At 53.2% G+C, this 70214-nt stretch overlaps 7 protein-coding genes across 7 annotated transcripts; 3 read left to right on the top strand and 4 right to left on the bottom strand.

Moving 5' to 3' along the window:
- Nucleotides 1-1670: 1670 nt before the first annotated feature.
- HRG_10123 (endonuclease-reverse transcriptase domain-containing protein) lies at nucleotides 1671-4522 on the top strand (the record flags this gene model as incomplete). Its single annotated transcript, XM_044868594.1, has 7 exons — nucleotides 1671-2392; nucleotides 2471-2696; nucleotides 2973-3354; nucleotides 3421-3652; nucleotides 3743-4276; nucleotides 4325-4371; nucleotides 4500-4522. 7 exons carry the CDS (start codon nucleotides 1671-1673, stop codon nucleotides 4520-4522), a joined length of 2166 nt encoding a protein of 721 aa, XP_044715949.1.
- A 7897-nt stretch (nucleotides 4523-12419) lies between these two features.
- Nucleotides 12420-13871, bottom strand: HRG_10122 (major facilitator superfamily transporter; the record flags this gene model as incomplete). Its single annotated transcript, XM_044868593.1, has 3 exons — nucleotides 12420-12465; nucleotides 12560-13610; nucleotides 13688-13871. The coding sequence occupies 3 exons, from the start codon at nucleotides 13869-13871 to the stop codon at nucleotides 12420-12422; spliced, it is 1281 nt and encodes a 426-aa protein (XP_044715948.1).
- Nucleotides 13872-20416: 6545 nt separating this feature from the next.
- On the top strand, nucleotides 20417-23852 carry HRG_10121 (reverse transcriptase (RNA-dependent DNA polymerase) domain-containing protein; the record flags this gene model as incomplete). Its single annotated transcript, XM_044868592.1, has 6 exons — nucleotides 20417-20485; nucleotides 20542-21387; nucleotides 21665-22604; nucleotides 22661-23186; nucleotides 23280-23575; nucleotides 23779-23852. 6 exons carry the CDS (start codon nucleotides 20417-20419, stop codon nucleotides 23850-23852), a joined length of 2751 nt encoding a protein of 916 aa, XP_044715947.1.
- A 12236-nt stretch (nucleotides 23853-36088) lies between these two features.
- Nucleotides 36089-36395, top strand: HRG_10120 (uncharacterized protein; the record flags this gene model as incomplete). The annotated part of the gene is made up of 2 exons (XM_044868591.1): nucleotides 36089-36110; nucleotides 36196-36395. The coding sequence occupies 2 exons, from the start codon at nucleotides 36089-36091 to the stop codon at nucleotides 36393-36395; spliced, it is 222 nt and encodes a 73-aa protein (XP_044715946.1).
- A 9319-nt stretch (nucleotides 36396-45714) lies between these two features.
- HRG_10119 (PIF1 protein) lies at nucleotides 45715-46824 on the bottom strand (the record flags this gene model as incomplete). Its single annotated transcript, XM_044868590.1, has 3 exons — nucleotides 45715-45910; nucleotides 46108-46707; nucleotides 46799-46824. The coding sequence occupies 3 exons, from the start codon at nucleotides 46822-46824 to the stop codon at nucleotides 45715-45717; spliced, it is 822 nt and encodes a 273-aa protein (XP_044715945.1).
- A 4322-nt stretch (nucleotides 46825-51146) lies between these two features.
- On the bottom strand, nucleotides 51147-54430 carry HRG_10118 (PIF1 protein; the record flags this gene model as incomplete). Its single annotated transcript, XM_044868589.1, has 7 exons — nucleotides 51147-51513; nucleotides 51567-51685; nucleotides 51740-52401; nucleotides 52631-53119; nucleotides 53178-53254; nucleotides 53605-54145; nucleotides 54304-54430. 7 exons carry the CDS (start codon nucleotides 54428-54430, stop codon nucleotides 51147-51149), a joined length of 2382 nt encoding a protein of 793 aa, XP_044715944.1.
- Nucleotides 54431-56956: 2526 nt separating this feature from the next.
- Nucleotides 56957-59724, bottom strand: HRG_10117 (PIF1-like helicase domain-containing protein; the record flags this gene model as incomplete). The annotated part of the gene is made up of 9 exons (XM_044868588.1): nucleotides 56957-57004; nucleotides 57071-57932; nucleotides 57980-58121; nucleotides 58177-58235; nucleotides 58286-58815; nucleotides 58948-58975; nucleotides 59026-59144; nucleotides 59199-59467; nucleotides 59592-59724. 9 exons carry the CDS (start codon nucleotides 59722-59724, stop codon nucleotides 56957-56959), a joined length of 2190 nt encoding a protein of 729 aa, XP_044715943.1.
- Nucleotides 59725-70214: the final 10490 nt, after the last annotated feature.

Genomic DNA, 70214 nt, shown 5'->3' with positions numbered 1-70214 from the left:
TGTCTCGACCCGAACGACGCGAGTCATATCGGTGGGCAACGAAAGCGAAAGAGGCGACGAGGTGAAGTCACGCAGCAATGTGGAGACCGCCAAATCGATGATGCAAAGGGTTCTAGAGATGCTGGCGAAGATGGGAAGCGAGATGGTGGAGCTGAAACATCGAGTATCCGAGCAAAGCGACACGATCAGGAAGCTGAGCGCCACGGTGTACAAGCAAAGCACCACCATCCAGGGACAGGAAGATCTGATCCGAGGCTTGAAGCCCAGGTCCAGGAATCCAAGGAAGAGTTTCGACGTAAGAGCGAAGAACACGACAAGCAAATGAAACAGGAGCACCGGGATCTTAAGAGAGAATTGGTCGGAATGAAAGAGCAACTAGATCAGCTGATGCAAAAGCTGGATGTATCGGGCGAGGTGGCTTTGCCAAGCGGCCCTCGAGCAACGTTTGCGGACGTCGCGCGCGCCCTGCCAAACAGCCCGCCCTCCAGTACACGCAGCATACCTGGTCCAACCAAACAGCAGACAGCCAACGATTCTGTCCATTGTACCATTGACACGTCTCGTGTAAGTGAGCCGAACAGGAACAAAGCGCAAATCGGGCAGATACGACAGGCCATCGAGGTTGAGATGAGAGCGAAGAACGGACATGAGACCTGGAGGTGCGCAGCAGTTGTGAGAGAATCCCGGAATGCCGACCGAATCAAGATCGTCTGCAGAGATGAAGCCGAGCTTCAGCTGGTCAAAGAGGCGGCGCAGAAGACAGCCGTGGAGGAGCGCGAATCATGAGAGACCAGCTGTATCCGGTCCGGGTCGACAACGCCAACCGGACAGCAATCCTCGACACGGAGGGCAATATCCTGCCCGGAGCGATCGAAGCTTTGAGTGCCGAAAACAGAGTGACCATTGGCAAGATTTCCTGGCTGAGCAAACGAGAGTCTGGTAAAGCCTACGGATCCATGGTAGTATATGTCACCAAGAAAAGCGATGCAGAAAGGCTTCTGGACGGTGACTACTTTGACCTAGCGGGAGAGTCGGCCACCACTTATAAGTTCGAGCCAAGAACGGGACCGATCCAATGCTTCAATTGCCAGGAGATCGGTCACAAAGCATATTCATGCAAGAAGCAGCGGACATGCGGCAAGTGCGCAAACGCTGGGCATCACCACCGAGAATGCACAGCGATTGAGCCAAAATGCGTCCCGTGCGGCGGACCGCATGAGTCGTTTAGCTGGAAGTGCAGGATGAGGAACCCGAGCAGCGATGCTTGAGTCCCTCCGCATCCTACAGCTGAATGCACACAAGAGTGATGTGGTGCAGCAGAGTCTGATGAACGACGAAGACCTGAAGGATTTTGCCGCACTGGCTATATCTGAGCCACATGCGCGCAATATCGACGGAAAGGTGGTGACGAGTCCTATGGGACACCATAACTGGACAAAGATGATTCCGACGTGTGTTCGTGACGCCCTATGGCCGATCCGCAGCATGCTCTGGATCCGAAGTGACCTTGAGGCGGAGCAAGTGCCTGTGCCGTCGGCCGATCTCACAGCAGCGGTACTCCGACTTGAGGAAGGAGGTGATGGTGGTGTCAGTGTATGTGCAAGGAAAGAACGACGAGGCGCTGACGAACGCGATGGAACTATTGCGCGACGTGATCGATCGCTTCCGCAATGGGACAGGAGACGCACCGATGTGGTTTTGGCGGGGACTTCAACCGCCACGACCTCCTCTGGGGCGGAGATGAAGTGTCAGCGAGCAGACAAGGGGAGGGCGAACCCATCATTGACCTGATGGACGACTTTGGTCTTAGCAGCCTTCTCGCGAGAGGGACGAAAACGTGGCAGAGGTCGGACGAGGAGAGCACCATCGACTTGGTGTTGGCATCGGCGGAACTGGCGGACGAGTTGACATCCTGCGTGATTCATCCAACAGAGCACGGATCAGACCATAGAGCGATCCAGACGACATTCGACATTCGAGTGCCGGAGCGTACCTTTCCGCAGCGCCAGATGCTCAAGAACGCGCCGTGGATCGCCATCGCAACCAGGGTCGAGGACGAGCTTCGGCCTCTTCCGTGGACTGTGGGGGTGCAGACGCAGGCGGATCAGCTCATGCGGGTGGTCACCAAGGCGCTTCGAGATCTGACCCCTCAAGCCCAGCCGCCGCCATACGCGAAGCGATGGTGGACAAAGGACCTGACGCAACTCCGTCGGACGTACACGTATTGGCGCAATCAAGCAAGGGCGCAGCGAAGAGCCGGTCAATCGCGGCCGGATCTGGAGCAGCGCGCCAAGGAGGCTGCGAAGGAGTACCACGACAATTTGCGGAAACAAAAGAAGGCCCATTGGGATGACTTCGTCATCGAAGGGAGCAACATCTGGAGGGCTGCCAAGTATCTGAAGCCTGGTACGGAGATGACGGATGACAAGGTGCCCCCGCTGAAGAGAGCCGACGGCTCGATCACTGAAAGCAAGGGCGAGCAAGCCGAGGAACTCCTGAGCACCTTCTTTCCGCCTCTGCCAACGAGGATTGAGCCGGAGGGTGAACGTCCGCAGAGACAAGAAATAGCCATGCCAGACCTCACCTTGCAAGAGATTGAGGAGAAGGTGATGGCGGCGAAGCCCTGGAAAGCGCCTGGTGAGGATGGCCTTCCTGCGATCGTGTGGAAGAAGCTCTGGCACGTGGTCAAGCACCGGGTGTGGACGCTCTTCAGCTCATCGCTCCGAGAGGGCGTCGTGCCTCATCAATGGCGAACGGCTAAGATCATTCCCCTGAGGAAACCAGATAAAGGGGATTACACCTTGGCCAAGGCGTGGCGACCGATTTCTCTCTTGTCAACGCTTGGCAAAATCCTGGAAGCAGTCGTTGCGGAACGTATCAGCTATGCAGCAGAGGCTCAAGGGCTTTTGCCCGCGAACCACTTTGGTGCACGGAAGCGCAGGTCCGCAGATCAAGCACTTGTGCTTCTACAGGAGCGGATCTACAAGGCCTGGAGAACGGGCAGAGTGCTCAGCCTCATCAGCTTTGACGTCAAAGGCGCATACAACGGAGTGTGCAAAGAGCGAATGCTCGAAAGGATGAAAGCCCGAGGCATCCCGAGTCGTCTGGTCAAGTGGATAGACGCATTCTGCTCGGGACGGACCGCGTCGGCGGTTGTCAACGGGCACACATCCGAGCAACAAACCCTGCCGCAGGCCGGCCTACCCCAGGGATCCCCTCTGTCGCCAGTGGCTTTTCTTTTCTTCAACGCAGACCTGGTGCAAAGACGGATCAGTAACAATGGCGGCTCCATCGCCTTCGTGGACGATTACTCTGCCTGGGTCACGGGGCCAACGGCAGAGTCAAACAGAGATGGTATTCAATCGATTATCGATGAGGCGCTTGATTGGGAGAAGCGCAGCGGCGCCACATTTGAAGCAGAGAAGACATCCGTCATCCACTTCACACGCATCGCGGAGCGCGACAGCGACCTGCCTCTCATCATCAAAGGAAACGATGTCAAGCCGAAGAGCAACGTGAAGCTGTTGGGAGTCATCATGGACAAGGCGCTTCGCTTCAAAGAGCACATCGCCAGAGCAGCCGCCAAGGGGCTGGCCGCGGCCATGTGCTTGAAACGACTGAAGATGGCCTCGCCACGGATGGCGAGGCAACTGTTCGTAGCGACGGTGGCGCCAGCCATGGACTATGCCTCAAACGTGTGGTCGCACGCGTGCGGGGTGAAAGAAGCGGCGTGGATTGGCAGGGCCCAGCGAATCGGAGCCCAGGCTGTCACGGGAGGCTTTCGCACAGTGGCAACGGTAGTGGCCGAGGCCGAGGCCGGCGTGCAATCGTTCCGAGAACGGCATACTCAAGCGGCAGCGAAATTCTGGATAAGGATGCGGACGCTCCCGAAGACGCATCCTCTGACATCGTTGAGGCTCAAGCTGAACAGGAGGTATGCGTCGCCAATGCAGAAGCTCGCCTCGGCGATGGGAAGACTAGATACCAAACGCCTGGAAGTCATCCACGAGTTCGCACTGGCGCCGTGGGACGAACGAGTGCAGGCAACGTATGAGGCAGACCGAGCGGAGGTGCTGAAGTCGGATGACCCGGAGGACATCACTATCGCGACGTCCAGCTCGCAAAGGAAAGGCAAGGTCGGGTTGGGAGGCGTCGTTCGGGATGCTTCCCGTGACAGCGCAGACGAGGTGCTGGCCAGCTACTCCGTCACCCTTGGCTCCAGTGATGAGCAGAATGCCTACACAGCAGGACTCGAGGCAATCGCCATGGCCCTGAGGTGTGTTCCTCTAGGTCTTCATGACCGACAGCTCACAGTTGTGACAAGCAACCGCTCCGTCCTGCAAGTCATCGGGCGACCGCGGCAGCAGTCTGGTCAGTGCACGATACGGGCGATATACGGATCTGTTGAGTATCTTGCGAAAAGAGGCTGCAGAGTCAGACTTCGTTGGGTGCCTGCAAAGAATGAGGAGTTCACCCTTGGGCCACTGGCCAAAATGCAGGCGAAAAGAGCGACGCGAGATGAATGCATCGCTGAACCAGCAACGTTTCAGGCAAGAGCAACGACGTTACGACTGCTGCTCAACGAACACACTCGCGTTCGTCAGATCCCAGAAAGGGGAAAGCACTCAAAGCGCATCGATAAAGCATTGCCGGGCAAGCACACCCGCAAGATGTACGACGAGCTAACTAGAAAGGAATCTGAAGTGTTGGTACAACTTCGAACTGGCAAATCACGACTGAATGGCTACCTCTGCAAAATCGGGGCAGAGGAATCGGATGAGTGCACCTGCGGACAGTCGGCGGAAACGGTGGAACATTTCCTCTTTCGATGCAGAAGATGGACGGTACAACGAGAAATCATGCTTCGATATGCTCGCGGAAAGATGGGAAACCTGTCTTTCTTCCTAGGAGGCAAGGCAGAGTCAGACGACGACAAGTGGCAGCCCGATATGGGGGCTGTACGGGCGACAATACAGTTCGCGTTGGCAACGAAACGCTTCAGTATGGACCGACGAGGGACCATGTACTGATCAAGGGATAATCATACTAACACAACAGCCTTCAACTTGGCAGACCGCGCTTCAGTCGCTGAAGGTAGGACGCTGAACACTTGGAGAAACTGACCTTCAAGTAGGCCTGTCATGGTCACAGCGAACGAGGCTGGAAACAGATGAAAAGAAGCGTGGGGCTTCAGGTGCGATGGAACCATGTACAGTAGGTACGTAGCTTAGCGTAGTGGCTCTATGGGGGAACCCTCCGGGCGCAATACAAAATAATAATAATAATAATTGGCTCCCGTAAAGTAACGATGGTCTTCAACCAAACAAAGCAAGATCCTTTGGCTTACTCGGGGTTACTTGAGCTTACTCGGCTACCTTTCCGTTTTAGGCAAGTCGTTGGAAAACCCCCTTTTCTATTGAGGTCACGGCACGAAACTGCAGCCCCCATCAATCTACCTCATTGATGGTAGGCACCTATGTGCCTACAGATACGCATGCGCACAAGCTGTAGGCTGAGTCACAGTCACGACAGGTAGGGTAACCGGTGATGACTTCAATTGTAACTAACTAGGGAAGAGGAAGCTATTCATAAGAAACGGAATGTGCACCGGTAATGGGGGCATGCAGCCGGGGCTGCGTGCCCTGATCGCGGGGTAGGGTGTCACGTGGGAGTCGTGCATGAACCGTGATGGTATCCCGATTGCACGGGTTACTCAGCAGGTTAGTATTCCAACACTCATGTCTTTTGCTGCCAGGAACTCTGGCGCAGGACAAACCCCAAGTCAATAATGCCTTCAAATCCAACCCTTCAGCGTAAGGGGTGGGCTGGAAAGACTACATCCCCCTCTGAGCCGATCGATTCTGCAGAGTTCAATACCCACAGCTCGCCGAGCTTGGCAGGCTTGCAAACAAATAAATCGTAATCAAATCTATCCAAATAAATCCAAATCAAATCAAATCAAATTGAAGAAAATTTTATTCAAATCAAATCAAATCATAAGGCCTTGATTTATTTGGATATTTGAATTCATTTGGATAAGCTACTACTGTCCAATCAGCGCTTTGGGTCAGCCCCAGTTCTCCTGCCCAATTTGGCAATCGGTTCGCATCTCGCAATTTACCTGCCCAGATTATTGTAAGGGCTTGATTCCCGTACCAGCGTCATGTTCAAGTCACGAAAAATCTTCAAGCAGCTTCGTCCACAGAGAGCAAAATTCGCTTGAGGGTACAGTCTAACCGGCTGAACATCGCAGTTTCAACTTTCACCGTTCGACTACTCCCTGCAGGGAACCATTCAGATGGCTCCGTCTACGACTCCTGACATTGCAGCAACAATGCTTTTGACTGCTCCTTCGACCACTCCCAGTGACCTTGAAGATTCCCCTGGTTTCGATGCATCTGCCACCAACAGAGAGGCGACAGTAGATACTTCATCCTCGGTTGACTACACTGGTTATGAAGGCATCGATTGGAACCGCCTTTCAGGGTATTGTATCCGGAAACACAGACGAAGGCAGCGGACGGGATGGGTATGGGAGTATGGATTCGACATCGAGAAAGATGGTTCCGGCCGCAGATTCTGGCTCTGCAAAGAGTGTCACTCAAAGAAAGCCACAACCACTCATATGTACGACGCTGCATCCACGAGCCAAGCAAACAGTCATATGGAAGATGTCCACCGCATCAATCGAGACGGGCCTATGTCACCACAGAGGAAGAAACAACGCACTCTCTTCGACATGGCCAGTCTAGACTCGCATCGACCGAAGGATCAAGCCTTGATGAAAGCCTTCATTGCGTCGTTCGATCCTCTCCACTTTCAGAATTTGCTTATACGCTGGGTGGCCTGCGACAACGTCCCCTTTCATAAGCTTGAGAGTCCGTACTTCCGCGAGCTTATGGAGTACGTAAATAGTGCTATTATTGAGTCGGGAAGCCTCCCTACCCATAGCACTATTCGCGAATGGATTATACGGTCCTTTGACCGTCACAAAGGCGTCGTGACTGAGCTCCTTGGTCGTTCGCTTAGCCGCATCAACATCTCCTTTGATGGGTGGTCCTCTCGCAAGTTTACCTCCCTCCTCGGCCTCACAGTACATTTTCTTGATGACGAAGGGAACTTCCGAACCTTCCTTTTGGGCTTGCCGCAAATCGAAGGCCGTCATACCGGGGAGAACCTTGCAGACCGCGTCAGCGAAATTATTCACGAATATGGGTTAGAGGATTGCATCGGGTACTTTGTGACAGACAATGCAGAGAGTAACGACACATGTCTGGAAGACCTAGGCGTTGAGTTTGGCTTCAATAAGCAGCACCGACGGCTCCGTTGCTGTGGGCATATTATTAATCTCGTCGCCCGATCTATTCTTTTCGGCGCCGACCCCGACGCCTTTGAGGAGGACTGCCAAGCCCATAAAGAGATTCGAGATGAGATGAAGCTCTGGAGATCGAAGGGCCCAATTGGAAAGTTGCACAATATTGTTCACTGGGTGCAAAGATCTGGCCAGCGCATTGAAAAGCTCCACAAGCTCCAGCTTATTGAGAACACCGCCTTGAACCTTGAAGACAAGACAACATACGATGTCATCTCGGATAATGCCACACGCTGGAACTCATCGGAGGCGATGATGCAGAGAGGCTACCATCTCGGAACACGCTTGATTCCATGGTTCAGGCAGAAGTTACGGAATGGAACCAATACGTCGCCAGGAGGACTCAGAACGGGACAAAGCCGATGCCAAAGAAGAGTAGGAAGAAGCCGGCCATTGTTGACGATAAGATGTCTGTTGAGGACTGGTCAGTGATTGCGGAGTATCTGACCATATTGAAGCCGTTGAAGATAGCTACCAAACGTCTAGAAGGCCGACCTAAGGAAGGTGAGCTGGACGTAGCTTCTCGTGGCAAGGGTTATGCTTACATGTTTTAGGTAAATTCGGTGCGATTTGGGAGGTTTTACTAACGATGGAGTGGCTTCTGAAGATTTTGGAAGAGTCAAAGTTGAAACATGAACGAGATGAAGAACCGTACCTACGCATTGGTTGCAATCTGGGCTGGATGAAGCTTGACCAATACTACAGCCTAACCGAAGATAGCCCCGCATATCTCGCCGCCCTTGTCCTCCATCCTGCCTTTCGCTGGTCAACTGTCGAGTCACAATGGGCAGACCATCCTGAATGGTTGGTGAGAGGAAAGGCAGCTGTACAAGGGCTATGGGAGGAGTATCGAAACCTCCCTGTGGAGCAGGATACGATACCCGAGCAACCCACTATTGCAACCAAAACAACCGACTTAGATGACTTTATGGCTTCGGTCAGAAAACTTGGCACTCAGTCTGCACCTTTACTATCAGCTGTGCGCGATGAGTACGCAGAGTGGGTGGCTACTACCGATCCGGGCGATTGTTTGGTGGAAAATCCGATCCAGTATTGGCTTCTCCGAAGACGCCAGTTTCCGCGTCTGTCGCGGATGGCCATTGATCTCTTCTCAATTCCAGCGATGTCTTCCGAACCGGAGAGAATATTCAGCCTTGCAGGACAGATGGTTACATCTCAGAGAGGCCGACTCCGCGCCGATATCATAGGAGCAGCTCAATGTTTATCGTCTTGGGAGAAAAGTGGGGCTATCCAAATATCCAAATAGATCCAAATTGTTGGTAGGTCTCAATGCATGCATGCACAGATGATAGAGGTAACTGGTGTGTTGTAATCGTCTATGATCTTCTAGGAAGGGAGGAGGCCACGAAGCTAGCTATGTGGCCTCAGCTATCCTCAGCCGTACACGTGATAGCGCACGTGAGCTAGCTAGATGAGTACAATGGGTTACTACAATTCCCACACAAATCGATCCAAATCAAATCAAATCAAATCAAATCCAGGAAAAATTTATCCAAATCAAATCAAATCGACCCTCCAATTTGATTTGATTTATTTGTTTGCAAGCCTTCCAGCTTGGTCTCAACTCCAACCAGTGTGCCACGTTATGGCGCTTCTCCCGCGACCGTTGCACACGAAAGAGAGGTTCCAAAAGCTTCTCAGTACCATTTCCCTATCCAGTGGGACAAAATCCGTTACGATGGGAAGCCAGTCCCATCCATCCGATATCGTCAGCCACATAAGCGCACCATCAACACCAAAATCCAGCCCTCGGCAATCTACAGACATGGCGCACAGCTTACGACAGACGGGAACAACAAATACTGGCTCTGCAAATACTGCCATGTTAGTGGCCATCACATTGCTGCGCTGTTTGCCAGTGAGAGCACGACCAGCATCATCTACCACCTGAAGCATCAGCACAAACTGGAAGAATTTGGATACAAGGCAGCAGGGTCCAATCCCTTCGCCATGGCCAAGGGAACAACAAGCCCCACATCGTATCTCGGAGGCCGCCGCCTGGTATTCAATGACCTGCAATTTAAAGACGACTTTACCGACTGGGTGATCGATCTTGATCTCACCTTTCGTCAAGCAACCCACCCATAAACGCACCTACGAGATTTTTACCAACTATCTGGAAGACAGCGACAAGATTCTGCCCAAGAGCCCGTCAGCTCTTAGCAACTGGATCAAAGAGAAATGGTTTGGTGATTCTGGGAGACGTGTTTGGCTGAGGGAAAAGCTCCATCTCACCACAAGCAAGATTCATGTCTCGACGGATGCATGGACATCTGAAGAAGGGACAAACTATCTAGCTGTTGTTGCTCACTTCTTGGACGAAGGACATAAGCTACAAACATCGCTTCTGGATCTTCTCCCTCTGAAAGGCCCTCACTCCGGCGAGAATATTGCCAAGGTGCTGTCAACAGTCATCGATTTCTACGATATCTCCCAAGTCATCGGCTTCTTTATGATGGACAACGCTAGCAATAATGACACGTGCATTCGGCAGCTAGCAGAGCAGTACCCTACAATCAACCGTCAGAGTCGCCTTCGGTGCGTTGGCCACATGCTGAATCTCATCGCGAAAGCTCTCCTTTTTGGGCAAGGCGTTAGCAAGCTGGAGCAACGGCTCCGTGGCGCATCTGATGATGAGCGGTTTGAGATATGGAGGAAACAAAGCTTTGTCGGAAAACTCCACAACTTCTGTACGTGGATCAACAGAAGCGACCAGCGACGGGAACGACTGAAACAGTACGTTCTGCAGGCGTACAACGAAGGCTGCATCGAGCACCTCTACACTAGAGTCCTGGTCGATGGCGGCATCCGCTGGAACTCTGTATATTTCATGATTGAAAGGGCTCTAAAACTTCGCCACGCCATTGATCTATTCTTCCTCAACTACAGCCATGTCAAGGGAGAATATGATATCTCACAGGATGCCCTTACTCCACAAGATTGGACAGATTTGGGCCACTTCCTCGACATCTTAAAGCCCTTAAAGGATCTAACAAAACGCATGGAAGGCCGGGCAAACAAAGCTGGCCTAGAAGGATCACATGGCTCCCTCCACGAAACGATCGAGTCGCTTGATGTCCTTTTCAAGAAGCTCCAGGAGGCTGGAAAGTTTGCAGATGATCACCCTAACGTGGTGTCAACATATTATTCCCATGCTATCGATGCTGCTCGCATTAAGCTTGAAGAATATTTTGGCCTCACAGATGCCACGCCTGCCTACCGATGTGCTGTTGCCCTACATCCAGCAAACAAATTTGCTTACTTCGAGCTTGAATGGAGTCACAACAAGAAATGGATCAGCGAGGCGAAGCGAGTGGTGCAGGAGGCTTACGCACAATACGAGGAAGCAGCTGCGGAAGTGGACCCAGAGGGAGCAGGACAACAACAGGAGGAGGAGGAGGCAGAAGAGGAAGAGGAGGCTATTGCTAACAGGATGACGCTTGATCCACTCCAGCAAGCTCGTAAGCGTCGTCATAGGGTTGCTGCCATTGCGGCGTCAGCCACACGAGGGAAGCGGAAAAAGCTGACATCTGAGCTGGATGAGTTTATGGCCAGGACAAATAAGGCTGATCTGGATGTTGAGGATCCTCTGGAGTGGTGGGTTCGCCATACATCTGATTACCCGATCCTGTCCAAGATGGCCTTTGACTTGTTCAGTTGCCCAGCAATGAGTGCTGAGTGTGAACGTGTTTTCTCACAGACAAAAAAGGTCATCACAGACGAGCGAAATCGACTGAATTCAGGTACTGTCGCAGCGATTGAGTGTCAAAAGCACCTGCTTCGAAGCAATATGTTGCCATAGATGATAGATCTGCCACTGGCAGCCAGATTAGGAATAGCAGTCAACCAAGGTCAACCAACCAAGCAAAGCAAGCCCCTCTCGTCAAGTAAACCAAGTAAAGCAAAGGGTCCGGTCAACCAAGTCAAGCAAAGGGGTCAAATCTTGCTTTACTTGGTTGATGGACACACTGACGGAGCGTAACCCAGAGATTCTTGGCGAAGAGTCCATGCAACCAAGTTGGCCTCCTGGTCTCTGGATACGAGTTTTCCAGGCTGTTCCTGGTCGGTTAATGCCGACTGACCTCGCATTCTGCTGGAAATAGTACTCTGGGGTATCCCCCATTTCTGAGAAGCCTGGCGCTGCGACAAACCGTTATCAGTGACATCGAGGGTTGCCTCAGCCATCACGTTCTCTGTATAGATCAAACGAGGCCTTTTTGGAGCCATTTGTGACAGGTGGTGGAGGATGAGCAAGAGTGGAAAGCAAAGGAGGCAGGAGGAGATTAGGGGTTGAAATTGCCATTTTGCGATGCCGGGGTGTCACGGGCCACGACACCTGTGGTCATCATCTGACCTCACAAAATGTAAGTTCAGTCATTTCTATACCCGCTACAGGTGACTGTTCGTCAAAAGCTTTAAAATTGAGTAGATTCTGTATAAGTGAAGTTGGTCCAATTTGTATGGAGCGGCAACATTTTTGCGGAGCATAAGGGGGGGGTGAGCAGAAGGGGGGGGTAAGCATGGTAGTTAGTTGTATCAACTCACTAGAGGCCTTTCACACCGAGATAGTTCAGGCTGTCAATCGCGCTTTCGGCGCTACGGTTGCGATCGCCGACCAAGTGAGATAGCTTTTGTGTAGAACTTGCTACAATTTGACTACGATACAATTTTCTACTGAGTCGGTGGTCGAGTTCAAGGCTTGCTGCTTCTCACTGTCCGAGTCAGCCGATGCCTCCAGTAACTGTATCAACATACGGATTCTTTCGGCAGAGCCAGCCAAGACATCCCGGGCCACGATAGAGCCGGAATGTGCGCGACGCTTGCCCATTCCCCTCTTCTTCGCCTTTGCCTTTCGCGCCTCGACGCCTCTCAAGGCTGCTTTGGCAAAGCTGTCCGTGCACTTCATCATTTCGCAATCCCATAACAGCTGCATCGCTTGCTCGACCACCAGAGAGCTTCGCGTTGTCCTCCAACCCGACCGTATTGGCAGGCGACGAAATGTAGCAGTGCTCCAGCATGGGTAAGCTCAAGCTGCCCATGGCATGGCCTTCTGGATCCACATTTCTAGGATCCTTGTGCCGGGAAGGCAGCAGCAAATGGAACAGCTTCTTGATGATGGTGACATATGATGCGGGTAGCAGTGGGTTCTCTCGTCGTGACACAAACAGAGCAAACATCTGCAGAGGGAGCAGCTTGATGCCTGCCGCAAAGCCATCGTGGAGCTGGTTAAGGTCCAACCGCCAGCGAAGCACCGAGGTGGCAGCAGAGAGAAGCTTGAAGAACCTCAGTCGGAGACGTATTGATTCGACTAGACCGGGATTCGAACAGCCAAACGAGACATCCCTGCTCGCGCCGCGGCGCTTTTCCGGCGTTGGCGGCTCAGAAATACTGGATGATATCGAATCAGCATCAAAGTAGTCGCCGAACTTGTCGCTTTTCAGGTCGAGGGCTTGCTCCCATTTCCGTTTTCTCGACGCCTTCTTAGGCCCCCTTAGCTCCTTTTCGAACACCTCCAAGAAGGCAGATAAGGATTGGCTTCCCCCGTCGGCAAAGAGCGCGTTCATAATTCGCTTGTGTCCCGTCTGACGACCGTCCTGATTCATATACATGTAAATCATGGATTCCGTGCGCCACGCAACGGACTCGTGTCCGCGCTTGCCACTGGTTTCGTGGGCCTCCTGATCAAGTCTTCCCCTCTCGGCCCAGTCGGCATCGAGGACGTCGAGCATGAACCCGAGCCACACTTTCCAGTAGCGCCACCGGTGAGGATGCACTGTCGCCGTGTTGAAAGCCCAGCCCACCGTGGACCACAAGTCCTGGCCTCGGCTCCAAACACTCGCCTCATTTGCCATTGCACCCCGCAACTGATCCAGGTCGCCGTTCGAGTCGCCGTCGGACATGTCGCTATCGCTGGCAGAGCCAGGACGATCGGATTGGCGGGCCCATCTCGGTGTCGAGTGGAACTGGAAGGCGACGCGGAATCCGGCGTTGATGGGTCCAGCGATGGTCAGGACGTTGCGCAAGTAATTAAGCGCCAGGGAGGACACGATCAGGTGATCCGGCTTGTCTGCACGAGTCGTATGCAACGGATGAATAACCAGCGTGCCCAAAAGTGCGAGATGGCTAGGGGGCGGCACCGGCACGGTCTTGCTGGTTGGAACTTGCCGGGAAATGCCGGAGCCTAGCATGCTGTTGAGCAAATTGATGGCACAAGTATCTAAAGCCTCAATCAGTCCCGTCTCCCCCGAGAATAAAAGAACGCGCGAATAGAAAGACGGAAAAGGGTGCCTATACGGATTTGTTCTTCGAGAAAAATCTGGCAATGGTCTTTGAGCTCGCGAGGCAGCTGTCGCGCCTCACTGTACGGACAGGGAGTGACAGGACTGCTGGATGTTGCCGACCCTTGCGTCTCCGAGTCCTTTGCCGCGTAAAAGGAAGCCGGCGACGAGTTCCGGGTGGTAGGCGACTTGGTCACCATGGCCAGACCGGGAGGGCTTCGGGCTGAATGGAGGCTCCGAGGTCGTGGTGAACTTGCGACGTCGCTACCTTATGGCTTTGAAGCACAGTGGATGCAGGTCCAGGAAGGGGTCACGGCAACCTGTCGCCGTGAGAGCACGTTAGCGGACTCCGGCGGCCAAATTCACGTAACGCTTCTGTCGAGTGGTAAATGCGGTACTGATGAGGTCCCTTTTCGTAAACGTGGTGAGATCTAGGCACGTGGCGACAAGGAAGTTCTTGCTTCGGCGGTAAATAGATTTTCCGTGACGCGTGGCGCGTGGCGCGCTTCAAAACCTGCGAGATTTTGATGAGACCATTACTTCCACCTTCTCCAACGCGCCTTTGTCTTTATGTTTCAGATCGCTTCTCTCCCTTCCGTATTCCGACTCCGCGTCTTGAAAAGTTGGAAGATATGGTTGAAACACGAAAGGTACGCTGTCACATCATCACAAGCAATCTCAATCGACGCATGCCAGTGACCAATAAACAGCATGCGTCTTCACCCGTAGAGGTCGACCAGGACAATCCGACAAAGAAGGCTCGTACGACAGCCAAATCCAAGAATGCCGTCAAGAATGTTGGCACTTGCTCGATGGACAAGAAGCAGATTGGAGACCGCGTTAAGGCAGCATTGGCTTTAAATAAGTACTCGCTTAATCGGACAGTGATAGATGCAAGTCACCACCTTGTTTCCATCGGACACAAGCTAAGACCTGACAGCTCCAAATGGACACAGCCTTCTTCCGCACCTTGTTCGTCGATAACGACAAGCTGAGCAAACCACTGCCGATTACCCCTACAGAGTTCGACGACACTACCCCCGTGGTCGCCGTGGATCTCATCCATCACCAAGCAGGCGAATTGCTCGGAGTCAGCAAGGTTAAGGGAGGAAATAGGTTGGCCACGACGCACTTGGCGGCTATGTGTGTTGTGTTCTATCCGAGTCGAGGCACGGCAAAGATATGGCTGTCTGTGTAGTGTCTGGACTACTGCATGTGGTGGGTTTATAACTTCTGTGCATATAGAGCGTTCTGGGCGTGCAATGGCATGAGCAGCTGCCAGCTGCAGTCTGAGACTTCAGCGGGACATATGTCGTGACTCCGCTCGGTACTATTGCCTATCCCGGCCGGCTGTCAACGAGGAGAAGGTGTCGTAGGCCGGGTGGGGTTTTGGTGAGGCAATGTGTTGTCGGAATCTGCGTATACCGAGGACATCCCTACAGTCATCGAATGGTATAAAAGCTCCATAATATCATACAATCCGAAGGTATCGTGGCAGACGACATCTGGAACATGGACGAGACCGGGTTTCGTATGGCAATTGATAGGCACGCCGAACCACTTTAAGGGATTTCCCGGTGATCTGCCGGATCTGGCGATTCGCCGGATTTTGGTATCATTGCATTCCAGCAAAGAACTGAGAATAACTCCACGAATACTATTTGAATTGTTCTAAAATCCCATTCGAGCAATTAATAATGCTAATAGATGCCACTCAATTTATTTTGTAGTCATTCAGCCACCCAGGTCGTCTTCTGTTACGCCCCGATCGCGCAAGTCCCCGAAATGCGCCCACCATACGGGCGACTGTAGGCCAGACTGTCTCAAAACACATTTTGGGCTGTGGGCACCCCGGGGTTAGATTACCCGATCGGGTCTAAGTGCAACTGGGTAACTTGTATATACCGATACTCTTCTATTAGCATAGGGCATTGAAAGAAATGAAAGTAAGCGTTCGCTCTGCGCATTGGTACACATTTTCAGTGCTTTTCTCCTTCTACGATATCATTGAGCCCGAATAGCGCTTTACTCAGTTAAACAAATATGCCTCGACCACAAATTGATCTTTCCACAGTTCAGGAGGAAATCACCGGCTTGCATCGAGATGGATCCTCTATTAATACAATCCGTACGCATCTTCTCAGACTTGCAAATAGATAAATCATAATCAAATCAAATCAAATCAAATCAAATTTATCCAAATCAAATCAAATCAAATTGCCCCTGCGCTGAATCAAATCAAATCAAATCGCAACATCCAAATTTATTTGGATATCTGATTATTTGGATACGCCCCACAATGGCGACCTGGGCCAATAATTTTTGGGAGCCAGCCCTGGCCCAGAGCGGTCGCTTATCACTGGCAGTTGCTTTTCCAGGCCGTGTCACTAAGCTTTCTTTTTGCGTTTTACCTGACACGTTTGATCGTGAAATATATCTTTGGGTGCGTCTGCCATATTACGGGGGGAAATATTTGTAGCCGGTGGCCAAAATGGGACAGCCCTGCACTTGACTGCAATGGCGCATACAGCAGAAGGCGAGGCGCTGTCAGCCGCCCTTTCTAGTGTCCCGTCCACTAGTTTTAGCGCTCCCGAGAGCTCCCCCGACCTTGACACATCACCTTCGATCGACTACGTTGGATATGAAGGCATCGATTGGAATCGCCTCTCGGGTTTCTCCATACGCAAGTATAGAAAAAGAGCGCGGACGGGATGGGTATGGGAGCATGGGTTCGATGTCGAGAAAACCGATTCCGGTCATCGGTTTTGGCTTTGCAAGGCCTGCCACGGGAAGAAGGCTACAATTACCAGTGTGGCTAACAATCAAGCTCGAACTTGACAATTCTCAATCAAGTTTGACTTTTCGTCAAGTCAAGTTCTCAAGTCAAGTTAGGTAGTAGTCATCAATCAATCGAGTTCAAGGAGTGTCAAGTCGTCAAGTACTTGACGCCACATGGCAAAGAGAGGACTACCCTAGATCGGGAAGTAATCCGCCAATTACATCGCTTCGAACAACCCTTCCCTGCATTTTTACTTTCTTGGCACGCAAGTGTTAAGGAAGTAGCCTATCCATAAGGGATTTTCCGGTGATCTGCCGGATCTGGCGATTCGCCGGATTTTGGGCTCATTGCATTCCAGCAAAGAACTGAGAATAACTTCACGAATACTATTTGAATTGTTCTAAAATCTTATAAGAGCAGTTAATAATGCTCAAAGATGCCACTCAATCTTTTTGAAGTCATCCAGCCATCGAGGTCGTCTTCTGTTACTCTCCGATCGCGCAAGTCCCCGAAATGCACCCATTGCCTCCCGATCACTATCAACAGCTAAAGAGGGCCTTTGAGGACAGGATATGTCGTTTGAAGTTATCATTGCCTTATTATTTGCGTTATTATATAGTGTGTTTGGTACCTGCAATGCTATGGCCCGCTCTGGTGTGAACGGAAGAGTGACAATTTTTGCAGCGTGAACATCCTGACTCCTCTCGCGACCCTCAGAAGCCACCCGTCGCTCATTCTGCATTTTCTGTGGCTTTTCCACTTTCAAAATCTTCAGCTCTTGTTAATAATGCCAATTTATCTCCTTATTTTGCTTCACGGCCTCCGTCATCCGTCGTTTTCTCCCAATTTCCGCCTCTCATTGCTTCCTCTTCTCTAGAGCGAGAGCTTTTGCTCCGCTGCCTTCTGCTGTCGCTGAAGCTTTCGGGCCTCCTTCTTCAGAGCCTCCTCTTTCTTTTGGAGTCCTTTCACTGTCATTTTTTGGCGAGCTTGAGCCACAATTTTAGAGCTAAACACCTCGTCTGCACTAGAATCTGTACAGCAGAAGAGATCATCTTTGAAGCCTTACCGGTCTGCCTGCGCTGGTTCTTGTGACTACTTGTTCTCTGCATACTTTAACTCTCATATCAAGCACTTAAAACTCATATTGAGGGCTCCCGAGGGTGCTGCTCAGCCTTCGGCTGTTGCGGCCAGCATCAACAGAGGACTTCTCGACTACTTCCTGAAATGCGTTCCAAAACACAGTCTAGATCTTCGATTTCAGCAATCCAATGAACCTTTTGATTTGTCTGTGTACTGGATAAGATCATGCGTATACGCTGTTGAGAGAGGCTGAATAACGATACATCAAGGGTTGCAGCCGATGAATGGATTGAGGGGAAACACCACAACGATCACTCGGTGCCGGTCACACCACTCCATAAATTCGATACTAAAATGGTTAAGTGGCCATCGGGAACCAAAGGCGATAAGCACAACCGTTTCGAGCTTTCACCCTGGTAAACCGGTCGAACGTACCGGTGAGCTGCTCATTTCCAATATTGTGATTCGTCCACCTCGTTTTTGACGTGTTAAAAATATTTATTGACGACTTGATTCACGTTTCACGAACCAAAAGTCCAGAGTTTGTGCTGGCTTGTCTTGGTGGATGAGAAATGGGGCAGCGATGCCATCTCTTGACTGACGCACATCTTGAACGTAAGGGAGGATGGGTTGCCATTTTTTAATACGCCGAGCAATTTTGCCTTGTTTTCTTATAATAAGAGGAATACCCTGTTCGTTCAAATGCTCATAAGGAATAGAAAGCCCATTTCATCCATGTTATACGTGTTTTAGGGTAGGGTGTCGAATTTCTCAATTTTCGTGCACGTCTTTCCTTGTCAGGTGTGAAAGCGGAGCCTCGCGCACTGAATTTCAAGCTAAAAATAAACCTTACATTCAGATGCATAGATAGGTTCTTTTCAGAAGATGCTTGTACCGTCGAATCACGTTCAATCTGGCTCATTACGGGTGCGTAGAATGAAGTTATCCAGCTCGCCCTTCCAACCCCATTTTTTGCAGTATCCTGAGCCAAGTTCTGCACTATGGATAGAATGGGGAGAATCCCACATGATTAAAGCCTACGATGAAAGCCAATAATGTTCTGTTTTGCTGTATTGGCTGAAATGACTTACACAATCTGTCGGCATCCTATTTTGGCCGTTGCTTGGTTTGATGTCAGCACCGCAGCGCATTGCCCCTAGATAAAAGTTCTAAATATATGCCAGACTTTCACTGCTTCTGATGATTCAGGAAATCAAAGGATACGTCAATTGGCACCGTTGTTGTTGAGCTATTGTCGATTGATGTTGAGCGTGCGAAGTCGCCGCAATCCGGCAGATCACCAGATCCGGCAGATCATCGGAAAATCCCTTACAGCTTTTCGCTTAACAGTGCTCTTGAAAATTCCGCAACAGCGCCGCGCAAAGCGCCGGCAGCGGCCATGGCACCAGCCTCAGGTTCGCGCGCCGCTCCCTGTGCTGTCGACATACAATCGCCACCTGATCTAGCAGCCCGTGCATCTCAGCACCTACTGTCCTCTCCGGCGGAGGCTCGCCCAAATGTCTCAACCCTGGCGGCTCAGCAGCTCCTCGACCGACGTCTCCCAGCGACACGCCCAACGCTGCCGTCGCGGAAGGAACGCAGCCGGAAATAATCCCGAATGGCCCTGGTTCGACCGGGTCCACGGAAAATGCACCTGTCTCCATCATCGAAGCGGCTACAAAGATCGCTCGCGACCAAACGGCAGCCCATGATGCCAAGCTGGCAGTCTTTCGGGCCTTTAGCGAATCATTCGAACAGACAGCCAAACAATTCACGTCCGGCTCCCACAATAGCATCGCAAAGCAAGTTGCCACCAAGTTTCTGAACCTCTGACTCAATCGCTCGCCGACCTTGAGGAACCACCGAAACCTACGTACAGCAGCGTTCTCGCATCCGGCAAAACGACACAAGGACAGCTGGCCATTACGGCCTCCGCCCCACCACAGCGAAAACAGCAAACCACCACTCGTCTCAAGGACGACCGCCCGTGGTCCCACCAAGGAAGACCTGCGTGTCTTTGTCCGACTTGACGCCGATGCTCCGGCCCGAAACCATGAAAGATACGCTATCCGGGCCCACATCGCCGCTAGAGTCGGCATCGACCTACGCCGCATCCCGGCAGCCTTCCCGGTAAACACGGGTTGGGCCATCCTGGCATCGGATGTGGCCACGCGCGAACTACTCGTGCAGCGACAGGCGGATTGGGCCGTAGATCTGGACGCGACGGCCGTAGAGATTAGCCAGAAATGGCATTCGTATGCCGTAGCCGATTGCCCCGTAGGCTCACGGACCTACGCGGCGTTGAGATCAACTTCGATGAGGCGGTCAAAGAAGAAATTGCCTGCCAAACCGGACTGAAGCCCATCAGCATACGGACCTCGCGACACGACTCGGGCGATATGCCTACCAAGACCCTTATTGTATCCTTCCTGGAACCCACGCAGAGACCCTGGCGACTGTTCGGCGCCAGCCGGTTCGCCCGCTATATCGACAAGCCCAGCATTCCTAGCCAATGTGACAAGTGCTGGGATTTCCACGCTCGACACAGCTGCGATCGAACGGCGCGCTGCAGGCGTTGTGGCAAAACCGGCCATCGTAGCCAAGAATGCACCGCCCTCGAGCAGTGTGCAAACTGCCTTGGACCCCATTGCGCGGATGACCCCAATGCCCTGCCCGCCCCAAGCGCGTTCACGGCATGGTCCGGCGCCTGACGAAGGAGGAGAAGAGCCTGGTACGGCAGATGGGAGTTCAGCTCTCTGCGCAGCAGAAGCGGCAGACTCAAAGGCCAGAGTGTCCGACCAGTCTGATCAGAGCCCTGGCAGGCCGCAGATACTTTCCTTGGAGTCAACGGCGCCGCGGGCAGCTGGAGGAGATGGAAGCTCCGACATGGGCGCCATTTACGAGCCAGCCGCGCCGTCAACCCCATGCATCGTTGTGGCCACAACGCCGCCGCATGTAAGGGACGGCGACCAGTTCCTCCCTGTCGTCCCATCGAAGAAACGACGCACTAGTCCTGTGACGCTACCCTAATGCCTCGCTGTTTTCCACGCAATCGAAGCGATAGGAGGATCTTGCGAATCTTCCAAGCCAACGTAGGCAAGATTCCGCCGGCACACGATTGTGCCCTTGCGTTGGCCGACTCGGAACAATACGACATTATTTTGTTGCAGGAGCCATGGACAGGACTGAAAGATGGCCGATGCCTCACTAAGACGCATCAGGCCTACGACACCTTCTCACCCGTCAACGACTGGGACGGCCGCGACACTCGCCCGAGAGTCATGACATACGTCCGGCGTTCCGCAGGTCTCGTCGCTGATCAAAAGAGACCTGCGGCGACTCGTGACATCCTTTGGCTCACCGTCAACGGCATAACAGTCGTCAACTTCTATCGGCAGCCGTACCACGACGGAGCCCTTGAAATCTTGCTTCAGTGGACCGTACCGGACAAGTGTCTTGTTGCTGGTGATTTCAATGCCAAACATCCCAGCTGGCAGGCCGGTCGACGAGAGGACCGCGGCGAAGAAATAGCGTTTTGGGCAATGGACAATCGACTCGGCTTACTGAATCCTGTCGATGTCCCGACCAACGCACACGGCAATACGGTTGATCTCGCCTTCTGCAACATACCTCTGGCCGACGCTGTTGTCGAGGATCATCTAGCAACCGGCTCCGATCATTTTACCCTTAGTATCACGCTGCCAGGACAAGTTCTGGCACCCCTTCCAATAGGAAAGATCCATCTCAACTCCGACGAGGAATTGAAGCGATTCATTGAATTAGTGGAGGCCGGTGCCGCCTTCATCCCGATCACCACGGCATCTCCTTCCGAGCTCGACAGCTTTGCGTCGGCGCTCGTGAACCTTCTTGGTTGTGCAGCCAGAGCTGCCGGTCGACCTGCCCGTAAGACTACGCATGGTGCGCGGTGGTGGACTGAAGAATGCGCAAAGGCGGCGGCCAATTACCGCGCGTGGAGGAGAGTTCACTCTCGGCTTCGACCGAGAAGTACAGCTAGCCAAGAGGAGCTCCATAGCGTGGTGCGCCGGGCCAAGCGCCTTTACTGGCGTAACTTGATTGACAGCTTCACCGATAGCGCCTCCGTCTTCAGGGCGGTCCGCTGGCTGAAGTCTCCAGGTCCGTTTCAAGCTCCTCCTGCAAATTGACGACCGAGTGTATGAGACGCAGCTGGAAAAGGCCACCGCCTTGCGACAAGCCACTCTGGAACGGCGCACGGCGAACGACGACATCCCAGATCCGTGGATCTCCGTGAACACAGATAGGACGATACCCTTCACCGACCGAGTCTCCGGAGGAGACCCGCGACGCCACGCTACGCACCGGGAATACGTCCCTGGTCCCGACAATATTACGGTGCGGATGCTCCGCGCTGTCTGGCATGCGATCGGAAGTCTCGTCCACCAGCTATATCAAGGCTGCCTCAGGATTGGCCACCATCCGAAGCCCTTCCGAGAAGCAGAAGTGGTCATGATTGCAAGCCGGGGCGCAGGGATCTCTACACCCCGCGCTTGGCGCCCCTCCCTTTTGTCCTGTCTCGGCAAGGGCCTCGAGCGGCTCATCGCACGGCGTCTAGCGTGGGCCTCGGTCCATTTCGGCGTACTACACCCACAACAAGCCGGCGCGCTCCCGAAGAGATCGGCCGTGGATCTCGTTGCTGCCTTGATTCATGACATCGAGGAGGCATTTGCCTGCAAGCAGGTTGCAACATTGGTGACTTTGGACATTCAGGGCGCCTTCGACACAGTCCTCCGCAACAGATTGATCCTTCGCCTACGGGAGCAAGGGTGGCCACCGAACCTCGCGCGATGGGTCGGCTCGTTTATGCAAGACAGGTCGGCACGCATCCGCTATCAAGATATCGCAACGAATTCATCGCCTCTCCAGTGCGGGCTGCCACAGGGATCGCCAGTCTCGCCGATCCTCTTCCTACTGTATACGGAACCAATCTACCGCTTGGGCAGCTCAAAAGGGCGTTTCGGCTATGCGGACGACACTGCCATCCTTTGCGTCGGCGATAGCCTGGATGAGACGTCCGCCGAAGCATCTCATCATGTGCGTGAGCTTGTATCGTGGGGCGCCGCCAACGGATCTCCTTCGACCCTGAGAAGACAGAAGTGATGCACTTCTCTCGAACGACGCCCAAGACGGCGCCGCCAGTGCTCCATGGCGAATTTGAGAAACGGCCGGGCCGGGCGATGCGTTGGCTCGGCGTCTGGCTCGACAGCACTCTGTCTTTCAAGACTCATGTCGAGAAATGGACGGCCAAAGCGCAAGCAGTCGCCTTCCATCTCAGGAGACTGACAAACACCAGGCATGGTCCTCTACCGAGCGCTGTGCGACGAGCGGTCTGCGCTTGCGTCATTCCAGTGCTGCTCTACGCGGCGGAGGTCTGGTATCCTGGTTCTACGCGCCCGCGCTGGACCAAGCCGGGCAAGGAAGGACCGTCCAGGATCGGACACCTCGTAAAGAAGATGAGCAAGGCACTCTACACATCTCTTCGGGCTATCCTGCCAGTGTGGAGAACTACACCAACGAATGTTCTGCACCGGGAGGCAGGGATACCGCCGGTCCCTCTGCTGCTCGAGGCGCGCCGGACTGCATTTGCTGCGCGTCTCAAATCCCTGGACGAAGCTCATCCGCTCGTGAAGCGCACGTCGAGGCCAAAAGCCCCTATACTGAATGAAATGATCAAGCTGAAGTACCAAAAGCAGCCAAAACCCTTCCGGACTAGGCTGCGGCGCTCCGACGAATTGCTACCAAGCTGCCCAAGGCCTGCCTTGCTGCAGCGCGGATTTGTCGAAGAGCAGACTGCGCCTCTGCAGAGTGCATCGAAAAATGAGACGGCGAAGAAATTTCGCGATTGGCTCCAGGCACTATCGCCCCGAACTCTGGTCGTCTATTCCGACGGGTCCCGTTCTACCGAAGGCCACGCCGGATATGGCTATGTTGTTCATCGGGACGGATCCACCGTCTTGCGCGACAAGGGCCGTCTCGGGCCCGCCGAGATTTTCGACGCTGAGGCGAAAGGTGCGTTGGAGGGGTTGAAGGCTGCGGTGAGCCTTCCAGAAACTGACCGCATCTTTGTCTGCCTCGACAACCTCGCGACCGCAACATGCTTACGGGCACGCCGAGCGACTCCTCGCAAGAGGTCTTCCTTGAGTTTCAATCTTTGGCGCGAAAATACGGAGCTGTGGAGGTCCATTGGATCCCCGGCCATGCTGACATCCCAGGCAACGAGGAGGCTGATGCTCTGGCAAAGGCGGAGCATCACTGCCAGAACCCGCTGATAACGTCCCGACGCTAGCGCACCTGCGAAAGATTGCCCGACAGCAGCCGGAAGAGGCTTTCAAGGCCTGGTGGGAAGCCTCTGCGCCGGAGCGATACAGAGACCTGAGGCTTAAAGCCACAACCAGCTGCCCGTCAGAATTGGCGCTCTCTCGGCCCCTGCTTCGTAACTTGCTTGCAGCAAGAACCCACCATGGGGATTTTGCTGACTACCACGAAAGGTTTGGTCACGACAATGCGCGACTGACGTGCTCGTGCGGAAGACGAAAGAGCCAGCACACATCTTTTACTGCAGAAAGGTTGCGCCACGGCATCGTATGCGGCTTGCACCTTGGCCGGCTGCAGCCATCAACCGCGCAATCGGCAAGGACTTTGACAAATTCGTCAGGCTGGCGAAAGCGAGCTCCTTCTTCGGAGGGATCTGCCCACGCCACTAGACGGTCATCATTCTCTCTCTCACCCTACCTTTCCTCTCAATCCTTTCTGTTACCTGCTCCGATCTCGGGCGGCGTCAAGGTCTCGCGACCATGCGATCGCCGAGGTCATCAAGGGCTGCAAGGCCCCAGAAGCAAATTGGCTGATCTGACCACGGGACAGCTTTCTCTTCATGCCTGGACGTCCCGCTGACGGGCAACAGGTTTGTCATGAGCGCCGTTGAGCCGATGAAATGCTGGATAGTGGGTGAAGTGTACGATATGTAGCATGTAGACACCTGCTAGCTCAGCACGTCCTGTGCTCCCCTGCGGAGACCTGAGCGACCAAAAGTTGCTGGACGGAAAATACACTAAACTAAACTAAACTAAACTAAATTATATCGCTTCGAATCGTGGGATTCGCCCTCAAATATTGTGGGGCCGAAAGTGGTTGCTTAGCGCGCATTAGGCGTAAGTGGGCCCGCGCGGGGGCCCCCAAACCGTCCCAACACAAGCGAAAATGAACCCCACTCTTATCACACCAAACAGCCATCAACAACGCGTCAATTCGACGCGTGATAACGTTGCCACACGCGTTCCGGGGGGCCCAAGTCGGTCATTCAGCACTCCAAGCTCCAAAAATTTTGCGCGGGATTTCTGCACCGCGAGTGCCTGTACCAATTACCGGATTAGGCATAGTACATCAAGTACTTGACAAGTTGTCAATCAAGCTCATTGACTGGTCAAGTCAAGTTTCAATCGAGTTGGACATACCTTCAATCAATCAAGTTCGATGGTCGAAATTGAACTCGATTGATTGTTAGCCACACTGACAAGGGGTATGGGCGGATTAAACCGGAGAATATCGTGAATGTCGCCGAGGGCGGTATGATGTTGGCTTTGGTGAGCGTTTGACTTGCCGTTCATTATTCCAACTAACCAGCGTCTTTTCTCCAGGTTTGGAAAGTCTTGTGGTTTGCAGTACAGACCCAAAACGGAAGGCCCTGCTGAAGGGACCACAGTCCCGCAACTAGACCTCATTTATCGAAGCCATCACTGCGGATGGCCGTGCCCTTACTCCTGGTATCATTTTCAAGGGCAAAGAACTCCAGAAAGAGTGGTTCGTGACGGAATTCGGCAAAATTGCCGACCGGAATTACATTACCTCGCCGAACGGATGGATGGACCACCTGTCGCTATTGAGTGGCTTGAGAGAGTCTATTTGCCTGAGACGCAGCCTGCCGATGAGTCGGTGCTAGGCTGATCATATTAAATGGACATGAAAGCCATGAAACGGTGCGTTTCCGTATTTATCTCCTAGAAATCACTATTAACCGGGACCAGGATGCATGGATGGCCACGTGCGTTTTGAACAACGTCTACTGCTGTTACCTTCCTTCCCACTGCTCTCATGGCCTTCAGCCATTGAATAACGGTGTTTTAAAGGCTTTCAAAGCGGCGCATCGGAAATAACTTCAGAATTTAACTTGTCTGACGGATTCTGCCCCCGTTGATAAGGTCAAGTTTATATGCGCCCATGCCAAAGCACGTGAGGTCGGAATGACAGCAAAGAATATGTTGTCCAGCTGGAGGGTCACTGAAATTGGCCAATCTCACGATCCGAGGCATTCCGGCATGCAGATATTCACGCAGATCCGGTAGAGACATCTACAAATTCTGCGCCGCTTTTGGCTCCTGATGATACACCCAAGAACCAGCCGCCAGATTCGCGATTTCGAAAAGAACAAGGCTCCTAGCACTCGGATGAGTTACGCTGTGATCACTAGAGGCTCTGAAGCCCAAGAACAAACGGTTGCTGAGCACAGCAACAGAATTGCGAAGCTGGAGGCAGAAGTGGCCCGGCTGCAGAGAAGCAAGAAGAGGAGAGCGAATCAGAACGCGAACAGACGTTTCATGACTCTCAGTGAAGCTTTGTGGCCCAGGAAGCCATTCCCAAAGTAGAAGTCAAGAGATGCCCGTTGTGCCGAATTCTGCGATCGAGGAGGAGGTGGTCTCGGAGGTGGAGTCAGCTTCAGTGATGGAAGTCAGGACGGCACCTGAGGCCTTTTGTCACCACCAGATCCGGGAGAGTGGTAAAAAAAGCGCGGTGCAGATAGGAGCGTCCATTTATCTACGGAATGATATATTTTTGGTGTTTATAATCTCGAGTTCTGGTCATATTTCATGTAGTTCAAATGGTAGACTTTTGGTGGAGTTTTTTTCAATTGCGCTACCGAAAGGTGGGTGTTACCGAAAGGGGGGTGGGGCATGGTAAGTGTAAGTGCGTCCACAACGCCGATTCGACAACTACGTGACAACCCTCACGATGACAAGCACGACCCCAACCCCGAACCCCGCCTCTACGAGGAACGACGCCTTCCTCGACCAAGTAAGGGAATTGGTCCAAAATCTCACGATCCCAAAGACCCAATATCAGGATATCGATCCGACCCGATGGGAGGATGAGATCACGCCCAAGAGGAAGATAGAATAGCTGTTATGACATATACCGCACGATTTATGTCAGAATGCGAGGAGAACGTACACCTTCATGGCACTAATATCCTTGAATTCTTCCAGGATCACTTCCAACAGTGGACCGAGGCAACGTGGAGAAAGATGCCAAAGGAATTTCGTAGGAGCTACGTTACCTTTTAAAGAGACGTGGTATCTATACAGGAGAAAAGGGTGACCACATCATCCCACAGCTCGTCTTCCTACAGACGATCGATAACCCACCAGCTTGGCCCGACAACGAATTCATGGTAACCCAATTCGATAAAGGAACGGAGGCCTATACAAGAAAAGAGAGACGACTAACGCAGAACCCTCCCACCTCCAACACGGCGGAGCCATCCACGCCGTCAGCCCCTATTCCGACGCTCCTGCTCCTCCCGCTACGACAATTGCGGAACCGCCCACAACGACTGCTACGCTTCCCAACGAACAATACATCCTACAAGCTATCAGTTCCAGCAACAGAGCATCGTTCTAGCAGAACCTCTTCTCCCACATCCCTCGAAGCGTACACAACGCTTCCCCCGGCCGACATCCCGAACGGCATCGTCGATGCCGACACACAACAGAAATTCACCAAGATCTGGGACAAAGAGAAGAACTATACGGGGGAACCCTATGACCTTCTCGATGATAAGCTACGCATCTTTATGAGTATCTGTTATAACATTCAGGTCAAGCCGGACCAATTCCACGCTCTTTTCCTCGAATCCTTACTGGCCGAGCCCAAACGTACTACATTGACCACATTAACTGGACCTCAACGTTCCGCAAGGCATACGATAGCATCAAGCAACATTTCGATACGGAAGTTAACCACGTTCACTACTATACTGAATGGACGACTATTTCCTTTAACAAGCTCCGTGCCGATAATGCTACGAAATCCCTACACGAGGTTCTTCAGCTACTCCTTGATAAGCTACAGTTATGCCAACGAGCTCTTGGCAACGCGTATGCAGGAAACGTTCCACTGCGTACAACGCTTATTAATGCATGCCGCGGTGTTCCTGAACTTGAATACGCTTTATTCAAGCCCGCCGAAGGAATCGAGCCCCTTTGCAGATCTGCTCTTCCGTTGAGACCCATCTTGCACGCGGAATAACGCCTCGTTATCTTCAAGGAAGCCCTCAATACCATCAAGACCTCGAGGAACCATCTGATCATATGGATCCCAATGACCACTACTATCTCGATCGAAGATACAACAACAATCGCGGAAGATTTGGTCAGAAGGGGTATAGAAGGTATAGAGGCAACGCTCAACGAGGCGGCTACACGGGGAAGCTTCAATAGTCAACGCTTTAACCGCCCACAAGGCCGTTACGGCCACAACCACCCGTGGAATAAGAAGTGCTTCGTCTGCAATAAGGAAGGATGTTGGTCTACAAAGCACACTGCCGAGGAACGTCAAAGATCCTGAGACCAATACGTCGCCCACTGTCACTTCATAGGATTACCCCTCCCAGGACCTTACAGCCTACGTTCTTGACTTTGAAGGTCACGAGATGGATGCCCACGATGATGCTAACGACCCTGGGACGAGGACGACAATGAAGATAATGACAACAACCCAGAACAGTGGCACACAAGCCAAATGCTCTGCCAGCAAGCCTTCAACCATCTGATCACAGGGGAAGACGTGTATAGCACCTCTCAAAACAACGCTACACCTGCTTCCCAATTCATGATAGAGGAGCGCTACTCAAGACTCCGATTCCAGGGCATCATAATTGACACAGGCGCCGCGAAGGTCTCCACAGCTGGCTACGACCAATGCATCGCTCTACAACGAGAAGACCCTGCTATAACGCTCGATAAGACTACAGCAGGCCAAGCTTCTATCAAATTCGGCAACGGCGAAGCCATTCTATCCCTCCGGGATGGCTCCGGACAGACAGGTTCGGACAGACATATTGCAGGGATTATCGCGCTAAGCATGGGTTAAAAGCCATCGCGCCTTGACTAAGGGATTTTCCGGTGATCTGCCGGATCTGGCGATTCGCCGGATTTTGGGCTCATTGCATTCCAGCAAAGAACTGAGAATAACTTCACGAATACTATTTGAATTGTTCTAAAATCTTATAAGAGCAGTTAATAATGCTCAAAGATGCCACTCAATCTTTTTGAAGTCATCCAGCCATCGAGGTCGTCTTCTGTTACTCTCCGATCGCGCAAGTCCCCGAAATGCACCCATTGCCTCCCGATCACTATCAACAGCTAAAGAGGGCCTTTGAGGACAGGATATGTCGTTTGAAGTTATCATTGCCTTATTATTTGCGTTATTATATAGTGTGTTTGGTACCTGCAATGCTATGGCCCGCTCTGGTGTGAACGGAAGAGTGACAATTTTTGCAGCGTGAACATCCTGACTCCTCTCGCGACCCTCAGAAGCCACCCGTCGCTCATTCTGCATTTTCTGTGGCTTTTCCACTTTCAAAATCTTCAGCTCTTGTTAATAATGCCAATTTATCTCCTTATTTTGCTTCACGGCCTCCGTCATCCGTCGTTTTCTCCCAATTTCCGCCTCTCATTGCTTCCTCTTCTCTAGAGCGAGAGCTTTTGCTCCGCTGCCTTCTGCTGTCGCTGAAGCTTTCGGGCCTCCTTCTTCAGAGCCTCCTCTTTCTTTTGGAGTCCTTTCACTGTCATTTTTTGGCGAGCTTGAGCCACAATTTTAGAGCTAAACACCTCGTCTGCACTAGAATCTGTACAGCAGAAGAGATCATCTTTTGAAGCCTTACCGGTCTGCCTGCGCTGGTTCTTGTGACTACTTGTTCTCTGCATACTTTAACTCTCATATCAAGCACTTAAAACTCATATTGAGGGCTCCCGAGGGTGCTGCTCAGCCTTCGGCTGTTGCGGCCAGCATCAACAGAGGACTTCTCGACTACTTCCTGAAATGCGTTCCAAAACACAGTCTAGATCTTCGATTTCAGCAATCCAATGAACCTTTTGATTTGTCTGTGTACTGGATAAGATCATGCGTATACGCTGTTGAGAGAGGCTGAATAACGATACATCAAGGGTTGCAGCCGATGAATGGATTGAGGGGAAACACCACAACGATCACTCGGTGCCGGTCACACCACTCCATAAATTCGATACTAAAATGGTTAAGTGGCCATCGGGAACCAAAGGCGATAAGCACAACCGTTTCGAGCTTTCACCCTGGTAAACCGGTCGAACGTACCGGTGAGCTGCTCATTTCAATATTGTGATTCGTCCACCTCGTTTTTGACGTGTTAAAAATATTTATTGACGACTTGATTCACGTTTCACGAACCAAAAGTCCAGAGTTTGTGCTGGCTTGTCTTGGTGGATGAGAAATGGGGCAGCGATGCCATCTCTTGACTGACGCACATCTTGAACGTAAGGGAGGATGGGTTGCCATTTTTTAATACGCCGAGCAATTTTGCCTTGTTTTCTTATAATAAGAGGAATACCCTGTTCGTTCAAATGCTCATAAGGAATAGAAAGCCCATTTCATCCATGTTATACGTGTTTTAGGGTAGGGTGTCGAATTTCTCAATTTTCGTGCACGTCTTTCCTTGTCAGGTGTGAAAGCGGAGCCTCGCGCACTGAATTTCAAGCTAAAAATAAACCTTACATTCAGATGCATAGATAGGTTCTTTTCAGAAGATGCTTGTACCGTCGAATCACGTTCAATCTGGCTCATTACGGGTGCGTAGAATGAAGTTATCCAGCTCGCCCTTCCAACCCCATTTTTGCAGTATCCTGAGCCAAGTTCTGCACTATGGATAGAATGGGAGAATCCCACATGATTAAAGCCTACGATGAAAGCCAATAATGTTCTGTTTTTGCTGTATTGGCTGAAATGACTTACACAATCTGTCGGCATCCTATTTTGGCCGTTGCTTGGTTTGATGTCAGCACCGCAGCGCATTGCCCCTAGATAAAAGTTCTAAATATATGCCAGACTTTCACTGCTTCTGATGATTCAGGAAATCAAAGGATACGTCAATTGGCACCGTTGTTGTTGAGCTATTGTCGATTGATGTTGAGCGTGCGAAGTCGCCGCAATCCGGCAGATCACCAGATCCGGCAGATCATCGGAAAATCCCTTACAACCTGAACGGGCACAAGTGCCATTTTTCAGTCTGAAGGGAAATCCACTAGTATACAATCCTGGGTAGGCCGCTGCTGCAGTTCCAACTGCGTTTCATCCTCCTGGAAGCCTTCCGCTTCTTGCACCGCGGCTTAGGCATATCGGGTTCCTCACCCTTTCGGGCCTTTCCGCTCTATCTGGAGACTTCCCAGTAGCAGTCGTCGCCTTCTCTATATCCTTCGTGCTCCGTGTTCGACTACGTCTCGTTTCCCGAAGAAGCTGTGGCGAAGTTGCTAAAGGAGAGGACGGGGTCGAGGAAGGGTCAGGAAGCTGATCAACTCCCTTCAGCAAATCCGAAGTGGCTCCGTCCGCTCGAGCGGCAGTATGCTCTGCGGCCTCACGGCCGGTCATGGATCGCCTTTTCGTGCTACCGTGCGATTTGAACCTCTTCAAGCCAGGCGAATGCAGTACTTCCGGCAATTCCGGAGGCAGGAGGGCTCTTGACTGTACCTGCGCCTGGAAATCTGCTATTAGACGGTCATTCTGTAAGCGAAAGAGTCTCGAGAACTCCTCTGCCTGCTGTCCGCCGAGGCTCCCCTGTACTTGAACGACCTCCAATCCCGATTGAAGAACCATGTTCCGCTCTGGTCACTGCCAGCAAGGTACGCGACCGCCTGCGAGTGAATTGTATCCATCACGGTAGAGGTACCCGAAATACTCGAAAGCTGCCGGACATCGTCACAGAGGGAGGGGACCGAAAGAAGGAGCTTACGTACACCAAGGCCAAGGAGTGTCCTTATAGTCTTTATGTCTCCTACCAAACTATCCGGAGCGGCCGCGGAGGGATAGAAGAGCGAAAAGGCTGGGTGGTCGGTTTCACTTACGCGTACCATACGCATCCGCCACTTCAAAATCCCTTCCACTACGCCTGCCATAGATCCCGTATCCCAGAGCGGGCTGCGGCAGTCGATCTGGCCCTCGCGCATCGGACTGCCGGCCTGTCAGCAACTGAATCAACCCGGATTCTCGACCAACACGGCTTAGGCAACTGTCTTTCTGCAAAGGAGTTCTACAACCTGAGCCGGTCTGAAGGAGACGCAGCAGTCAAGAAGCGCTTGACGTCTTGCTCACTTGTTTGGAGTTCGAGGACTTCCGTGTTCGTTGCTTCTTCAAATACCTTCTTGACGACCAAGGACGACGGACAGCGCGAGTACTCGAGCACCTGTTCTTCTGTTCTTCCGAGCAGATCCGCCTGGGTAGAAGATTCGTCAGCGGATTCCTCATGCAAACCGATGCGACGTTCAACACCAATTGCCTCCACCTGCCTTTATCTGTCATAGTGGGAATCACAAACACAGGCAAGACATTTCCTCTGGCTTTCGCCTTTATAACATATGAATCAGCTGAAGCCTTCGAATTTGTGAATGCTCAATTGGCAGAACTGGTCTGGTACGATTGCCCACCACCTCAAGTCGTTCTCGGGGATCAAACCAAAGGCTCGCTGCCGCGATGGCGGCGTCCCAAGCGAGCTGATCCTCAGGGTGAAGATGGGCAAATATTGCAGCTCTGTGAATGGCATGCCGCAGAGAACTTCAAGAAGCGATTGTTAGACTCGGGCAAATATACGAAGGAACGAAGGGAAGAGCTACTTCGGTTCGTTTGGGATTACATACAAGCTCCCGATGAGGCGCGACTTGAAGAACGGCGAGGCGAGCTGCTCGCAGAAATTCGGGAGCCGGAACGCCTTTATCTCAAGAATAATTGGCAACCGAAAGAGCGCCAATTTGTCCGAGCACACACACGACAGTACCCGAACCTCGGATGTAACAGCACGCAGAGGAACGAAAGCTACCATGTCGTGGTCAAACAGTCTCTCAACAGGCAGCTTCCCCTGCAGGCATCCTGTCAAAAACTGGCCGAAAGCTTGAAGAAATTAACTCAAAAAATCACTGAAGACGAGGATCGGAGCAGGGCAGACGTCCCAAGGCTGTTGGACCGAGCTGCTTTCCGCCTTCTTATCGGGAAGGTTCCACACTATGTTCTGAGCAAGCTAGCTCCGGAGTGGGAGGCAGCAAAAGCTCTAAGATGGAGGCAAAACACTGAGCTCGAGAAGGAGCGTAAGGTGTTGGGCCTTCTCAACGAACCTGGATGACCCTTCGCGTGTGAGTTCCCACTCAGATACGGCCTGCCCTGTCGACACTGGCTGTACGAGGCTGTTGTCAGGTCCTGGCCTGTCCCACTCAATGTCCTTCATCCACGCTGGTTACTCGACGGACCTGCGGTGGTACGCAGCTGGACCATGTCTTATGCAAAGCAGCCAGCTCCGAGGTCACAAAAATCCAGGGATCGTTACCAAGATGGCGGTATGGGTGAATGCATAGTTTTGGAACCAGTGAAGGGCTTCCTCGGGGCTGTTCACTTCGTCACCGGTAACAGGAGCGCGGAGATGCTCTTGCGGTAGGACTTCTACAGCTTTGTCGAAGCCGGAGCGGACATCATCGGGGAGGCTGTCGCGGTACTGGATCTCCATCGCGTTCGCGTTCGCGTCGGACGAGATGCTGGATCTCCATTGAACCTGAACAACGCGATTCTTATTGCGACGCGCACCTAGCAAGGGCGATGAACGATTATTCCCGTTCAGGTTGTAGTCAAGGCGCGATGGCTTTTAACCCATGCTTAGCGCGATAATCCCTGCAATATGTCTGCCCGAACCTGTCTGTCCGGAGCCATCCCGCTATCCCTCGGCTCTATCGCCCTTAAAACACCTCTCGGAAGGATCATATTCCATATCCTCAAGACCCTACTCCCTTCCGCCTCTCTCTCGCTGATATGGATCGCCTAGGCATCTATTTCAACAACCTTACAGACACTATTGTCGGACGAACAACCCTCCCGGTTATCCGCAAATGGGGACATCCTTGGTTCCTCCTACCTAAGACCAACGAGGCCGCTATCGCATTCCTCACGGAGAGCGAGATCCGCACTCTTCATCGTCGATTCGGGCACCCAGCGGTCCCAAGACTTCACAACCTCCTACGGCAAGCTGGCCACAACGATGTGACGATAGATATCCTAGAGAACAAGAGTTCGGGGCGATAGTGCCCGAAGCCAGTCGCGAAATTTTTCGCCGTCTCGTGTTTCGATGCACTCTGCAGAGGCGCAGTCTGCTCTTCGGCAAATCCGCGCTGCAGTAAAGCAGGTCTCAGGCAGCTCGATAGCATTTCGTCGGCTCGCCGCAGTCTGGTACGGAAGGGCTGTGGCTGTTTCTGGTACTTCAACTTGATAAGTTTGTTCACGGTCACGACGGGAGCTTTTGGTCGCGACGTGCGCTGGACGAGCGTATGAGCTTCGTCGAGAGCTTTAAGGCGCGCAGCAAAGGCCGTCCGACGCCCTTCGAGGAGTAGAGGAACGGGCGGTATTCCCGCCTCCCTGTGCAGCACGTTCGTCGGTGTCGTCCTCCACACTGGCAAAATAGCCCGAAGAGACGTGTAGAGTGCCTTGCTCATCTTCTTGACGAGTTTGCCAATCCCCGACGGCCCCTCCTTGGAAGGCTTCGTCCAGCGCGGGCTTTTCGGACCAGGGTACCAGGCCTCCGCCGCGTACAGTAGCACGGGGATGACGCAAGCGCAGACGGCTCGTCGCATAGCACTCGGCAGAGGACCATATTTGATGTTCGTCAGTCTCCTAAGATGAAAGGCAACAGCTTGTGCCTTGGCCGTCCATTTCTCGACGTGTGTCTTGAAAGAGAGAGCTGTCGAGCCAAACGCCGAGCCAACGCATCGCTCGATCCGGCCGTTTCACAAACTCGTGGAGCACCGGCGGCGCCGTCTTGGGCTTCGTTCGAGAGAAGTGCATCACTTCTGTCTTGTCGGGGTCGAAAGAGATCCCAGAGATCCCGTTAGCGGCGCCCCACGAAAGAAGCTCACGTACATGGTGAGATGCTTCGGCGGACGTTTCATCAAGGCTATCACCGACGCACAGAATGGCAGTGTCGTCCGCGTAATGCGTCTCCGCAGTATCGGCGAGCCGCCGTGCGATCGTCGCCTCTATAATCTTGCCCACCGTATTGGGCGCCAGCTGCCTTATGCAGAATATAGCTTCAAAATACTAAGGTGTCGCTCTCTTATGCATCTGCCGATATTTCGGACAATTGAATGCTGCCGCTTGGTGAGGGAAATGTATGCATCAAACAAGGGAGTAGAGAACCTTGGTTTCTTAGTAAAACAGTGTGAGATGAAGGTACCGAGGTTTTCCGTTTCAGCGTCCTTTTCCCGGTCAGTGGCCCCCGTCCCTGAGGATCGGGGACGGGGATTTGGCCGACTTTTAGGCCCTCCTAGTACCCTCCCTACTCGTGCAGACCTCCCACGAACAGAAACTGTCCACCGACCAATGCAACCCGCACCGTACTGCAACAACACAATGCTTGCGTCACAACAAGCCTCAGTTTCGCGCAAAGAACGGCTCCTGCGAGTCGTCAGGGCCTATCGACAGATCCAATTCGAAAGTATCCGAAAGGACGCGATTGCACACTTTACGACATCCTTCCATCCACAATACACGATCGACCGCGCGGTGTATTACCAGTATTACCTTGACGCGACACGCAGATGAACAGCCAGAGGTGACAGGCATCGAAAGAGACGTCTCTTATACAACAAGATCTTGTCATGAACGCCGCCTACAGTACAGTAGCTTACACTCGCCGGATGTTCTTCTCGTGGTGTCCGGCGTCATGAGCTGCGGTGCGCGCTCATTGGGTTGGCGATGTGCGGTTGTGACCGTTGTGTCAGATGCCTCCACTAGGAGGTGCATACGTATGTAGGGGCACTTCGCGCCTAGTCTTACAAGTCTTTCAATGAAGCGCTTCTGGGCAAGTAGGGAGGGACGGTCGGGGTTTTGGGTTTTCCTCCGACATTTCAACACTCTCTAAGGGAGGGCGAGAGACTTGTCGTTTTATCTGTACACATCCTTCTTGATTAAACACATCCTCATATAGACTAGGGGCAAACCTGATATCAACAGGGGCATAGATACCTGATCTGAGACGCAGCCCTCCCCTCATTTCCTAGCCCTCCCTTAGGCATGGATCACGTGGTCTTGTGTATCCGGCCACCTTACCTTTCGTCTTCAAGGCCCTCCAAATACCTCATAGTACCAGAGACATCTACCGGCCTGTCTCAGCCCAAATATCTTGGCGACGCTCGAGACGCTGTTGTGTTCCGCACGTACTCTACCGTGAGTCCAACATAATCTGCAAGAATGCCAGCCACAGACAGTCTCCGTGAGTTGAGGATCTTTTGTTCCCAGTCCTACCCTTTCCTCCACCAAACAATAAGGACACCATAGAGCTAATATTTGAGCTTCAGAGCCTCCTCTGAGCAAAGCCGAGCGTGAAGTCTGCAAATCATACGGCGGCTGGACCAATTTTATGCAGTCTATGGGCCTCAAGCCGTGGGAGGATGATGACGCCGCTGAGGGCAAGGCCATCCTAGCGGCATTTGTTGCGAAAGACAAAGAATCTGCCGACAAAATAAACAAGACTAATGGCGGTGCTGGCGGGCGTTGATAGGGAGTCACGGTAGATGGCGAACCGACCTTCTGATTTCATCACACGCTGCATACTGTGCCTTGAGGAACGAATGGTTCTTCCTTCCGCATCTTTTCCCGGCGATCCTCCACCACCCCCTTCAGGTATTGGCTCCCAAATCGTTCTACCAAGCGTTTACGGACGAGAGGACGTTGCCGATTTCCCACCGCGTCTTCTGCTACAGGAAGTCCCCGCCTTGCGAGCTCTCAATCATGTGGTGGAGGGGTCATTTCGCCCTCCCTGCTGCGGGTGACCAGGACTATCCAGAAGTGTGAGTGACGCTTGCCTTTCGCCGCATGAGGGCGTCGGAGTTGACGTGTGCCGCGACGGTCTTCGCGACACCTACTGCTCTTTCGAGCAGCATTCGAAGCACCCTAAAGCAAAGGCACGAAGAGGCGCTACCTAAGTAATAGCGTATTGCTCGCCCTGCGGCGTTTCGCGTGACCGTTGTTTTGTCTGCTTCGAACTTAGCGCCGCTCCGCCTCTCCCCCTCGACCGCGTCGTCGATGATCGCTAGGAGCCCTCGTGGTACGACGTGCGCAAGACGGTAAAGACTCGGATGACAGGGGTGCGGACACCGACCTAGTCGTCGGCGATGACCCCGTCGACGGCGTCGTGCCCGGCGGCTCCGTCGATGAAGCCGCCAGGAACTACAAGAAGGCCAAGGTTAACCTCCTCGGGGGCGGCGTCCCACTACTCGGTCGAGGTCCCCAGCGCGACGACAGGACGAGGAAGAAGGGGACGAGATGAACTACATGACCCTCCAGCGCCCCGCAGGGCCGACGAGCGCACAAAGGTGATGACGTGCGAGGAATACGTCATCTATTCCGGGTACCGCCAGACCTCCTTCACCTGGCACAATGGCAAGCGCTTCCGCGAGTGGGCCCCCTCCGGTGAGGGCAAGATCCCAATCGAGCCTCCCCCACATCCAGGAGGCCTTTCGTAGGTTCCAACACAGGCCCAGGAAGATGCGGCACACGCCTCTCAACATCATCTGAGTCGCTCGCCCGGCTGGTTCCCAATATGCCCTCTCGTTGGGCATCGTGGGATCCCCTTTTCTTTCTTTGTACCTGCGCTACGGTTCTTCTACTTGGATAGGGTTGCTAGGGCAAACAGCTGGAGAAGGGTGGAGAGAATACTGGCAGTTTGAGGTGCTTTTCTGGGGAGCATTTTGAAGTACTTTGGCCTTCATGCTTGGTTCAGTTTGGAGGCATCCACGCTGGCTGGATTGAGATGATGTGGGTGCCGATGATACCGGCCGAAGGGTAAGCGTCGGCAGTGTCGATGGCCCAGATGCCCGTGCCCTTGCCCTTGCCCACGTTAGAACCTTTGAGCATGATCAAGAAGTGGTGCACTATGTCCAGACCAGAGAAAGTTAGCTCTAAATAAAGACAGCTTTTGACTCTCAAGCCTGCCAAGGGCAACAACACTCCAGAGTCCAAGAACCCGCCGTCTGATCGAAGAACTGTCTGCCGTTGGGAAGACGACATTCGTCATATTTCGCCGGGTTCCAAATCGGAACCATATCTTCTGACCAAACGTTGCAACACCTCTGTCCGCACTTGCTTGTGCGACAATCCTGCAAATAACGGGCGGTATGCAATTTTGTCATGGGCAATGGGCACAGATGAAGGCAAGTCCATTGGAGAGTCAGGTACTCCGCGGCCCAGCCGGCGACAGAACCGGCCTGCTGCATCAAAGAACCCGAAAACTGCGGGCCGCCGCCTTTTTTCCTCCGAGGTCTTTGCCCAGCCCAATTCGACATATTTATTTCGAAGCTCGTAAGGAATCATCAAGCTGCGGGGTGATTTCGGTTTCGGTTTCGTGTCGACGGCGGCGGACAAGCCTGCGTCACCTAGGGTTCCTGAAGCCGTGTTTGCTCGGTGGAGAGAATCATCGGTTAGGCAAGGAAGCGAATCGTGGGTACCTTTTGAGCCAATGTTTTTGCCTGTGGTCGCAGCGGTGACAGATACAGGCGCCACAAACCCATGCAGGCGGCTTCGTGTACCCAGGTAAATTGGCTCATCGTCCGTTTCTAGCATGTTTAGATGTAGGGCGTTTTTGTCTTGCTTGGCTACGCAGACAAAATGTTGAAGGTTGCCATGGCGAACGGGGCATCTTGAGGCAGCAGCTCGATTGTGGCGCTGTGGCCGAGATAGCGTCAAAGTATTCCAAAGTATAGCTAGGGGGACGGACAGGAGACCGGCCCCTTCCAGGGCCCGCCAATGCCTTGAGGAACGGAACTGGAGTTGGGCCGGGGTTGCAGGAGAAGGCATGTCTGAGGTTACCACTAAATTGGCCGCCTACGTTACTCTCTAAGGCGGCCCGCCGAGGGCCCGCCAAGAGGTAAATTTATCTAAGCATGTACAGCACACTCTCTCTACCTTACTCAACCCTTCATGAACCTTGAAGCGAATATATCATCAGAGTAATCTCTCACGCTGCTTCTACGTATCGCTGCCTTGAATCGTATGCCCGTCTCGTTTCTAAAGCCAGTTCCTTGAGTCTCTGCATTCCATCAATTATAGCCTGATCAAGCCTGTTGCCGATGAAATCCTGGGGTCGTATGGGACTGAGAAGCTTGATACCTTGAAGCGTTGTACACCTGGATAGTTGTACATAGAGACTGGTAAAATCGCATTTGGAAGGCTCACCGTTTATTACGCGATTTCCTCGCAGCTCCAAGAGTACTTCCAGGAATGTTTTCCCTTGGGCCTTGTAGTCAGTAAGGACAAATGCCGGTGCAACGGGTAATCCGCGTCGCGTACATCTCGCCGACAAGAACCTGAAATGGGAATTGGTCGGGTCGAGGGTCTGTGACATGGGCCGGATGAGTACTGTTCCCGGTGGGAGGGCAGGGATAGCCAAGTTGTCTGTCTCTTTGACTGAAGTAGTATACCTAACGGTGGTCCGAAGTGGACAGTGACGTCGTCTGCAAGGTGGTAGCCTGGGTATCTAGGGTCGGGGATGACGTCCGCAGCGGCAAACTCTGCTCCATTCACCACCTTTAGACCAATATAGATGTTCTTGTTCACAACGACAGGCATGCCTTGCGCGTAGAAAAGGGCTCCGGGAACTTTGCAGCTAGAGTTATCCCCTTGTTCGATGGTCCGGGCGATCAGCTCTCGAGACAGCGTGCCACTTCGCCAGGTGTGGGCCGAGTCGCCGAGATGAAGACGGATATATGCCTCTTGTTGAAGCGTGCCCAGTCCACGACGGCTTCCATGTTGAGGCTCCACCGGTTCCGATTCAGAGGTGTTATGGCTCGCAAGCCACTATGGAATGTAATTTGGGAGCGGTCAAGTAGTTTCGTGTTGAGCAGGACAAGGTCTTGCTGTGTCTGCATCCCGGCACGCACCCTATCCAGAAGCGCGCCAAGCTGAGGATCGTCTCGTATACGGACTTGCTCTTCCAGAAGGACAACGGTCTTGAACATGTGCCACAGGCTACAGCCGCGGTGGTGAGAGATGGTCGATTGTCGCAAGGGGGCGTGGGCCTCATCCAGCATTCTGTCGACCAAAAGGCTGGTCTCTCTCACGGGGGCGAACTGGTGGAAATCCCCCATCAGCAGAATAACAGGTATGCTGCCAAACGGTTTGTCCAAGCAGTCGCGGAGCGACTGGAGGTGGCGGCTGACGTCGTATAAGGTGGTTCCTCCGAGCATGCTGACCTCGTCGATCACGAGCACCAACTTTGTTTCAGGCCCATTTCTTGGCTTCCGAGAATGGTGGCGGCGGCTTGTTTGGGGAGCGATGGGCATCCAACCCGCAGGCCGAATGGATCGTCGTCCCGCCGATCCGGGCTGCCGCACTGCCAGATGTGCCGGTGACTTGGAGAAGGTGCGGTTGACCTCTCGCCGCGAATATGTCCCTGAGGGCATCGACAATTCTTGACTTTCCCGTACCACCTGGGCCGCCGGTGTATTGAAGATGTTGACCCGCTGAATCCGGATCGGTAGTGTACCTATCCAAAAACCCACAAACGAGTTGAAGAGCCATGGTCTGCAGATAGTTGAGAGTATAGCTGGTGGCGGCAATGTGGCCCATCTCCACAAAGCCAGTTGCCGGATTGATGTCGAGGAACATTCGAGGGCCCTGTGCGACTACGTCTTGACCATGACCCGGAAAGGAGATCTCCACATCACAGTGGGAAACAAGCATATCGTCTACGTCGGCGCTTCTCGGGGGAAGTGTGACACCCTGGAAACCGCTTTCAATCTCATCCAGCTGTTGAAGATGCAGCATGCCCTGGGCCTTTGCCGCGGCCTGAACATCCTCACCAGACAGGGTCGGATATTGGCGGAGGACTATCCTGGTTGCGGCGAATTTGCTCGTAGATACCTTCGTGGCGTTGGACCAAAGGCCGTCCCTCCTCAAGCGGGTTCTCTTGGCACAGGTCCCGGATCAGGTCCCGGAGGACGTGGGAATCCCTCGTAGCATGAGAGTCTCGTACGGCATTCTGCAGAACCTGGAGCAGAGCTGTATAGTTTTGGTGACACTTGGCCATTGTTGCAGGCTCCTCACCATTGTCACCTTCATGAAGTGGGAACTCGACGTCCACTGTGTCGTCACCCTCCGACCGGCTGGCCCAGAGCTTTGCGTCTTTACGTGCATCCTCGGCTGACCTTCTCAGAAGGCATATATTGGAGACACGGAAACGGAGGCGGGGACAAGGGCTGCTTCGCAGTTCGACCATATGTCGGTGATGTCACCGTGACTCATGGAGAGGAAGTCTTCCCAAGGGATGAATAAGGCTAGATGGAGTACGGAATTGCTAAGTAGAACGTCAGAGCTGGCCCGCAGCAAGCAGCGTGGATCCAGAGCGTACCGCTTAATATATACCGGGTGCTCGTCTTCGTGATCGTCGCTAATGAAACCTTGAAAGATTGGCACGGCGTACTCGTGAGGTCGTCGAAGCTTTTGGATCCAATCGTCACATGTGGGAGGGCCCGTCGAGAGATATGTGAGATTCATCCTCAGCTCGATCTCTCCGACGCACTAAGCTAATCATGGACATATAGTCATATAGGCACAAGTCTCTCAAAACAGAACCTCTGTACGCGTAGGCATCCAAGTACAATAGAGTTCGTCCGCCTTCCCTGAGGGGAATCGTTTCGGGAGGCTCCTCCGCGTCTGCAAGTTCGCCGGCCTGGCGCCGAAGGAGTCTCCACCGCCGAAAGGTTGCCCAATATAGTGCGGTCAGGTTAAGGAAGGACCAATGTGGCACATTGGTAAAATCAGTGTGGTAGCCGAGAAGGTGGTAACATACCTCTACAGCCGAAAGCTGGCGTTCAGAGAAAATACGATTTGCTGTTCTCATCAGGAATTGACGACTCTCGTTCAGCACGGCCTGTCGCCGGCCGTCGTGGGCGGCATGGTCCGAGACTTGGTGTCTGAGCGCAGCAGATTCGCGAAGCTGTCGCACGACGTCGGCAGCGAGGGCAATTCGTTTCCACATCGGCGTATCCAGTTTAGTGGCGTAATTTGTGATGTAAAATACCATGGCCAGGCCCTTGGTCCTTGTCAAGATCATGGAGATGTCGTGGTTATGGCGGAGGCCCACCGCCAGTGATTTGTTATACCGGTTAACGAGCGGGTGGTTGCGCCGGATCCTGAGCAGGCCGTCCTCCACGAATCCCGTCTCGTCAACGATTTTCCAAGGCGCCTTGAATCGACAGGCCGTCCTTCTGGGCTTATCCGCACCCTGTTCGGTTAGTTGTTTTAGAGAATACTTGATGCAGGTGTAGGTATGGGAATGAACCTGGCAGCAGTACGCAATGTAGTTGGACTCGGATTCGAAGGCCGCAGTAAGAGCTTCCGTGCTGTTCATCATTCTTTCGACTGCATGGATTGGCTTCCTCTCCTGGCGGATGAGTCTTCCAGCATCCTCATCTAAGCACTCATGAAAGACTGAGTCTAGATACCGAATCACTCGGGCACGGTACGCTTCTTCTCTAGGGTTGGCCATGTCATGCATTAGGGACGGCAGTTGCATGTTGCCGTCCAACCAGAGAAGTCCATGTAAGTGCAGACTGCCTCGTTCATTGGTTTCCACCGTTGCATAGTAATGGCTGACCTTGCCAAAAACCGATTCTTGACCTGTCCTGACGAATTTGTCGAAGAACAGGGATATTTCTCGGTGGAAGAAAATGGCGGCGCTGACTGGGTCCATAGTGCTAAGGGCGATTCTCTCGTATCTCCCCTGAAGATCGGATAGGAGGTCCTTTGCCTTGTCGTAATCGTGGAGCCTGTGAATGGAAAGCCTCATCTTCACCGGGTTATTGATGTCGTTGGGGTTGATGGTAATCCAAACCGCAGGCATGCCGGTCCAAACGATAAGTGCTTGTATCTTCCTCCGCATAAGAAGTCGACTTTCGTTCGAGAGCGGCTGCGCATGGCCGAAGATTGACAGCTCACGAAGCAAGAATGATATGTCGGGGTCAGTCGTAGTCCTTGTATCTCGCATCTCAGCCTCGGCCCTTGTCGGGCGGTCGGTCGTCAGGCTTCTGTAAACCCGTTCAAGTCTCTCAAAGAGCCCTTTGCCACGCGAACCATGCTGATACGGCGGTTGGAGGATCGGAGGAGGATGTTGAAGACCAAGAAACAGAAGACGGGATGTGTGGCGAATCGGCCCCCATGCCGTTGCAGTACGTATCTAGTCAAGTAATTCAGCGAGTGATTTGAATGGTGCTTAAAAGGGTCAGGGTCATTCTGTATATTATGGTCCAGCTCTCGTATTGCCCTTGGGCCGCCCTTACCCCAGGGAAAAGCTTCGGAAAAGTTCGAGGAAGAAGTCTTCGTGAAAGTTGTCCGCTCCGCACCACGCTCCACCCGGATGAATGGCTGTTCTCGTGTTGTCTGGACCCGCATAGCGCATGGCTCAGCGTCGTAGCCACCTCGATTCGGACTCGCCTTCATAACGTCGGCAAAGAATGACAGTTTGTCCACGTCTCCAAAAGCAGCCGGTCCATCAAGGGGAAACATGCCGGAAGATGATGTCTCATAGACGGCATCGCCGTTGCCATCGGCAGGCTCTGGGGCAAGAATTGGAATACTGGATCCGCCAGGTGGGGGACGATGCCGCTCCGTCGACGTGGTTCCTTTTGTACGGTAGGGTTCATCAGTGGGGCCAGGATGAGGGTATATAGAGGTAAGAAGATCCTCGATGCTTGTGAACCGGTTATCCTCCAAGCCTCGATCAGTATCTGGAACTATGTGGTCCGTCTGCGTCTTCTCAACAGTCGACGGCTCCTCAGAGGTAGAACCGTAGCCACTAGGTGCTCCACCTTATTTGGAAACACGACAATATGACCCTTTACGTGTTTGCGGTAATTGATTCCCGACGGGGTCTTGCTATCAACATTGAACTTTGTGATGAGGCCGAAAGGGGCCTGGAGAGCAATCAGCCTTTCTTCCAGAGGGGAGAGGCCGTCGAGCTCTACGGGGTACCGATGCTCGCACCCAGTGTACATGTTATTGACAGAACATGCCTTGGGCAGTTTTCCATTTCCGAAGCAGGAGCGGCACTCGTGGCAAACATTAACTCCAGCGTTGTTACTCAGTGGGAGGCATTTCTTGCAGTCCTGAAGAGGCTTCGTGGCCTGCATCAACGAGGGCGTGAAATACCTTCTCCACTGAAGAGCAGCGAGTTCGCATGGTGGGCACTTGGTATAGCAAAAGGTGCAATGTGAAATTGGTAATGTCTGTTCATCTGTAAACGCCTGGTAGAACGACTTGGAAGCCTCAACCTGGAACGCAAGTGGAACCTCTTTACACCAGGGTCTTGTTGCCGATGCCTGCTCCTTGTCGCGAAAGCAAGCTTCATGATGATGTACAATAGAGTTGATAGACCCTCGTTGGAGTGGGACTGTTTCCGGCATCGGCCGCGGCCTCGGCGACTGGGTTGAAGCGCTTCCTGTTCTCTACGGCGTTTTAACGATAAAGCCCTTCGACGGGCCCGGTCTTCGGCCTCCTCGCGGTCCAGACGCTGCAACGTGCGGAGGATCTCGTCATGAGGACTCTGACCTCTCGCCGGCGTTGGACGGCTCTCTGAGGCATGGTCACAAGTAGATAAGGATGTGATGAGGAGGGAAGAGAAAGGGAAGAAACGATGCATGACTTTCGACCCCGCCATCGTAGGGATGGCGTCATGGCAAGGCAGCGATACCGGTTGGACCTAGGAACAACAAGAGACGGTGGCGTGGGCATTATGTACAGTATACCTACAGCATGCATGTATGTGGATTGATTTGGATTGTGGCTGGAGAGACACAGCTGTGGCGAACAGGAGACCGGCCCTTTCAGGGTCCGCCAATGCCTTGAGGAACGGGACTGGAGCATTCAGTTTGGGTTTCACACTGACAGGTCTGTTGAGAAGAAGATGCGGCTTGCTCTGATAGTGTGGCTGCTTGACGCCATCTTACCCCGCTACAACATGGTGGGTTGAGGGCGGGTAAGGACGCAATGGAAAAGGAAAGTCTAAGGAGCCAGCCTTCATCTCGAATGGCGAAGGAGTCCGAACCGTTCGTGAATCATGCAGTGAAGTGGAACAATTTGTCAAGAATCGACCCAATGCCTCCGATTGATTATTCAAGGTGGGACAACATCGACACCGATTCGGAGCCAGAGGCATCGCCCCAGCAAGCGCCAGCGGCAACACCCACCCCGCCGCCCACGCATGCCTCCCCGGCGTTGGGTACATCAGGTTTGAGGGAAATGCACAGCAACTCAGGGCAAGTTGAAGCTGTCATTGTCCGATGCGAGGCCGAGAAACGCAAGTTTCCCTTTGGTCTGCCACTGCAATCCCTGCGAATCATGATGTGTTTTCGCAGTCGGTGCCCTCCGTCCCAGCGCTCATCGAGGTCCCGCTGGTCCTCTATCGGACGGGGACTCAGTCCGCCAACGAGGCAGACCTCGACAACCAGATTGCTACGTACCTTAATATTGATGCCGACTCCGGGTTTGCACCTCCAGAATGGCAGTCACAAGTTGGCACCGTCGTGGTCGCGCGCAAGGACAGGAGGCCATTTTATCCGCAGCATCTTGAAGGCGTGTGGATGTTCTGCGACCACATCCTGGACCTGTTCGGGAGGAGACGGGCCGCCGAGATGGCTTTATAGCCGTCACGCGTTCGAGGAATGGTGGGTATTTATTGGAGCAAAGCGCATACGCCCTGGGAAGGGAGGGCGAGATCCAGACGACTGGGGTGCGGTCCGGTCACCTTATGAAGTGTAGGACGTTTACCTGCCGCGTTACGACGTGCAAAAGGTCAAACTATCAGGATGGTTAGTATACTACCACTACTTTTCGAAACCCTGGTCCTCGTATAACCGTCTCGTTTCTGCGGCCAAGTTCTTGAGTCTCTGCATTCCATCAATTATGGCCGGATCCAGCCCATTGCCAATGAAATCATGCTGTCTCACAGGACCAAGAAGCTTGATGCCCCGAAGCGAGGTGCACCTGGACAGTTGCACATAGAGGCTCGTAAAATCGCACCTGGAGGGTTCACCATTGGTCACACGATTTCCACGCAGCTCCAACAGTACTTCCACGAACGTTTTACCCTGGGCTTTGTAATCGGTGAGGACGAACGCTGGTACGACGGGCAATCCACGTCGCGTGCATCTTGCCGACAAGAATTTGAAGTGAGAGTTAGTCGAATCAAGTGTATGTGACATGGGGCGGATGAGTACCGTCCCCACCGGGAGGACGGTATCGCCAAGGCCTTCGTCTCCTCGGACTGCAGAAGAATGCCGAGCGGTGGCCCGAAGTGGATGGTCACGTCATCCGCCAAGTGGTATCCTGGGTGATTGGGATCGAGTATTACGTCCACGGCAGTAAAGTCGGCCCCATTCACAACTTTCAAGCCAGTGTAGATGTTCTTGTTCACAACCACAGGCATGCCCTGGGCGTAGAAGAAGACGCCGGGGACCTTGCAAGCGGAGTCGTCACCTTGTCCTATGGTTCGCGCTACGATGTTTGGAGAAAGCGTGCCGTTGCGCCAGGTGTGAGTCGAGACAAAGATCCGGATATGCCGCTTGTTGAAGCGCGCCCAGCCCACGACAGCTTCCATGTTGAGGGCCCAGCGGGTGCGGTTCAGTGGCGTTATAGCACGCAAACCATCGTGGAAGGTGATTTGGGAGCGTCCTACAATGTTTTCGTTGAGCAAGTCGAGGTCTTGCTGCGTCTGGCGCCCGTTACGAACTCGATCCAGGAGTGCGCGAAGTTGGGGATCGTTGCGTGCCCGGAGTTGGTCTTCGAGGAGCACAACGGTTTTGAACAGATGCCACAATCTGCAGCCGCTGTGGTGAGAGATGGTCGCTTGTCGCAGGGGGGTCTGTGTTCGGTCCGGCGGTCTGTTGATCAGGAGGCTTGTTTCCGCACGGGGCGAACTGGTAGAAGTCTCCCATCAGTAGAACGACAGGCATCCCACCAAACGGCTCGTCTGGACAGTCACGGAGTGCCTGCAGGTGGCGACTGACGTTGTGCAGAGTGGCTCCTCCCAGCATACTGACCTCGTCAATCACGAGTACCAGCTTCTGTTTCCATTGTTGACTTGATATGAGACATGGACCAAGACATGTTTAGGCAGCAGTTACAAGTGGTGAGTCACTGGATAGTGGCACGGACGTGCCACTATGTATATATGTATGTTGAGAGCTGTCAGACAGAATTGAATAGAAGTAAGTTCAATCGCAACATCCATATCCATTTCTTCGCCTCCGAAAAGGGGAGGCGGCTTGTTTGGATCGCGATGGGAATCTAACCCACAGGCCGAGTGGATCGTCGTGCCGCCAATCTGGGCCGCCGAACTGCCCGATGTGCCGGTTATCTGCAGAAGATGTGGTTGGTTCCTCGCCGCGAACACGTCCTTTAGGGCATCGATAATCCTCGACTTTCCTGTGCCACCCGGCCCGCCGGTATATTGAAGATGTTGACCGGCTGAGTCCTGATGAGCGGTATACCTGTCCAAAAATGCGCAAACAAGTTGAAGGGCCACGGTTTGTAGATAGTTCAGTGTGAAGGTGGCTGCAGCGGTGTGTCCCATCTCCGCGAAGCTAGTCACCGGACTGACGTCGACAAGCATTCGAGGCCCTTGTTGATTGAGGTCACTTCCCGGGTGCGCAATGGTGGTTTCCGTATCGCCGTAGCGAGCTCAGTGATCGGAATGGTCCGGTATGGTATGGTATGACCTCTATACCATACCATACCACCTGCTGATATCCTTACCGGTATGGCTTACCGGTAATACCAGTAATCCCGCCAAGACCGCTCAGAATGAGGCGGGTTGCAAAAATAGGAAATGTATTGGCTACTAGCTGTCAACTTGATCGCTTATTCGCTTTCATTCTCGCTATCCCCGCTATCTTCGCTATCCTCAGCCCGAGGCTTCCCATACCAGGCACGTAGACACTCACAAGCCTCTATGATATCTGCCTTAAGCCTACCTCGACGATCAACTATACCAAGCTTTGCGCTACTAAACAGCCGTTCGCACTCATATGACATTGGGGAAACCGCAAATAGATCCAGAGCGAAGCGGGCGAGGTCTCTTTGCGAGTCATAACGGATAGCCAATAGGCGATGGCCTCATCGCAACCTGCCTCCTCGTCATGCAGCCGGTCGGTCGAAATATACTGCTCATACAGATCGGTGGCAGCAGCCGGGCCGTCTATGCGAATGCGCTTATGTTCCTCTGCCGATCGAATGCTGGGTCTGGATCCTTGTCCTTCCTGACTGGAGGTGGTAGCGCCTCAACAGGGTACTTTCCTTATACTCTGTCTCCCAGAGCTGCTTCACCGCCAGCTGTGCGCTTTCATACCACTTCTGTCTTCCTTCGTCGCCCTGAAGAACCCATTCTTGCCTGAACCATGCCCACTTTCGATACGGATTGAGTACTTGAGCTGCGTAATACGCTGGCGGAAGATCAGTATCTTCAGGAAATCGATGTTGCCAATTCCGTTGTCGGTTGCTGTAATACTCCTCGCACTTTGACCACGCAGCATCTGCACAACCTTGGAGATACCTCCACGTGAAGTTGTCGTCGTCGTCTTCCTCGTGAATGTCATGGTAGTGATCCTTCTGTGAGGGAACGATCATGTGACTTTCATACTTTATGAAATGTCTCACTTTGATTCATGTAAATAGCGAAAGTCAGAGTCTTCCTTAGGAACCTCCTTCTCTCTTCGTAGACAATCACTTTACCCAAGTCGCACCCGACCTTGTTCGTGCACTTGTACCGTCACACCTTCGTCTCGTTGATCTCGCGGAGAAGACAGTCCAAAGTCGAAAACCAGTCAGCGAGGGATGTCTTGTTTCCTTCAGCAAGCATAGTTGCCGCGAAGAAGTCTTTTAGTGCGAGCTCGATCTTTTCAAGCTCGAACCAGTGCTGTCCATCTAGTTTGAAGTTCGAAATCCCTTGAGACCCTCTCCTGGTACATGACGAGCTGAGAAGATTTCCAAACGTTCTCGAACATTTAACGCTCGTGTGATCGAATGAAACCACGAATTCCAGCGTGTGGAGTTGTTCTGGATAAGCTCGAGCCCATCGAATTCGGAGAGATGGCCGCCGATAATAATTGCTGCAAACTCCTCCCGCCTTTGAGGAGTAAGCCGGATGTACCGCACAAGGTTATGGAGCCGGCCTAAACATCCAAACTTCTTCCACAGCTCCTCTACCTTCACGTAATCTCCGCGCTGGTGGTGCTTTTCAAGCTTCGCCAAATGCTTCTCACAATTTCGACCCATGAGAAACGCCTGGCAGCAGAGGTTGACAATGTGACCCAAGCAGCGCAGTCGGCGATGGCGACGCTGTTGCGGCTTCATCCATGGGCAGAGCTCCTTGAGTATAAACTCAACAGCGGTATCATTGGATGAAGCATTGTCCAGCATGAAGTATCCAATCTGATCTCCGCCAATGTCATATTCCGTCAATAATTCGAGAACGGTCGACCCAAGATTCTCGCCACTGTGCTCGCCATGAACGCGTCGCATGCCCAGGACGGTACTTCGTCGCTTGCCGGTGGCGTCAATCCACATGGCGACGACACCCAGGATTGCGTACGGGTTTGGCGAGGTCCAGAGGTCGAAGGAGATGGAGATTCTACCGCGACCGCTGGAGGTCCTCTTTCAGCTGTTGCTTCTTCGACAGGAACGCATCCATAACCCAACCTCGAATTGTTTTCGCAGCCTTTGGGAGGTGATTAAGTAGAGCAGGGTTCAGAAAGAAGAGTAGCTCTCGGAAGTACTGGTTCTCCAACTGGAAGAAAGCAATATGGCAGTACACAACCCAACGAATCAAAAGCTCTTTGAACCTCTCAACGGTATCTTTCCAGAAAAAATTGCTACTAGCAGCTGCGCTTTTCTGTTGCTCCAATACAGACGCCCGTGTCGCACCGCGTTTCCTCAGGCCGCTTTGTGGATCAATCTGGTGCCTCTGTTCGAGATGATTTCTCACTCCCGACGTGCCATTGATCACAAATAACTCTTGCTTATACTTTCCGATCGCACATTCGTGACAGTAGTATACCTCTTTCTTGTCACTGTCTCGGATGTAATGAAGACCGTACTTCCACACATGCGAACGAGCCGAGACGAGCTGCCTTCTTCGTCGTCGTCGCGCGACGCAGGTACGTGACATGGTCTTGTACGAATTCGTCCGGAGGCTCAGGATAACGGACAGAATTAGACGATGGCGTCGTAGCGGAAAAGTGTGGCGCGGGACACGATGCAGGAGATCTGGAGCGGATTGATGCTGAACTTGTCGTAAACGAAGATGGCGAGGTTGGCGCTGGAGATTCCATGATCATGACATACACCAGTTAAGGTATGGTCACTATGGTGGCTTTCGATCATTCGATCTTGGTCCATCGTCCAACTAGCCTAACGTAAAAATTTTCGGGCTCCAACATCACGGAAGTAATTCGATTGAAAGGATCATTTAAGCTTTCCTGTCCCTGAAAGGATCATTTAAGCTTTTCCTGTCCCTCCGACGACGCGATTGACAAGTCTGGCCAGTGATACGTTAGGTCATGCTCCGTCCTACATGGAAGAACTCATAAAACTGGGTGCAATGAAGTACTTTCTAATACGCACTAACACTAGCCTTACCTTCGTGCCTTCCTGGGATAGCTACCCGGCAGCAAAGACGAAAAGCATCCGTTCGGTGCCGGATCGACCTGACCAAGGTAGCCAGGTCGATAACTTATTGTGAGGATGATGGTATTCATGATTGAATGGAGTAGATAAACTGGCAGAAAACTGGTCAATAAGCCCTACAGATGACACTGGAATCATCGCCGCTCGGATTCTGCCTGGTCATTCTCCGCAGTGAGCCTCTTACCTGAGCTTATTTTTAGCGTTACTGGTATGATTCGGTATACCGGTAATACCATGGTATCAAGTTTTGTCAAACCATACCAGGTCTTGGCGGTATTTACCATACCAATACCAACTCATACCGGACCATTCCGATCACTGAGCGAGCTAGGGTATCGTCGATGTCGGCGCCGTCCGTGGAAAGGATGGTCCCCTGAGAACCACCCTCATGTCGTCTAGCATCCGAAGATGCAATAGTTGTTGGGCCTTGGCCGCTGCCTGGACATCGTCTCGAGATATTGAAATTGGCACAAGGCGTCACCTTGATCATGGGGTATATTCCGGTACAAATCCTCCTGACGTTGCACAAAAGGTTGCTCCTCTTCAGCCGGGTTCTCTTCGCACAGATCGCGTATTAAACCTCCAAGGACGGTGAGTCTTTCGTGGCGTCTGTATCCTGCACGGCATTTCGCAAAATCTGGAGTAGAGCTTTGTAGGCCTGACGATGAGCCATCGCTGGAGGCTCCTCTTCGCAGCGGCCAGCGTCAAGTGGGTACTCGACGTCAATTGTGTCGTCGCCCTCCGATCGACTGGCCCAGAGCTTCGCGTCCTTGCGCGCATCCTCGGCAGACTTTCTCAAAAGACAAATATTGGAGACATGGAAACGGAGGCGAGGACAAAGCCCCGCTCGATGCCTCGTCCATATGCTGGTTATATCGCCTTGGCTCTCAGAAATGAAGTTTTCCCAAGGGACGAATAACGCCAAATGTAGGACAGAATTTCTGCACAGGTAGTCAGACGGAGCCAAAAATGGTGCCGGGGGGTTAGAGCGTACCGCTTAACATACACTGGGTGATCGTCCTCATGGTCGTCGCTGATGTATCCTTGGAAGATCGGGACGGCGTACTGGTCGGGCCGTCGAAGCTTTTGCATCCAGCCGTCACGGTCGGAGCCCTGCCCATCGAGAAAAATGCGAGACTCATCTTCACTCGGACCATTTCGACGCACCAAGTGAACCATTGACATGTAGTCATACAGGCATAAGTCTTGTAGAACATGACCGCGGTAGGCGTACACATCTAGGCATAGAAGGGTTCGCCCTCCTGCCTCAGAGGATGGTCTCCGGGGCTGTTCGGCGTCCGTGAGCTCGCCGGCCTGATGGCGGAGATGCGCCCATAGCCGAAAGATTGTCCAGTAGAGCGCCGTCAGGTTCAGGAAAGACCAATGCGGCACGTTGGTAAAGTCGGTGTCATATCCAAGTAGATGGTAACAGACCTCCACAGCCGAGAGTTGTCGCTCGGAGAAGATCCGATTTGCCGTTCTCATCAGGAACTGACGGCTTTCATTCAAAACTACCTGCTGCCTGTCGTCGGGCAGGGTGGGACCTGGCGTGCGAAGCCTCGTACCACCGGCTTCGCGAAGTTGGCGGGCAACCTCGGCGGCAAGAGCAATGCGTTTCCACATCGGCGTTTCCAGTTTGGTGGCGTAGTTCGTGATGTAGTACACCATGGCCAGGCCCTTGGTTTTGGTCAAGATCATCGAGACGTCGTGATTATGGCGAAGGCCGACCGCCAATGACTTGTTATACCGATTGACGAGTGGGTGGTTGCGCCGGATCTGAAGCAGGCCGTCCTCTGTGAACCCCGTCTCGTCGACGATTTTCCAAGGTGCTTTGAAGCGGCAGGCTGTCCGTCTCTGTGGATCTGTACCTGTTCGACGATCCCTTGAGAGAATACTTGAGGCAGGTGTACGTGTGGAGTGCACTGGCAACAGTACGCGATGAAGTTGGATTCGTCGTCGAAGGCCGCAGTGAGAGCCGAGGTGCTAGCCATGACCTCCTCCACGGGGTGGATGGGCTTCTCTCCTGTCGCACGGCTTTCCCGGCATCTTCATCTAGACACTCGCGAAAGACGGAGTCTACGTATCGGATCACCTGGGCACGATATGCTTCTTCCGCGGGATTGGCCATGTCGCCTATCAGGTTCGGTAACCGCATGTTGCCGTCCAGCCAGAGAAGTCCATGCAAGTGGAGGCTGCCTCGCTCGTTCGTTTCCACCGTGGCGTAGTAGTGGCTAATCTTCCCGAATACCGACTCCTGGCCCGCATTGACGTACTTTTCAAAGAATAAGGATACTTCCCGATGGAAGAAGATGGCCGAGCTAACTGGATCCATGGTGCTGAGGGCGATTCTGTCGTACTTTTCATGGAGATCGGCCAAAAGTTCCTTTGCAGACTCATAATCGTGGAGCCTATGAATGGCAAGCTTCATCTTTACCGGATTATTAATGTCGTTAGGACTGATAGTAATCCAGATTGCAGGCATACCGGCGCGGATGTCAGAGCTTGTATCTTCCTCCGCATAAGTAAACGGGATTCGTTCGAGAGCGGCTGTGCATAGCCAAAGATCGACAGCTCGCGAAGCAAGACCGATATGTCGGGGTCCGACGTTGTCCTTGTCTCCGCATCTCCGCCTCGGCCCTCTTCAGCCGGTCCTCGGTCAAGTTCGCATAGGCTTGCTCAAGTCTGTGGAAGGAATCTTTAGCGACACGGACCATGCTGATGCGGCGGTTGGAGGAGCGAAGGAGGTGTTGAATACCAAGAAACAAAAGACAGGATGGGCGGCGAATCGGCCACCATGCCGTTGCAATACGTATCTGGTCCAGTACTGGAGAGAGTGATTCGGACGATGGTCGGGAGTGTCGCTTTGTCGGCTATGACTCGAGTCGCCCTTCGATTTCGGGCCGCCCTTCCCACGGAAAAAGCTTCGGAAATGTTCGAGGAAGAAATCTTCGTGCAGGTTGTCTGCAAAATCCGCACCACGCTCCACTCGGACGAACGGCTGGTCTCCCGTAGTCTGGACCTGCATAACGCACGGCACAGAGATGCCATGTCGGTCCGGATTGGTGTTGACGATGTCGGCCAGAAACGACAGTTTATCGGTCTCCGCGAAGGCAGCCGGTCCATCGAGAGGAAACATGCCGGACGTCGACGTCTCACAGACGGTGTCAACTTCCAGGCCGACGGCAGCCGAGTCGGGGACAGGAGTCGCCGGGTCACCAGGGAAGGGTTGAGTCTGGTCAGTCGACAGAGTACGGTCGAAATCGCAAGATTCAGCGTCGAAAGGAGGATCGATCGAGTTCACGAGATCATCGATACTTCTGAAGCTACTTTCCTCCAAGCCTCGATCAGTATCCGGGACTATGTGGTCCGTTTGTGTCTTCTCAACGGTCGACGGTTCCTCTCTTCGCATGCGGTCCATGATGAGAGTCGGAACACTGGAGCCGTCGGCATACTGCCAGCCGTCTATCTCTGCTTGGTTGATCGCGATATCCTCGTAAAGCGGGTTGTTCCTCTGCAGCCATGCCAGGGCAGCTGCCACTCGAGATCTGCGCACCTGAAGCAGGTGTCTGACGTCTGCGGAGCCAGGCTTAGCCGAACCGCTCCAAGAGACGTGGATGTTCTTAATGGCCTATAGTAAGGGATAGGGAAGAACCATGGTACAAGATCGTCCACCTTGTTCGGAAAGACGACGATATGTCCTTTCACGTGCTTGCGGTAGCTAATTCCCGAACAGGTCTTGTTGTCGACTGTGAACTTGGTGATATAGCCAAAGGGCGCATGCAAGGCAATGAGTCTCTCCTCAACGGGAGAGAGGTCATCAAGCTCGCCAGGGTACCGATGTTCGCAACCGATGGCCATATTGTTGACCGAGCAGGCTTTGGCAGCCGTCCACCGTCGAAGCTGGCGCGACACTCGCGGCATACGTCAACTCCGCGCGCTCGTGCGGCGGAAGGCAAGCGTCACACTTCTGGATGGTCCTGGTCGCCTGCAGCAGGGAGGGTGACAATCGACTCCTCCACTGCATGGTTGAGAGCTCGCAAGGTGGGGCCTTTCTAGCAGAAGACGCAGTGAGAAATCGGCAACGTCCTCTCATCCGTAAACGCCTGGTAGAACGATCTAGGAGCTGCTACCTGAAGGGCAAGTGGAACTTCGTTGCACCAGGATCTTGTTGACGATGCCTGCTCTTTAGAGCGGAAACAGGCGTCATAGTGATGTAAGGTAGACTTGACAGAGTCTCGCTGGAGTTGAACGGTTTCTCGCGTAGGCCCGGGCCTCGTGGGGAAGCGCCCCGTCCGCGTGAGCGATGAAGGGCGAAGCGATTGTTCCGCTCTGGATCGACTCGGGGATGGAGAGGCTGGCGTCTGCATGTGACTTTTAAAGGAGCGCTTTGGCTGCGTGGGGGGTGGAGTGGGAGGTGTCTCCTCTTCTCTGTGTCGTTTCGGTGATGGAGCGGCCGGCGGCTGCGTGTGTCTTTTGGAGGAGCGCCTTAGCTGCGTGGGTGGTGGAGTGGGGGGTGCTTGCCCCTCTCTAGGTCGTCTCGGTGATGCAGTCGCTGGCGGCTGCGTGTGTCTTGTAGGGAAGTGTTTTGGCTGCGTTGGGGTGGAGTGGAGGCGCTTGCTCTTCTCGAGGTCGTCTCGGGATGGGTTGTTCGGCTGCTGCGTGTGTGCGGTATATTGGAATTGAGCTTCACGGTGGCGGCTTCGTTCTTCAGCGCGCTGGCGGTCCATATCGTGCAAGACGCGGAGGATCTCGTCGTGGGAACCCTAATAAGCGGTGAAGGTCGCTGATAGGAACGGCGCTGCTGGGATCTCTGCGATTCAAGATCACCCAAAGTGCGGCGAACCTCCTCAGGTGAGATTTTGACTGGATGTTCTCGCGGCATGGTGCACGGGGATGGCTGTGAACAATTGCTACGAGAAAGGAGAGTTGGCGGAGCGATTAGGTCAAGGTCAAGACCTTTGCCCCGCCGGCCGGGAGGCCCCTCCCGGGACCCCGGGGAGTGGGCCCGGGCGGGCAACAGAACAGGAAGTTGGTGGGGACAGTACAGGTGGCGGTGAAGAGTGGCTGGAGGGCACGGAGCGGCATGGAGACCGGCCTTCCAGGGTCCGCCAATGCTTGAGGAACAGGAGAGACCGGCCCCTTCCAGGGTCCGCCAATGCCTTGAGGAACGGGACGAGAGTTGGGCGTAGTCAAAGCGCGAGCATTCGGGTTGGTTTTGGAAAGGCACAACAAGTCTGGTGGTAGTGCGGCTGCAGCACCTTACCCGTTTAAGCCTAAGCTAGCCCTCCTGCGGCATAAAATGAGCTTCAATTATGCGGTCTTTTCAGAAAGCAATTCTTCAACGATTTGGTCATCGGAATTAGGTCATCATGGCCCTCGAGTGCAATAGCTGCAAGAAGTCGCCGCCTGAAGTCGCCCTCAAGAGGTGCGCGAAATGTTCCACAACGCCGTACTGCTCCAGGGATTGCCAGAAGGCAGACTGGAAGGTCCATAAGAAGGTTTGTGGCAAACAGGCCGACGCCACGACATCGTTTCAAGATGGGCCTACAACGGCAAAGTTATCGCCTCCGAGGGGTTGGAACAGGGCGTCATCCGCCCCTTCACGCGTCTTGAAAATCGCACTTGGCTGCATGATCGATCGGAAAGAGATGTCTACGGGCTGCTGATCGACGCCTACCGACTGCGCGTTGAGGATATGTACAACATTGAAGGCGAAGCAGACGCGGATAGCATATATGGTGGTGCCGCCAATGGGCTGCGTGGCTTAAGCGCTTCCTGGAGCGCGTCGAGCGTTGTCCGCGTTACTGCCGCCGTGGTGGGATGCAAAGAAGAAGAAAGTGCGAGACACTCGGTATGACCCCATCGCAATGGCACGACCTACGAAGCGCGGTGGAAAAGAGCGACATCATCGAGCATTATGGGGATTCCCGATTCCCGATGCAGCTTCGGATGTTTGCTGAGTCCGTGTACGGTCGAGCTCCGGGCGGGACAAGCGGGACGGGGATGAGGCAAATGATGGCCGCGATGGAGCAGGGTAAAGCAGAGGGGATGAAGTCGCATATGATGGACATGTCAGCAGCCATGCTTGGTCGGCGGTGAAGGGATAGCTATTTTTCGAAACTATGGTCCTCGTATAACCGTCTCGTTTCTGCGGCCAAGTTCTTGAGTCTCTGCATTCCATCAAGTATGGCCTGATCCAGCCCATTGCCAATGAAATCATGGTACCTCACGGGACCAAGAAGCTTGATGCCCCGAAGCGAGGTGCACCTGGACAGTTGGACGTAGAGGCTCGTAAAATCGCACTTGGAGGGTTCACCATTGATCACACGATTTCCACGCAGCTCCAACAGTACTTCGACGAACGTTTTACCCTGGGCTTTGTAATCAGTGAGAACGAACGCTGGTACAACGGGCAGTCCACGTCGCGTGCATCTTGCGGACAAGAACTTGAAGTGAGTTAGTCGAGTCAAGTATATGTGACATGGGGCGGATGAGTACCGTCCCCACAGGGAGGACGGTATCGCCAAGGCTTTCGTCTCCTCGGACTGCAGAAGAATGCCGAGTGGTGGCCCGAAGTGGATGGTCGTCATCGGCCAAGCAGTATCCCGGGTGATTGGGATCGATTATCACGTCCACGGCGGTAAAGTCGGCCCCATTCACAACCTTCAGGCCAGTGTAGATGTTCTTGTTCACAACCACGGGCATGCCCTGGGCGTAGAAGAAGACGCCGGGGACTTTGCAGGCAGAGTCGTCGCCTTGTCCGACGGTTCGCGCTACGATGTCTGGAGAAAGCGCGCCGCTACGCCAGGTGTGAGTCGAGACAAAGATACGGATGTGCCGCTTGTTGAAGCGCGCCCAGCCCACAACAGCTTCGTTGAGGGCCCACCGGGTGCGGTTCAGCGGCGTTATAGCGCGCAAACCATCGTGGAAGGTGATTTGCGAGCGTCCTACAATGTTGGCGTTGAGCAAGCTCAGATCTTGATGGGTCTGGCGCCCGTTACGAACTCGATCCAGGAGTGCACGGGTTGGGGATCGTTGCGTGCGCGGACTTGGTCTTCGAGGAGCACCACGGTTTTGAACAGATGCCACAATCTGCAGCCGCTGTGGTGAGAGATGGTCGCCTGTCGCAGGGGTCTCTGTTCGGTCCGGCGGTCTGATGATCAGTAGGCTTGTTTCCCGCACGGGGGCGAACTGGTAGAAGTCTCCCATCAGTAGGACGACGGGCATGCCGCCAAACGGTTCGTCCGGACAGTCACGGAGTGCCTGCAGGTGACGACTGACGTTGTGCAGAGTGGCTCCTCCCAGCATGCTGACCTCGTCAATCACGAGTACAGCTTCTGTTTCAGATCCACTTCTTCGCCTCCGAGAAGGGGAGGCGGTTTGTTTGGATCGCGATGGGAATCTAACCCACAGGCCGAGTGGATGGTCGTGCCGCCAATATGGGCCGCCGAACTGCCCGACGTGCCGGTTATCTGCAGAAGATGCGGCTGGTTCCTCGCCGCGAACACGCCCTTCAGGGCATCGATAATCCTCGACTTTCCCGTGCCACCTGGCCGCCGGTGTATTGAAGATGCTGACCGGCTGAGTCCGGGTTGGCAGTATACTGTCCAGAAACAGGCAAACGAGTTGAAGGGCCATGGTCTGTAGATAGTTCAGTGTAAAGCTGGCCGCGGCGGTGTGTCCAATCTCCGCGAAGCTAGTTGCCGGACTGACGTCGACAAGCATCCGAGGCCCTTGTTCATTGAGTCACTGCCCGGGAGCGCAGCGGCGGACTCCATATCGCCGTAGCGAGCAAGGGTATCGTCAATGTCGGCGCCATTCGTGGATAGTACGGTGCCCTGAGAACCACCCTCAATATCGTCCAGCATCCGAAGATGCAATAGTTGTTGGGCCTTGGCTGCTTGGACATCGTCTCGAGATATGGGGAATTGACACAAGGCGTCACCTTGATCATCGGGCATATTCCGGTACAGATCCTCTTGACGTTGGACGAAAGGTTGCTCTTCTTCAGCCGGGTTCTCTTCGCACAGATCGTGTATTAGACCTCCAAGGACGGGTGAGTCTTTTGTGGCGTCCGTATCCTGCACGGCATTTCGCAAAATCTGGAGCAGAGCTTTGTAGGCCTGACGATGAGCCAGCGCTGGAGGCTCTTCTTCATCGCGGCCGTCGTCAAGTGGGTACTCGACGTCAATTGTGTCGTCGCCCTCCGACCGACTGGCCCAGAGCTTCGCGTCCTTGCGCGTCTTCGGCAGATTTTCTCAAAAGACCAATGTTGGAGACATGGAAACGAGGCGGGGACAAAGCCCCGATCGATGCGTCGTCCATATGTCGGTTATGTCGCCTTGGCTCTCAGAAATAAACTTCTCCCAAGGGACGAATAGCGCCAAGTGTAGGACCGAATTTCTGCACGGCTATCAGATAGAGCCAAAACGGTGCCGGGGTTTAGAGCGTACCGCTTAATATAGACTGGGTGATCGTCCTCATGGTCGTCGCTGATGTATCCTTGGAAGATCGGGATGGCGTACTGGTCGGGCCGTCGAAGCTTTTGGATCCAGTCGTCACAGTCGGAATCCTGGCCATCGAGAAAAATATGAGAGTCGTCTTCACTCCGACCTTTTCGACGCACCAAATGAATCATTGACATGTAGTCATACAGGCATAAGTCTCGTAGAACATGGCCCCACGCATACGCGTCTAGGTATAGAAGGGTTCGCCCTCCTTGCCTCAGACGGATTGTCTCCGCGGGCTGTTCAGCGTCCGTCAGCTCGCCGGCCTGATGGCGGAGATGTGACCATAGCCGAAAGATTGCCCAATAGAGCGCCGTCAGGTTCAGGAAAGACCAATGCGGCACGTTGGTAAAGTCGGTATCATATCCAAGGAGGTGGTAACAGACCTCTACGGCCGAGAGTTGTCGCTCGGAGAAGATCCGATTTGCCGTTCTCATCAGGAATTGACGGCTCGTTCAACACTGCCTGCTGCCTGTTGTCGGGCAGGGCGGGATCTGGTGCGCGAGACGGACGACCGGCTTCGCGGAGTTGGCGGGCAACCTCGGTGGCGAGAGCAATGCGCCTCCACATCGGCGTATCCAGTTTGGTGGCGTAGTTCGTGATGTAGTACACCATGGCCAGGCCCTTGGTTTTGGTCAAGATCATCGAGACGTCGTGATTGTGGCGAAGGCCGACCGCCAATGACTTGTTATACCGGTTGACGAGCGGGTGATTGCGCCGGATCTGAAGCAGACCATCCTCTGTGAACCCTGTCTCCTCGACGATCTTCCACGGTGCCTTGAAGCGGCAGGCTGTCCGTCTCTGTTGATCTGCCCCCGTTCGATGACACCTTCAGAGAATACTTGAGGCAGGTGTACGTGGGAGTGCGCTTGGCAACAGTACGCGATGAAGTTGGATTCGTCTTCGAAGGCCGCAGTGAGAGCCGAGGTGCTGGTCATGACCTCCTCCACGGGATCGATGGGCTTCCTCTGTTGTCGCACGGCTTTTCCGGCATCTTCGTCTAAACACTCATGAAAGACAGAGTCCACATACCGGATCACCTGGGCACGGTATGCTTCTTCCGCGGATTGGCCATGTCGTCCATCAGGTTCGGTAACCGCATGTTGCCCTCCAGCCAGAGGAGTCCATGCAAGTGGAGGCTGCCTCGCTCATTCGTCTCCACCGTGGCGTAGTAGTGGCTAATCTTCCCAAGATCGATTCCCGGCCTGTATTCACGTATTTGTCAAAGAATAGGGATATTTCTCGGTGGAAGAAGATGGCCGAGCTGACCGGATCCATGGTGCTGAGGGCGATTCTGTCGTACTTTTCACGGAGATCGGCCAAAAGCTCCTTTGCAGAGTCATAATCGTGCAGCCTATGAATGGCAAGCTTCATCTTTATCGGATTATTAATGTCGTTGGGACTGATGGTAATCCAAACTGCAGGCATACCGGCCCAAATGTTAACAGCTTGTATCTTCCTCCGCATAAGCAAACGGGATTCGTTCGAGCGGCTGTGCGTGGCCAAAAATCGACAGCTCGCGAAGCAAGACCGATATGTCAGGGTCCGACGTGGTCCTTGTCTCCCGCATCTCCGCCTCGGCTCTCTTCAGTCGGTCCTCGTTCAAGTTCGCATACGCTTGCTCGAGCCTGTGGAAGGAATCTTTAGCGACACGGACCATGCTGATGCGGCGGTTAGAGGAGCGAAGGAGGGTGTTGAATACTAAGAAACAAAAGACAGGATGGGTGGCGAATCGGCCTCCATGCCGTTGCAATACGTATCTGGCCCAGTAGCTAAGCGAGTGATTCGGACGACGGTCGGCAGCGTCGCTTTGTCGGCTACGACTCGAGTCGCCCTTTGATTTCGGGCCCCCTTCCCCACGGAAAAAGCTTGGAAATGTTCGAGGAAGAAATCTTCGTGCAGGTTGTCTGCAAAGTCCGCACCACGTTCTACTCGGACAAACGGCTGATCTCCGTAGTTTGGACCTGCATAACGCATGGTATAGAGCGGCCACGTGGATCCGGATTGGCGTTGGCCATGCCCCACAAACGACAGCTTATCGGTATCCGCAAAGGCAGCCGGTCCATCAGAGGAACATGGCGGATGCAGACGTCTCACATATGGTTTCAACTTCTGGCCGATGGCAGCCGAGTCGGGGACAAGAGTCGCCAGCTCACCAGGAGAGGGTCTGCTCAGTCGATAGAGTACAGTCCAAGTCGCGAGACTCGTCGACGAAGGTGCCATCGATCGAGCTCACAAGTTCATCGATGCTTCTGAAACTGTTTCCTCAAGCCTCGATCAGTGTCCGGGACTATGTGGTCAGTTTGAGTCCTCTCAACGGTCGACGGTTCCTCTCTGCATGCGGTCCATGATGACGGTCGGAACAGTGGAGCCGTCGGCATACCGCCAGCCATCCATCTCTGCCTGGTCGATTGCGATATTCTCGTAAAGTGGGTTGTTCCTTTGCAGCCACGCCAGGGCGGCCGCCACTCGAGATTTGCGCAAGCAGGTGTCTGACGTCTGCGAGGCTGGGAGAAGCCAGCCGAACCGCTCCAAGAGACGTGGATATTCTCAATGGTCTGCAGGGATGGGGAGAAGAACGGTGGTAACAAGATCGTCCACCTTGTTCGGAAAGACGACGATATGTCCTTTCACGTGCTTGCGGTAGCTGATTCCCGAACAGGTCTTGTTGTCGACCGTGAACTTGGTGATATAGCCAAAGGGCGCATGCAGGGCAATGAGTCTCTCCTCAACGGAGAGAGGTCATCAAGCTCGCCAGGTACCGATGTTCGCAACCGATGGCCATATTGTTGACCGAGCAGGCTTTGGGCAGCCGTCCACCGTCGAAGCTGGCGCGACACTCGCGGCATACGTCAACTCCCGCGCGCTCGTGCGGCGGAAGGCAAGCGCCACACTTCTGGATGGTCCGGGTCGCCTGCAGCAGGGGCGACAATCGACCCCTCCACTGCATGGTTGAGAGCTCGCAAGGTGGGGTCTTTCTATAGCAGAAGACGCAGTGAGAAATGGGCAACGTCCTCTCGTCCGTAAACGCCTGGTAGAACGATCTAGGAGCTGCTACAGGGGCACGTGGAACTTCGTTGCACCAGGATCTTGTTGACGATGCCTGCTCTGAGCGGAAACGGGCGTCATGGTGATGTAGCGCAGACTCGACAGAGTCTCGCTGGAGTTGAACGGTTTCTTGCGTAGGCCCGGGCCTCGTGGGAAGCGCCCCGTCCGTGGATGAAGGGCGAAGCGGTTGTTCCGCCCTGGATCGACTCGGTGATGGAGAGGCCGGCGTCTGCGTGTGTCTTTTGGAGGCGCGTTGGCTGCGTGGGGGTGGAGTGGGAGGTGTCTCCTCTTCTCTGTGTCGTTTCGGCGATGGAGCGGCCGGCGGCTGCGCGTGTCTTTGGAGGGCGCCTTAGCCGCGTGGGAGGTGGAGTGGAGGGTGATAGCCCCTCTCTGGTCGTCTCGGTGATGCAGTCGCTGGCAGCTGCGTTTGTCTTCTAGGGAGTGTTTTGGCTGCGTTGGAGGTGGAGTGGAGGCGCTTGCTCTTCTCAGGGTCGTCTCGGGATGGGTTGTTCGGCTGTTGCGTGTGTGCGGTATATGGAATTGAGCTTCACGGCGGCGGGATCGTTCTTCGGCGCGCTGGCGGTCCATATCGTGCAAGACGCGGAGGATCTCGTCGTGGGGAACCCTGATAAGCGGTGAAGGTCGTTGATAGGAACGGCGCTGCTGGGATCTCTGCGATTCAAGATCACCCAAAGTGCGGCGAACCTCCTCGCGAGACCGTGACGGGGTGTTCTCGTGGCATGGTGCACGGTGATGGCTGTGAACAATCGGTACGAGAGGAGAGTTGGCCCCGGAGAGTGGGACCGGGGCGGGAGCAGGACAGGAACGGGCAGCAGGAACAGGAAGGTTGGTGGGGAAAAGAACAGGTGGCGGTGAAGAGTGGCTGGTGGGCACGGAGCGGCATGCGGTCCGTGCGTGGGGTAGAGGATGTGGAGGTGTGGCGAAGGACGCGGAAGGAAGAACCTTTCGTTCCTCAAGGCATACGGAGGGCGGAAGAAGGATCCTTTCGTCTCTTCGTTCCTCAAGGCATTGCGTTGCCGCCTTGTGCATTTGCCGGAGGGTGACTGGCGTGCCGAACGGTGAAGACAGGAGGGCCGGATCCAATTCAGGGGTAGGTGTACGAGCTTTGCGTGCTTTCATGACGGCCAGGACCACCTCTTGGTTGAATGGCACTATTCCAGTCTTCGAAACGCAGAAATGATGGTCAATTGACGAAGGCTTCCGGACGTCCTGAATGAAGTCCAGAACTCCAATTTGGTGATATCTGTGCAGCCGTCACGAACCACTAGGTCTACCGCCTTTGCGTGATAATGCTTGAGCGGCTGAAAGACTACCACATCCAGTGGTTGAAGAAGGTGTGTTAAATGAGGAGGTAAAGAGAAGGGTATAATACCGCGGCGCCCACAGTACTCGATAAACGGGTATGGTGTGAACCGAATCCATCGAGTAGAAGTAGCCGCTTGTTGCCTTTGGTCTTGTTTTCGTGTGCTCGTCGAATGATAGATCCTCCAAGCAGATCTCGTCGTTACTATACCCAGTTGGTGACATCGCAATGCGTGTGTCTGGGTAGTGCTTCATGACTTCGTACCATCGAGCGATGTTGGATACCCAGAGCACCAAGAAGGCTGGTAAGACTCGCCCACCGGCCGAGATGCACTCAATGGCCGTAGCGACTCCTGTTACCAGGAGTGCCGAAGTAATGGGCTTTCTTGCGCTTTGTGACGACCAATTGGTCTTTCCCAACCCCGATACGAAACCCTGTTTCGTCCATGTTCAGATGTCGTCTTCACAATGCCTTCGGATTGCATTACAGCGTGGAGTTTCTTGTACCTCAATGACTGGGATATCCTCGGCGGCTTGCGGTTCGATTCCAGCTGCTTTTGGCTCATTAGTAGATATTTATGACGCTTGACGAAGCGGTCGATCAATGTATGCCGGTGGGCGGGTTGCTCTGGCTAGCCTTGCCACCACCTTCCAGAATGCGGTTTGCAGCATCCACAGTGAACTCTCTGCGTACGGCTAAATTCACAGCGTCAAGGCGATCGATGGCGGCATAGTGCATCTTCTTCTGGCTTGCTCAATTTCGTATTTGTTGGTTGGCGGTCAGTCAAGCTGGTTCGGCCGTCCAGCGGCTTCGAGTCGGCCACGCGCTTTAGATGACGAGCAACCGTGGTCACCTTTGCAGTGGTTGATCAAGATACTTGCCTTTTGCACTGACCTCCGAAGCCTGGCCTCTTCGCGACGCATTTTGGTGGTGGTGTTCTGGCTGAAATGTAGAAGGTGTGAAAAAGTGGCTGCATTGATCTTGGTGTAGAATTGGCCCAGCAAATGTCTTCGCCACCAGTTGGCCCAAAAATCGCACAGCCCAAAAAATCCGGCACAGCAGGTCCTCAATTTGGGTTTCAAAATCAAGAAATTCACGCTTCGCTTCATGGTGCCGTCAATGCGACTTCAATAGCTAAAATACCATGTGATCAATAGCTGGATCACTAAAGACTGCAGTAACAACGAAAAGTGAAAAAATCACGTCTTTGGGCCTATTTAGGAGCTGCCGCCTTCCAGTCGAAGAGATAGGAGGGCCGTTTGTGAGTCCAAATAGACGTATATGTAATGTTTAGCCTGTTGCCGTCTCTGAAACTATTTCCATGCACCTGTGTTCCGGAATCTGTGTATCTTGTTGGACGATCAGGTGCGGAGTCGAGGCATGGTGTATCGACTACCATGGCGCTGCTAACGGCGGCGATGAGGTATATTCTCTTGCGTGTCGAGTAAATTGTCCTCGTCTTCATCGTCGGCGCCATCCTCACTATGTTTGTCAAGATCGAGGCCTGTGAAATAGACGGTATCGTCACTGCCGGGCAACGACGACATATCTGTAAGTGTGCGAAGTCAGTTCGCTGCGCGCGCAACATCTCTCTGGCGGAGTTATTTCTCTATGGTATCATAGAAAAAGGATTCCTTGGATGGCTCTTTGAGCTCCGCCTGAAGTATCGGCTGCTCCAGAGTGCAGAACTCAACGTCTCGTCCGTAAACTCTAGCGGGCTTAAAGTTCAATGTCTTGACTCTGCCATTGACTAACTGCTTCTTCCGACTTTATTCTTCTCGGATCTTCTGCATCTCTCCACGAACTCGTTTAAGTGCATCCTTATCTCCTAGCGCGTTTGAAGCCAGGTTTGCTTTGCCTGGAGCTCCTCATACTCCCAGGGTGATGTCGGCCATGCTGGAGCTCGTGATAAACTCTCCGCGCGGCCTGACAATCTTGCCTCTCTTCATTCGATTCGCATACGCCTGGGTTCGGCTATTCTTATCTTTGACTATGCCCTGGGAATGTGACGCCATCGCGCGATAGACTCGGTGTTCACTTTCGCAGAACCCGCAAGTTTCTCGTGATGGCGAGCTCGCGAGGCCCATACCGTTGCCGGATATCATTGAGGCATCCGCGGCGACTTGAAGCGTCTCCGAGGGTAGGGCGAGGCGTATGCAGGATTGATCGGCTGCTGTTGTCGTAGCTGCTCGTGGAGGATCTGGTGATCACCGGCGCTGGGTCGACAGGAAAGAGGCCTGTTTTTCAAATGCCGCCATAATGTTATGCCGCGTGAAGCCAGCCTCATATACGTCCTGAAAAGCTGTGAGGAAGTTGACCCGCGAAAATGATATGTTGCCTTCTGCGAGCGACTTCCAAGCGCTTTCTGATGTGCTGACTTTAGTATGGAATACCCCAACATCAAGCGGCTGCATGGGTGGGTGGAATGTGGAGGAAAATAGCAATGATGATATCAAACTTGCAATACTCAGCAAAGTCAAGGGTGGTATGCCCTGTAAAGCCATCCACAACAAGCAATCGGTAGATCTTCTCGTCGTCAGGCCGTTGGTTTGGCGGCGCCTCCGCCCGACTCATCCCATGTTGGGGCGCCGAAGATGCTCGTCACAGCCGAACCACTCTTCCAGCGAATTTCCTGACTGTTTTGCTTGCGCTGACGATGCCCAAGACCAGCAGTTGAAATGCCTTGCCCACTCAAGGTGTATCTCTGCGTTGGAAAAGCCAGTTGGCGACTGGGCAAACCGTGCGCCTGTCATGATGTCGATGCCGGCCCAGTTGGTGGTAGGGTAATGTTGGAAAACAAGCCAGGGTGGAAGAGAGTCCCCACTGCGTTAACTGAGGCAATTTACCGTGCAGGATTCTCGGTTTGCTGGGTCTAAAACTCAGGGCCGGGTGCTCTTGACTCTAGTGGTGCGCGTGATGAGAACTTGGATGCGTTCTCGCAGGCACCCAATGCGTATTCCGGCCTCGTCTTCATTCAGATCTCTGAACTGCCAATACGGTAGCTGGTGATGATTTCTCGAAGCTTTGAGTAGAAAAATTCGACTTCTTCTACCCGTAGGCTTCAAAGGACTTCCGGGCTCGTTCAACTGCTTTGAGATACGTCTTCGCGATCGCAGGATGACTTCCACGCCAATTGTCAAGCCAACTTGGCGAGACCGGGCGAGCATTGGGATCTCGACGCATTCTTATTGCATTTGCAACAGCTTCAAGTTGCTCTCGTGGCGGGCATGCCGGTGCGTTCCATCCACTGTACATACGCAACCAGGGCGTCGTCTTCGTCCTCCGTCAGCGCCAATGGACGCCCTGGAGCACAGGAAAGGGTTTCTTATGAAATTAATGGCTCTCTGTACGGATGAGCTCTTCACATTGTAACGGATGGCCGCATCTCGCACGGAAAGGGCGTTCTTTTTGGTGTTGTTGAGCGACGAACATCGGCTCTGGGGTCGCGACGAGACGCCAGAACGGCTTTAAAAATCCGCCTCAGATGCTACTTGTATCGTAGATTTATTCTCGGCCTCCTCCTTGATAGCCTCTACCTTAAACTTCTTGCTTGTATTCTTCGTCGGTTTAGTCTTAGGGAGTTGCTTGCGTTTCTTCGGAGACGCACTCTCTTTTTTAACTAAAGGTTCGTTCTTGGCGCTAAGAATATGTGCGGGTTCGAAGAGGTCGTCTGGGTTGTTGTCGCTCTCGTAAGAGAACAAAAAGATTAAAGAGTACTTAAGGTGATGCAATCGCCTTGTTTGAGATATCGCACGGAGGATGAGCAAGTGGGCATAAAGATCAGGGACTGGAAGACTCTTGATTCTGCTATCTAAGGTGGGAAGAGGCGAGATCTTTATAGACTGCCTGAATATGAGAATGGAAGGAATGGTAGTGAATGGAAGCATCTGATCGGATCATCTGAAGCCACTGATGCGTTGATGATGCCTCCTAGAAGTTTCTGTGGGGAAATGTGGAAACGGACTGTGCGAATAGGGGTCAGACTGTTGGAGGCTGATATCCTATGTGTGACAGGGAAATCAGTGAAAAAGGTCAAGCAGGATGTCGTCTCGTATGCTTGTGATGGATAATACGAGATCGAGCCTGGATTGTTTGCTAAGCAAGCTGATAGGAGCTTCCAGTCGCGATCGATTAAAGTCTCGTCGTTAATGGCTCTGCGAATAATCTGTTGAATCATGTCGGAATGTGACGGGAATTGCTTGGCTGGTTCGGAAAAGAAACAGTGTAACCTTCCGTACAAGACTAGGATATCCTACGTGATACTTCTTTACAGGCAATCCTTTATTATCGATGATTCTAAAGGACGCACAATAAAAGTTCACCGTTAGATCGAAGGCTGGAGCATTGATCGCTTTCTTGTTGCCTGCGCACTCTCAGAGCGATGGGTGTTGCCCTCGTTCGTGGCCGTAACGAGTTGACGTAATCCATTTGTAGACTTTATAGCTGGGACTGTCATCGCAGGAGCTATCTGTCGTTCTGTTTGACTATCGTCGGAAGTGAGATCGATCGTCTGCGCGTCATGGTCGTTGGATCTCGAGCTTTGTATATTCGTCCGGAGGAACTTGTCGAGGACTGTCGGGTAAGGAGATTTCCGCAATAAGACAGACTGTCCATAATGGTTGACTAAGGATACTGCCCGATGGGAGTATCCGTCATGTTACAAGTATCATCAGCCATTGCCTCTTAATAAGTTAATGAGAAGAGGTGGTAGATGTGCGAAAAACGAATTTTTCTTCGTAATCTTAATGGAATACTTTTAGTTTCAAAGTGTGTAGAAACATAAATGCAGATAAGGGTGGAGTTTATTTAGTCATCATTATATGAGTTGTGCCATTATCTCAACCCATTCCTGGAATTTTCTCCCAATTATCTGCCACTGCCGAGGAGTAATTGACTGTAGGTCCTCGCTTTCTTGAGAATAGCTATAGTTCTCCTCTGTTTGATGATGACCTAAGACGATTATTAACGTACCTCACTGAGTCATGCAACGCACCACGTCATGCAACAAATTGCCCGACCAGCAAGCCAGAGCGAAATTAATCCTGCAACCGACACAACCATTTAAAATACTATTAAACATTACAATATGTGAAACACTTCATACAGAGTCTATCTATATGATGGTTTTCTTAGAAATATGAGCAGGCGGTCTTGTGGTCCGCCAGACCTGAGAGACTGAGAAACCGGCCTCCATACTTCCCTGCGCTTCCGTCGAACGGGAGGTATGTCTTTACCCCTAAAGCTCCGGGACTGTGGTCTCGAGCCACTGAAGCTTCAGAACCAATCTTCCCTTTCTTCCTCCGAGTTGTTGCGTGGTTGAATGCCCGTCGCGCAAACCCGCTTCAACGCCCCTCGTTTTTCTCACCGCTACCATGTCTTTTGTGCCTCTTACACAGGCTTTGACGTAGCAGCTACCTCAAACTGACTTCCCGAATAGCCTGGCGTTCAGCCTCGCGTGCAGACCTCTGCTTTTAATTTTGCTGCGGCCTCCCGTTTCTCAGCTCGCTTTGCCTCGCGCTCCGCGCTGCACTCCTGTCTTCTCGAGAACGCTGCTCTCGCAAGGCCTGACGCATTGCAGCCCGCTGTTTCTTCTCCGGCAGATTCTCGAGCCTTTTCTTCACGTGATATGGCTACCTGGAGTCGACGATCTTCAATGGCTTGCTTGCGCTGCTCGTCGGCCTGTGCCTTGTCCGTCTGACGTCGCCGCGCCAGTTCCACCTTGGCTGGACTGAAAAGACCGGCTGGCCACCACTTTCTTCCGGATTGAAAGGCCCAAGGCCTTTCCGTTTCCCTTTTTATGTGCAAGTTTGGAGCGCTTCCTGTAGATCTCGATTTTCGTGTTGTACGAGCTCATATTGTGTCGCCAGTTTCTCTGATGCTCAGGGAGCGCTGTGACTCGGGAGTCCATCAGCCCTTCCTTGCGGAGACGGCGGGTAATGCGCCGAATAGCCCGAAGAAGGCTGGAGTCTTCATCCCCTTTCCTCAGATGCAGTTTGTGGGGTGTCACATCACTGCTGTGGCTAATCTTGAATAATACTTTGCCGGGGTCGGTGGATGGATTCCTGTGGCCGCCAACCAGCCTCGATATTTTTGGCCGTAAATGCCTGGTTCCACGCATCACGAAAAGTGGCCAAAATTCCGTTTGGTAAGGCGAATTAACCCCATCCAATGGACATCAGCTGGTCGGAACCTTGAGCATAATAGGTGGAGGTGCGGAAAACAGGCCAACATCAGTGGTTGAAGCCGATGAGTTGAGTGCGATGGCAACACAGCAATGAGAATTCGATTCCGATCGGCATAGTCAATGAATTTCAGGTTAATGTGACTATTGTGACCGTCTAAAATTAAGGACAGTAGGCACGACCAGCCTTTGCTTCATGCTAGTGATCAAATATGCGCTGAAGCCAGTGTAAACCCAGTGCATCACAGCTCCAGCCGGTTTCCGTACTGGCGAAGAAGGCTACTTCGCTGGAATGGGCAAAATCCTCAAGCCAAATATCTTGAAAGTCTTTTGACTCCTTTATAAATGAGGGCCGGTGGCAGGTACGAATAATCTGCACATATGGCAGCGATCAGCGTGATGAACTCCAGGTTCCCGTCTTGGCTTGCTGACCAGTTTCCGCGCCTGAGGGCTTCTCAGAGGACAACTCGCTTGGTGGAGCGAGAGAGACCATTTGGAATCCCTTCTCATCAAAATTATAAACATTTGAGGACTGATGTTGTACTTTTCGATCTTTTCGCGGAGCTAGTTGGATTCGGTCAG

Source organism: Hirsutella rhossiliensis (assembly GCF_020360975.1).
Source record: "Hirsutella rhossiliensis strain HR02 chromosome Unknown scaffold00015, whole genome shotgun sequence".
NCBI lineage: Eukaryota > Fungi > Ascomycota > Sordariomycetes > Hypocreales > Ophiocordycipitaceae > Hirsutella > Hirsutella rhossiliensis.
Note: the sequence above shows the minus strand (reverse complement) of the source record. Positions and strands in the feature narration are given on the sequence as shown.